Source organism: Callorhinus ursinus, unplaced genomic scaffold, assembly GCF_003265705.2.
Source record: "Callorhinus ursinus isolate GAN/ISIS: 27379988/994484 unplaced genomic scaffold, GSC_fseal_2.0 scaffold57, whole genome shotgun sequence".
Lineage (NCBI taxonomy): Eukaryota > Metazoa > Chordata > Mammalia > Carnivora > Otariidae > Callorhinus > Callorhinus ursinus.
In genome coordinates this window covers 447,594-516,464 of record NW_027397119.1, presented here as the reverse complement: position 1 = coordinate 516,464, position 68,871 = coordinate 447,594, and the positions used below count along the sequence as shown (strand labels likewise).

The 68,871-nt window shown below is 49.1% G+C and overlaps 4 protein-coding genes across 12 annotated transcripts in view; 1 reads left to right on the top strand and 3 right to left on the bottom strand.

The window, feature by feature from the left end:
- The window catches only part of IL24 (interleukin 24), a 5,530-nt gene extending 4,552 nt beyond the window's left edge, over positions 1 to 978 (top strand). The window contains exon 6 of the mRNA XM_073884605.1: positions 895 to 978. Within this exon, the coding sequence (XP_073740706.1) occupies positions 895 to 978 (84 nt within the window). The remainder of the gene's footprint in view (positions 1 to 894) is intronic.
- FCMR (Fc mu receptor) lies at positions 22 to 17,801 on the bottom strand. Of its 2 annotated transcripts, XM_073884604.1 has the most exons (9): positions 17,614 to 17,800; positions 16,237 to 16,338; positions 10,129 to 10,464; positions 9,266 to 9,397; positions 8,063 to 8,285; positions 6,124 to 6,254; positions 5,648 to 5,803; positions 5,279 to 5,337; positions 22 to 2,988 (listed from the first exon to the last, which is right to left on the bottom strand). In XM_073884604.1, the coding sequence occupies exons 2-9, from the start codon at positions 16,253 to 16,255 to the stop codon at positions 2,812 to 2,814; spliced, it is 1,233 nt and encodes a 410-aa protein (XP_073740705.1). In that variant the 5' UTR covers positions 16,256 to 16,338; positions 17,614 to 17,800; the 3' UTR covers positions 22 to 2,811. The 2 variants fall into 2 exon arrangements, with proteins under 2 accessions (XP_073740705.1, XP_025710862.1); XM_025855077.2 differs by lacking the exon at positions 16,237 to 16,338 and having other exon boundaries at positions 17,614 to 17,801.
- A 5,686-nt stretch (positions 17,802 to 23,487) lies between these two features.
- PIGR (polymeric immunoglobulin receptor) lies at positions 23,488 to 41,992 on the bottom strand. Of its 7 annotated transcripts, XM_073884492.1 has the most exons (13): positions 41,836 to 41,979; positions 40,429 to 40,525; positions 36,033 to 36,125; positions 34,366 to 34,461; positions 33,276 to 33,620; positions 31,246 to 31,899; positions 29,637 to 29,969; positions 28,747 to 29,064; positions 27,701 to 27,866; positions 27,210 to 27,331; positions 26,025 to 26,156; positions 25,841 to 25,899; positions 23,488 to 24,783 (listed from the first exon to the last, which is right to left on the bottom strand). In XM_073884492.1, the coding sequence occupies exons 4-13, from the start codon at positions 34,406 to 34,408 to the stop codon at positions 24,688 to 24,690; spliced, it is 2,268 nt and encodes a 755-aa protein (XP_073740593.1). In that variant the 5' UTR covers positions 34,409 to 34,461; positions 36,033 to 36,125; positions 40,429 to 40,525; positions 41,836 to 41,979; the 3' UTR covers positions 23,488 to 24,687. The 7 variants fall into 7 exon arrangements, with proteins under 7 accessions (XP_073740593.1, XP_025711101.1, XP_025711103.1 ...); XM_025855316.2 differs by lacking the exon at positions 36,033 to 36,125; XM_025855318.2 differs by lacking the exon at positions 40,429 to 40,525 and having other exon boundaries at positions 41,836 to 41,976.
- An 8,947-nt stretch (positions 41,993 to 50,939) lies between these two features.
- On the bottom strand, positions 50,940 to 63,598 carry FCAMR (Fc alpha and mu receptor). Of its 2 annotated transcripts, XM_025855057.2 has the most exons (7): positions 63,454 to 63,598; positions 60,546 to 60,606; positions 58,963 to 59,106; positions 55,956 to 56,294; positions 54,050 to 54,806; positions 53,277 to 53,395; positions 50,940 to 52,639 (listed from the first exon to the last, which is right to left on the bottom strand). In XM_025855057.2, exons 1-7 carry the CDS (start codon positions 63,487 to 63,489, stop codon positions 52,455 to 52,457), a joined length of 1,641 nt encoding a protein of 546 aa, XP_025710842.2. In that variant the 5' UTR covers positions 63,490 to 63,598; the 3' UTR covers positions 50,940 to 52,454. The 2 variants fall into 2 exon arrangements, with proteins under 2 accessions (XP_025710842.2, XP_073740641.1); XM_073884540.1 differs by lacking the exon at positions 58,963 to 59,106 and having other exon boundaries at positions 55,956 to 56,297.
- Between the last annotated feature and the right edge of the window lie 5,273 nt (positions 63,599 to 68,871).

Below are 68,871 nucleotides of genomic sequence, written 5' to 3'. Positions count from 1 at the left end.
CATGGTCCATTTTTGTGCCAGTTTTCATATTTTTTTAAAGATTTTATTTATTTATTTGAGAGAGAGAAGGAGAGAGAGAGAGCACATGAGAGAGGGGAGGGTCAGAGGGAGAAGCAGACTCCCCGCCAAGCAGGGAACCTGATGCGGGACTCGATCCCGGGACTCCAGGATCATGACCTGAGCCGAAGGCAGTCGCTTAACCAACTGAGCCACCCAGGCACCCCATGCCAGTTTTCAAATTAAAATGTTTTTCTATTTCCCTACAAGAGGATTTCATTTTAAGGACTTACCCTGTGAAAGTTTTATGAATATTTGAGCTAGGCAGTTGGAGTCTGAGGTGCGCCCCCTACCCCAAACACAAGCTACCTATCTACAGTATTTTCCATAATGTTCAAATGGTCTAGTTTGTGAGGAAAAAAGTATGGGAACATACATTACTGTCTCCCAAATAAAGACAACAAAGAAAATCCAAATTTAATCCGCAGACCCCCTACAAAAAATATGATTTTGATCACTTTTTTGAGGAACAGATATATCATCCTAAAAATAAATGGTGAAGAGTAATCATATACAGAGGAAGGGGGGCAACTGGATCTCAGATTCTTCATCTGCATAGGAGATTCAGGAGGTGGCAAAATCCACCCTGCATTGGGATTCTATAGTTCTTGTTATCAGGAACTCCAGATGCTTTTCCCTTGCTCCTTACCCACTGCTACTCACTGGTCCATTAGTCCTCACTGCCTCCCCCACCCCTGTGAAGGAACAAGTGATGGGTGGGTGCGCTCATCAGAGGCCCTCCCAGAGCTGGTACAGCCAGCTCCAGGAGCGGTGGGTGGGAAGGAAACCGATTCTTGTAGCTAATATGGTAGATCATCAACTCTCCTCTCTCTTTAGTTGGACATACAAGCGGCCCAAACCAAAGCCTTTGGAGAAGTGGACATTCTCTTGACCTGGATGGAGAGATTCTACCAATTCTGAGTGCCGAGACCAGGATACACTTCTTGTCCTCCATGTCATTTCAAACGTGCCGTATCCCTTCCTGTGATGTTCTCTGGGCACTTCACACCCTTGACGATGGATTTCATTCTTGGCTAGGCTTATCCTCAAAGACTTCATTCTTTAAGTGGCCCCAAAGACAGTCATGGAAGGTTCTCTTGGATGCTGTGAATAATCTACAAAGTAGATTTCTGTATTTATTACAACTCTATTTAATTCCTGTCAGTGTTTTAACTGATGCCATATTTATTTGTCAGACTGTAAGTTCTGTGTAGGCAGCAGGGACAGTGCCCATGCTTCTTTTTTACCCTCCACAATGCTTGCACCTGGTGCGGGGCAATGGATGAGTGCTCAGTAAATGCTTCATAAACGGGATTTTTTGTCTGTCTTTGAATGATTGAGGAACAATGAGGGGTGTTGGGATATGAAGTTGTACTTCAGGGCGTAGAAACCATATTGCCATGAGACCTGCAGGAACACAGCATGGTGTTCGGTGGAGGCGAGGGGCATCAGTTTGGAATGTAAGTGACAGGAGATACGACGCAGGCTGAGTGCCCAGCACAAAGCAGGTTTACTACACATTTCATTTCTCCCCATCTTATCCTTACCATCCCTTTTCCTTGGGGCCCTCCTTTCTTATACTACTCATTCTTATGTGCCCCTGGAGAGGGTGCCATTGTCAAGCTGACACGGCCAATGGTGTCATCACACTGCTGTCCAATCTTCAGTGACACTCCCTGCTGATAAGAAGCAGGGAACTCAATTCTGGCAGCCTCTTCTCCCGAAGTGTGGGCAAGTGCCCAGTAAGGCTGAGTTATGCATCCAGGAAAGGTCTTCTTCTGAAGAGCAAGACTGGGTGTTCTTTAGTCTCAAGCTCTGGCTGAACTTTGTAGTTGACTTTAGTCCAAAGATGTAATGTCTGTCTATGCCCTTGCCCAGAAAACTTAAGAGAAGGTATACGTGGGGGGGGGGGGGGGATAGCTCTCCTTTCATGACATAAGTGCCATTGCAGAACACCTGGCCCTCCAAGAAGCCACTTTCCTCCCCTACATTGCCAGAAGTTACCTGGCAGACATGAGGGGGCATTTCTGAATGCAGATAGATGTAACGGTTTGGGGTGGTCAAAACAGAACAACATTAAGTGCACAAATATCAGTGCTAAGCCACGGAAGGAAGATAAAGAGATGATACAGACCATCCTATTTTTAAAAGAGGGGAGACACTGGGGTCAAGGTACTTATGTACATCAAGGGAGAGAGACAGTATAGAAGATTCAGGAATATATACATATAATCACTAACACTAACAAGCATGATTCTGAAAATTTACAACCTTTCATCAAAAAAAAAAAAAATGTCCTTACCATAGGACTCAAGATGAATAGAAGCTCACTAGTGAGAGCCAGCCTCAATATCAGGGCAAAGATGTTGCCAGGGGCATTTCATATCTTCGTCAGAAGGTCCAGGGGCCTTCTATTGGTGTGACGCCCATGGCTGAGAAAGTGTCCCGAAGCAACACCTATGCCTATGCTCCAGCTTGATGCCATGAGTCTAGAGCCAGGGCAGCGAAGACCCTGTGATCAAAGACATTCTGCAAATCCCATGGCTTGGAGAAGCAGGTGGTGCTGGGACAAATGCTCTGCATGCCCAGAGCCCACTTGAAAACCACAGGGGGCTGCAGAGGTGTGCAAGAAGAGCTGCGAGGGGTTACTGAGCTATTCTCAGGAGAGACAGGAACGAGACTTGAGGTTGGCGTGGGAGGTAATGAGGACTCTGAAAACAGAGCAAGTACTGGAAACCAGCAGCTAGACAGGACTCATTGGGACCAAGGTCTGGGCCCAGGGGGACAGCTGGATAGGTGAGTCAGGCAGGGAATATTGACATAGTCATCTGAATCAGTGTCCTCCACTTTGGCAGCAGGTTTGTGGTAGAGACTCACATATTCACAGCTGGTCTTCAGAGATGGGGCATGGAGCCAGAGAGCTTCAGACACCTGGAAACAACCAAAGAAGCATCACTGGATCTGGGGAGGGTGATTTTAGTATCTCTCCAGATAGATTTCCACAGTGGGCAATAGGGGGTATGTGCATGGTTGCTGATTTCTAGAAGGCAAAGACACATAAGTGGCTCAGCCTTGGGCAGTTTCAGGGTGGTGTCTCACCGCAGATAACTGGAAACCACTTCAATCTAACGTGGGCAGGAAGTGCCTTAAATGGGGCTCGGGCTAAAGTCACATGGCTAAGCATGGGTCTGAAGGGGACTCAGCTGCCAGAGGAGTTTCCCCTCTGGGATTAGTTGGTATGACTTGTGGAATAAATATGCATCTTCTTAGGGAGTTATTCAGAAGCAGAGTGAGTCATCCCCTGCACCTCTGTAAGGACTCAGAGAGGCTATGGTGTGGCATAACAGTACATTCCAGGAAGGGGTAGGGAAGAGGAGGAAGGCAGTAGGCCACTTGGCCTCTTCCCCGGAAGGAAACTCATTCAAAGGAGGAAAGGATCACCTGCCTTCAGGATGGGTCAGTTCTTGGGAGGACAGGGCTGTGCCATGATTCCAACACTGCACAATTAGTATAACAACCACCCAAGAAGGCTTCAGCAGGGAGAGTCACCTATTGAAATACAAGTGCCAAGAACTACAAGTCCAACCCCATGAACATAGTAGGCACTCAGGAAGGCTCACTCATGGAAAGGAACTATTACTTTGTGAACTTTACCACAGAGGGAATGAGCTGCAATTTGTTTCAAAAATATATCTCCTACTGCTTGTTACAGTTCATCAGTTAAGAGTAATTTATTCTGCTTGAAAAATCAAGATGCTCCCTATAAAAGCTAAAATATTGAGCTATTAACCATAGACACCTTGTGGTGGACTGGTTCAGTCAAGATTTTTGTCCCTAATAGGGGGAATGAGAGTTTCAAGCAGGGAGGAACAGTAAGATTTGAGCAAGGTACAGGCTCAGCTGAGGGTGTGTGTGGCAGCAGGGAAGTTCAAGAGGAAAGGGCTGGTGGAAAGGTAGATGGTGCTGCTGGACCATACCTACGCCACTGTGAAACTTCTCTAGCAAGCGTGGGTAAGGGCAAGGCCAGGAAGCTGGAGGTGACTGTGGCAGAGCTGTTACTTGTTACTGGGTATCACCGTCCCTTTTTAGCAAGGCACACAATTGTTCAGTTAGGGACTCCATTTCTCAGTCTCCCTTGAAGATAGGTGTGGTTACATGACTAAGTTATGGCCAGCGGGATGTGACTGGAAGGGATGTGTGAAACCTCAGCGTCATGGTCTTAAAGAAGCACCTTTCACTTTCTCTTAAGGGCTGGAATGGAGACATGGTGCTGGTGACTTAGCATTGACGGTGGACCAGGCAGGACTCCAGAGGATAGTAGAGCAACAAGACAGAAGGTGTTTGAGTCCCTGGATGACCTAGTGGCTTTGGCCACCTCTTCCTGGCCCCCTGCTTTAACTTGGGAGGAAAACAGGCTTCCATCTTGTGAACCCTGTGGTTTAGGGTCTGTTGCATTAGCTTCGTCTACACCCTAATTAAAACAAGAACATTCACCACACAGTTTTTTCCTGGTTCCCGAGGCAATAGTAGTAGTAGTTTTTTAACTACTGTGAGCTAATCTAGAGAATAAAATAGTTTCTCTTCTTAATTAGGATAAACAAAAATGAATGGACAGTTTAAATACTTTTTACCCATCTGCCAATGGCCATCCATAGACACAGGAGCTCCCTATGTCCATTCATAGATTTCCAGAGGAATCCTCCTCACCCAAGGGTTGAATCCTATCTACATCTTCACATCTGTCTGCCAAGTCATCCTCTAGGCCAGTCTTACTACCTCCAGCGTTGGGCAAAGTACCTCCTCTGATCCTACAGAGTTTACTAGAAAGTTCTCCCTCATATTAAGGTAAAACTGGGTAGATTCCAATCCCTTAAGACCTCCTGGAAATCGCAGCTCTTTCACATGAAAGTCCTTCCGTGCGGTAGAGTTGCCATCCATCGCCTCTACTGAGCGCCCATTTATCCCACAGTAATGCTTGGCTAGAAGCCAGGTAACGAAGTCTACCACAATTGTTGGGCACTCAGTCCACCGACACCCTCAAAGGAGGAAACTGACACAACCTCTTCCCAGCCTCGGGGCCCAGGAACTGCTGGGAAAGCTGTGCCCTCCGGCCAACGGGAAGCTCCAGGAACGCCCCCCACGCACCCACCCCCGGGCCAAGCCCAGGTGTAGGACCGCCCTTCGGGCCGTGGCTGCCAATCAGGGGCGGGGCGGAGCCTACCTGAGGAGCCGCAAGGGGCGCCGACGCTCGCGGGCGTGGGAGAGGTACCTCCCCGTCACCTAGGGAGACAGGGAGACGGAGGTGAGGGCCTGGCCGCGGTCCGGTCCGCCCCCGCCTCGCCCCGCCCCGCCCCGCCGGAAGCCCTAAGGAGGCGGAGCAGGCGCCGAGGCGCGGGGCGTTTCTGGAGGCGCAGGGCTCGTACACTGCCTCGGCGTCCGCGCAGTTTGCTGCAGCGCGCCCAACGGTCCCTCTCGGCCCTGCCCCCGCCCCGCCCCGCCCCGCCCCGCCCCGCCGGCTGTCCCCCGGCGTGCCCCGCCCCTCCGGCTGTCCCCGCCCCGCCCCGCCCGGCGTCCCAGGTGCCCGGCTCACCCTCCGCGTCCGCCGCCGGATCGCGCCGCGGGCAGGCGCTGTAGATGTTCTGGGAGCGCGGCGGCTGCGACGCGCGGGGCCGATGCAGCGGAGGCCGCTGGGATGCCTCCAGGGCGCGCATCCTCACGGCCGCTCGGCGGACCCGCCTGGAGAGGGCTGCCGCGCACAGCCGCGGGTAAAGAGGAGAAAGGCGTCAGGGGCCTGTGGCCACCGTCCCCGCCCTCGGGTCCCTGTAGGGAAACTACAGGCTCTCTCCTTCCTCGGGGGCTTGGCCGGGGCTGCAGTGGAGGTGCTCTGAATGTATGAGGCACAGCCTTGCCCAACAGTGAAGACCAAAGGGCCGCCCTCCTCGTCCCCATTTCCAGACCGTTGACCCCTCTCCCAAGGTGCTCATGCCCCAGGCTGCTTATCTGAAGCTCCAGGGTTTCCCTTGAGGGGTGGGAGGAAGGAGGTTCCAGCAGTGTCTGAATGCTCACCTTTCCTCCTTTGAATGACCCTTTTCATCAGCAGTCCCAGCAGTGCCAGCAGGATGAGGGCCAGGGTGGTGGGCACCAGGATGTGAAATCCTTGGTCTTCCAACCCAGGCACGGGATCCTGGTGAAAGGCTCTGAGGAAGGAAGGAGAGGGAAGGGAGAGGTCCGTGAGGGAGGGAGGTTTAAGGCAGCACTCCTGAGTAGCCAACATTTTGGAGAAAGCTGAGGTTTGTCCCTTTGTTAACAAAATCCCCCGCCCCCCGCCCCCAAAGAGCCTTGTCTATGGAGTAAGGAAACCTGTATTCAAATTCAGATTCAGCTTTCTACTGGCTGTGTGATCTTGAATCAGTCTCTGAACCTCGCTGAGCCTCATTTCTGAGGAAATGATTATAGTAAAGCCTATTTCACAGAACTGTTCAAGGATGAAACAAAATTGTAGGTATAAAGAAGTGAAAGCACCTAGTCCAAGCAGCAATCAGTAAATGTCAGTTCCCCTTCTGACTGTTTGCATCTCAACTTCTCTACAAGATGAGTGCAAATACGAAACAAGTTCACTTTCTTTTAACTGTGGAAAAGATGTTTCTCTCATGAGGTGCCCTCTGCTTAGGTCTTCCCTCCATTTTCTCTACAGATTAAAATTTTACTTTCCTTAAAGGGTCAGTACATCAGTTCTCTTTTCTTCTGCAATCATGGCAAACTAGAATCAATTTTTTCTCACTGTCCTCAGTTCTTGTGTTTATACAGTTTACAACCCTTATCACAGTCAGACTTGCATTAGTAAGAGAAGACTTGGATATTTCATGTTTTCATCTTTCTTAATTTTTCAGGACAGAGCATAATGCCTGGCAGATAATGGAAACAGAAAATGTTGGTTGAGGGACACCTGGGTGGCACAGTTAAACTTTTGACTCTTGGTTTCAGCTTGGGTCATGATCTCAGGGTTTCACGAGTGAGCCCCCAGACGGCTTCAGCATGGAGTCTGCTTGAGATTATTTCTCCCTCTCTCTGCCCCTCCCGTTTGGGCTCTCTCTAAAATAAATAAATCTTTTAAAAGAAAAAGAGGGGCGCCTGGGTGGCTCAGTCCTTAAGCGTCTGCCTTCAGCTCAGGTCATGATCCCAGGGTCCTGGGATCAAGCCAAGCATCTGGCTCCCTGCTCTGCGGGGAGCCTGCTTCTCCCTCCCCCACTCTCCCTGCTTGTGTTCCTGCTCTTGCTACCTCTCTCTCTGTCAAATAAATAAATGAAATCTTAAAAAAAAATGTTGGTTGAATTGACTTGAATTCTCCACTGGAAGGCTTGTGTAGTCTACTGAACTAGGAATCAGGAGTCCTGGTTCTATTTGAAAACACATAGTTCTCATGACCTCAGTTCCTCATCTATAAAATCCAAATGATGTTGGAGGTCCCTTTCTTCATCAACATGCTTGTCTTTGCTTAGGCAAAATTCATTCCAATTCTTAAAGGTTTTCTTTGGAAGGCTGCTCTAATCCCCTAGTGGTCCACTGCAGCACTTTTCTGGGTGTTCCCCCACCCTTTAGAGCAGTGCTGTCCAGTAGAAATACAATGTTATGTAATTTTAAAATTCCTGGTAGCCACACTGAAAAAGCAAAAGAAAATGGGTGAAACTAACTTGAATAGTTAATAGTTTCGTCGTTAGTTTTATTCTTATTTAGTTCCCCATCAAAGCAGATCTGAGTGAATGCTGAGTGACTTAAAGATTTGGGTCTCATTTCTACAGGATCTCCTGCTGGGACATTGCCAAGTGTAATCTTGTCATTGGACTAATGAGCTAATGTGCTACACTCATAGGTAGTATAGTACACAGTGGCCTAGAGACAAGAAGCGTCTCTGTTGGCAAATGTTGCGGGAAGAGTTCAGTGGAACCTCTAACTTTAGTCTAATTGCCTGACCTCTAGCCCATCCTGGATGGTGGAGACCCCTTACCTCTGCCTATGAAGCCTGGTGTGGTAGTTGTAGCTGGCTGTCTGGGGCCTAAGCAGCCTCTCCGGAGCTGAGGTCTTTGAGGCTGTGGTGGATGGCAGGAAGGTTGGGGGCTTGGCAGCTGCTACTGAAGATGCCCTGGAAACTCGAAGGTGATGAGAGATTGGGGTGGTGGGGGAGGAGTGGACTTCTGGAGGGACCTCCGTCCTTTCAGCTGGTGTGGTAACTGCAGGAGATAACAGAAAAAAGTGAATTTTTCTATACACTCTAGTCTCTAGCAGGATTGGGTCACCCTCTCTTTCCTGAACACACTCTTTCCCTTTACCTAGACTCTGTACTTGCAGTCCTCGTGGCCTGAAATGCTTTCTTAGCATGTCCTCTACACCTAGTGAATTCTCTATATATTTGCTTCAAAATGCCATTTCCTCCAGGAAGCCTTCTCTGATTTCCTGGGCAGAAGAGCTTGCCCTCCTCTGAGCATGGAGAAAACCCTGTTTATAATTCCATCCCCATGCTGCTTTATGCTGTATTTCTGTGCTTGTCTATTCTCCTCTAGCCCACACCCATCAGTCACAACCTTGAGTATATGGTACACTCAGTTACACTATCCCTCTTGGCACCCAGCAATGTCCTGTGGTGTAACAATTGTTCGATTAATGTATCTACCTCACAAGATAGATGTGAGGATGTGATGGAAATATTGCATGTCAAAATGCATTTAAAACAGGAAAAGGATATAGGAAAGTAAAGGTACCATAAGTATAATCATCAGTCTTTTTATTGCAAAATAGAATTGTTAAAATCACTGTATTCCAGCAAATGTAGACAGCCTTATGGGGAAAAGCAGGCATAAGGACCTCTGGCTGGAAAAGGTCTGCCCAGTCTTGGTTTCCACAAGTCATTCATAAAAAAGCTTAAGATTTCTTTGTGAATGGAGCACAACCCTCATTACTTGTGGTGCCACCTGGTGGTGATGTGTAAGTGCTGCAATTAGTGCCAAGTCAACAAGGCTTTAGGATGGGCTTGAAGGACAAAGGATGCTAATCTCAGGGAGGTACCCTCTCCCAACACAGGGAAATACACATCTGAGACTCAGCTGTGCTCTGCCAACCATTCAATGAACTGAACACATCCCCCCTCCTCCACTGTCACAATGCCACATCATCTCTCCCACCTCCTGCCCTGCCCTAGCTTTGGTGAACTGACCTTTAGGTATGAATTCAAAAGAACTGTCATGCACAGGCATCTGGAGCCAAGGGGGCATCGGCATGTGTGGAAATCGATGAAGCCAAGGTGGAGGCTCGGGCATCGGCTCCTCTTCCCAGAATGGCTCATACTCTATGGAGGCAAGGGGAATACACTGGTGGACACTAAGAGCAGACTGAGACCAGGGGAAGGGATGTTGGTAGGAGTTAAATTGACCTAGCCAGGGTGGATGGCAGCCAGGGGATGAGAACAGGGTCCACCAGGAAGAGCAGAACAAGAAATGGGCTGAGACTTCCCCGAAATAAATATTCTTTCACCTTCACTCAGTCAACCTTTGCACTAGCCACCACAGGGATTCTAGGCTGTGGGATTAGTGCTGCATTTGAGTTAGGAAGTCAGTGGAGGAATGGAGAAAGGTGGGATTCGGGAGAAGACATACGGAAAGGATCTGATTATAAAGTACCAAGTTTGGCCTACAGATGTGGCTTGAAAAATGACTGTCTTTCCTTTAAAGTTATCCCTGCTATTTCTCATGGGACAACTATGTAGGACAATTATGTCCCTTTGCTTCTAATTTCCGCCTGTCTCAGAGCCTCTCCTCAATCTTAAACCCCCACTCCCCTCAGGCCTTGGGTAGGATGGACACAGTACAACACAAGAAGAGTGCTTATCTTGTTCCTTTCAAATGGTTTGGACAGGAAATTTGGGGGACTGTGAGGTTTCAACTATGTAAATCCCACTGATCTTTGGACTGGCTAACATGGCAATGGCATGAGAGTCTGGAGGACTGCTATAGTTCAGTGGTTGTCCCAGCCTTCCCGGGTGGAGACATTTGCTGGGTGCACTGAGCCTGGGGCACCTACCATTGTAGACAGTCAGCGTGACTAGTTGGGTCTTGCCTCGGTCTGTGTTCATGCCTGTCCCACAGGCATAGACTCCACTGTCACCCTTGGCCAGCTCTGTCACCTCTACTAGGAACAAATTCTTATCTGGACAAGGCTTCAGGGTGACGCGGTGCTTGTATTCTTCCTTGACAAAGTTCTTGTTGGACACCACGGTGGCACATCCTCCAGATTCGGCCATTTCCCGGCACAGATAGAGCCTCATATGCATTTGAGGAAGCGGACACTCAATGGTAACGGATCCACCCAGCATTCCCTCCATCTTTACTTCGGGGAGGATCCTCAGAGCCCCAGCCACTGCAGGGAGAGGGAGTTAATATAGAGGAAGCCCCATTCCCAACCACATCCCCTACTCCAGCCCTATTTCCAGCCCAGGCCCCAGCCCAGCCTCACACCCATTCCTAGCTCCAGACCCATCTCCATCATCAGACCAAGCCTCAGCCGGCCCTCAGCCTCGGCTCTCTCCTGCTCTCTAGAGCTGGCCTCATCCTCCGCCTGTTCTCATCCCTAACCCTATGTATGTCCTCAGCCCACTCTATGCCCTGGTCCCTTTGGCCGGAGCCTGGCTCCCAGCCAGACCTCTCCCAGCCTAAGCCTTAACATAACCTTCAACCTCATTCAAACCCAAACCTATAAGATCCCAGACACCAACCCCCTAAGAATATAGCCAAACTACAGCCCCATGCCAAGGAGAGATGTTATGCCATAGTGACTCCAAACAGCACATGGCGCCCAAGTGACTTCAGTGTGGTGTTGGGAGGCACAGTGCGATTCTGCCGCAAGAGGTTTTCTGTCTAGTTTTGTTTTCCTCAGATCCACTCAGCCAAATCGACTGTTCACCCTTGGTTTCATTTGTTAAATTATTAAACAACAACAACAACAACAACAAAACTCAAGCATCTATTGAATGCCTTTCATGTGGCAGGAAGGTAGCTGGCATCCCTCCATGCACAGAATGAATCATTTAGTGGGCTGTACAAATGGCCAGTCACTATAGCCCCAGCACAGTGTAATGAGCCCCACCACGGAGATACACAGCGTTCCTTGGAAGCAGTGAGCGGAGACACCAGGTCCATGTTGTTGCAGAGGGATGGTGTAGTTTGAAGAAGGGTTTCTGGAAGAAATGATGTCTCAGTTGTGACCTGAAAGACTGGGCGTGGAAGGCAGCTGAGAGAATGATGACCGTCTTCACTGGAGTAGGGAACACAGATGGAAGCCAAGGGTGTGTGTGAGTGTGCGTACATGTGTGCACAGGTGTGTGCACGTTGTATGTATGTGGGGGAGGGTGTGAAGCATGGGGGAATACATCGTTCATGAGTCCCTGAAATCAAAAAGCTTATGTTGTGGCTGAGAGAAGACAGGTCTAATGCAGTAGAGTCAGCTGGAAGAGAGGGTAAGTCTAAGTAAGATTAAATATCAACTAAGTGGGTCCCAATAAGTGTCCACTTTTTCTGGGAAGAGGGGCATAGGGTGAAATGTGTGTGTTGGAGTGGGGCCAGGGCACTTGGATGCCAGAGGAAAGACTCTTCCAGGCAGTGAGTACAGCCCCCAAAGAGGCCAGCAGAGGAGAGAGAACATGGAATGTTCATGGGGCAGAGAGGAGTTGACGAATTTCTTGAAATTCATTCACTGGCCACACATTAAGAATAGCTCCAAAGAGTTTAGTAGGATGAGGAGAGTCAAGGAAAGAAGCAGGGCTTGAGGTTTCTGGATGAGCAGAGAGAGCTGGGGAGAACATTCTGGAGAGAGGGGGGAGTGTGGATAACAGTGAAGAGGTTGAAGCAACCCTGGGAGTGTGAGGTGGGGAAGAGGGGCAGGAAGGGAAGCAGTTACAGGAGCGTGTTCGAATCTAAGAGCGTAGCTGGTGTTAAATGGCAAGGAGAAGCAGGGGGGCCAGCCAGACCCATAATATCTGCCATGAGGACCCTCACACAAGTAATCTAAGCTGTTGGAAACTGAGGTGTGTGAGACAGCCTCATGACTAGAACATGGCAATGGAAGGGCGACCCATTCCAAAGAGAAAGACCTGATCAAGGGGGTGGGGGAATTACCCTGTGTGACCAGACATCCCACACCTGTGTGTGAGGCCCAGCACCTGCCAGTGAACATGTATTTTTGGACCAACCCAGCCAGAAAGGAGAGCGAATGCTGCTTTCCCAAGAGCGAGATGCTACAATGTGGGCGGTGGCAAGAAAGAGCCTAGGGGGGGCCATCACCTATTCAGACACCTCCAGTGACCTCACTCTGCTCAGGGATGAGCTTCTGGAAAAGCCTTGGCTTACCCAGATCCTCTGTTATGGGCTGCATGTTTGTGTCCCGCCAGAATTCATGGTTTGAAGCCCTAACCTTTAATGTGATGGTAGTAGGAGGTGGGGCCTTTGGGAAGTAATCAGGGTTAGATGAGGTTAGTGGAGCTCTCATAACGGGATCAGTGTCCTCATTCCCTCCGTGGACACAAGAAGAGGCCGTGTGAGCACCCAAGGAGATGGCAGCTGTCTGTCTGCCAGGAAGAGGACCCTGACCAAGGGCAATATTTGCTGGCACCTTGATCTTGGGCTTCTAGTTTCCAGGACTGTGAAAAATGAATATCTATTGTTTAAGTCACACTGTCTATGGTTTTTTATTGAAACAGCCAGAACAGACTAAAGCATCCTTACTGTGCAAACTCTGAATGGATGAAACGCAAGAAAAACTGCTGGATACACTGAGCGCTGGTCCCAGGGAAGCACAAGTTGGTGAGATGTGAAATGACCAGACCCCAGCTCTCCTTGGAGTTCATAGTAGCTTCTAACCCACACCCAAAGCCTAGAAAAGCAGATTTCCCAAAGAGAGAAAAGACAGACATAATCTCCTGGTTTCGAACTTATGCACAGGGGCACCTGGGTGGCTCAGTCGATTAAGCATCTGCCTTCGGCTTGGGTCATCATCTCAGGGTCCTGGGATTGAGCCCTGCATCAGGCTCCCTGCTCAGTGGGGAGTCTGCTTCTCCCTCTGCACCTACACCGCCCCCCCCGCTCGTTCTCTCTCTTTTTCTCTCATAAATGAATGAATGAATGAATCAATCAATCAATCAGTCAATAAAATCTTTAAAAAGATAGAGCTTATGCACAGTGTGCATAAGATTCATTTTGGAGGAACTTACTCGGCTGCAGATGACCTGATCTTCCCTTTTGTCATGGTGGTTACATCTATCTAGGGTGGGGCCTGTGGAGTTGGATTTTAAAATAAACATCCTAGGTGCCCTTGAATTTTTGCAATTCTGAACTATATAGCTATATTTCCAAATGATTCTGGGAACTAACGGGAGGGGTGGAAGAGATGACTAAAGGACCCCCCCCCTGCTTAAAATTGGTATTTTAGAGAGGCTACTCAGTAAGCGACATTGATCTCTAAGTTGGTGACTTGCTTGTTAGCGGTGATAGTAGGGGACAGGGATATATGTGCTTTAAAAAGTCACTCTCAACATATAATTGGATACAAATATATAATATTATAAATAGATATAAATTATATATATAAATTATAAATAAATATAAAAATATATTTTTGGAGCATGGGGAAAAAAAACACATAATTTCCATGATGAAAAATATGGTAAATGCCCACAAGGCCTTGGCTGGAGCCGTGCTCTGGAGATAGACTTTGGATTTTGTGTAGCCATGGTTTTCCAGGTGATGAGAGCCCTGTCAACTCAAGTTGCAGCAGAATTATGTCTGGAAGAGGAAGTTGGCCTGAGATTTTTATGTTTGTCAGATGGAGTGTGACTTTTTAAAAAAGGATGAGAAACGTCCAACTCAACTTCCCACCCCCACATATGCCAACAGGTGTGTGTGGGCTGGCCATCTGCTCTTTGTCCTGTCACAAGGAATGGAGTGTCCCCATATGTGGACCATAAGGAAGAGCACAGAGGACACTAGGGGAAGGAAGGGAAAGCTGAAGGGGGGAATCGGAGGGGGAGACGAACCATGACAGACTGTGGACTCTGGGAAACACACTGAGGGTTTCGGAGGGGAGGTGGGTAGGGGGATGGGTTAGCCTGGTGATGGGTATTAAGGAGGGCACGTGTTGTCATGAGCACTGGGTGTTATACCCAAACAATGAATCATGGAACACCACATCAAAAACTAATGATGTAATGTATGGTGACTAACATAACATAATTAAAAAAAAAAAAAAAAAAAAGGAATGGAGAGTCCCTTCTCCTCCCAAAAGCCAGTCCCTCCTCCTGTGTCCCGAGTCCATCCTGGTACAGCTGTCCCTTTCTCCTCCCTGTGCAATTGGTCTCTTCTTTGCTGGCATTGCCGTGGTTTTACACACCTGCTCTGATATTGCCCATGTTGAAAAAGCCCTCTGTTTACTTTTTGCCTCCCCTCAGCTGCCACCCCTCTTCTGTTCTCTTTCTCAAACGAGTCATCATGATCATGGAATCCACTTCCACACCTCCCACTTCCTCTTCCTCTTCCACCTACACCTGTCAGAATTTTGTCTCCAACATTCAACTAGAACTGTTGGTCCAGGTCAGCAAAAGTTTCCTTTTTTTCCCCAAATTTCCTTTTTTCCCCAAATCTTCCTTACATTTGGTGTCTTTGTCTTCATTTATTTGCCTCTTGGCAGCATTAGAGGGAACTGAGCCCTCCCACCTTGAAAGGCTAATGGTCTGTGGCTTTCCCTGACACCACACTCTCAATGACTGCTTCTTTTCAATTTCCTTACTTTCTTCTCCTTCTCTATCCAACTCGCAATGTTGGGCTGCCCCAGAGCCTGGAACTTGGACCGGTTCTCTTCTTGGTCTTCCCTTACTCTCCCCACACTAGCTCATTTACGCCCATGGCTGTAATGCCAACTCTATGTAGATTTCACCAGGACTTTTATCGCCAGTCTTGTCTGTACCTCTGAGCTCTAGAATCGCCTTTCTGATATCTCCACTTGGACTCTACTTGAATGTCTAAGATGTATTTCAAACTTACAATAGCAAAAAAAATAGACAAACAACAACAACAAAAGAATTCTTGATTTCTCTTCCAAAACTTATTCCTTCTAAGCTCTTCCTGTTTCAGATTACACCAGCATCTATCCAACTGCTGAAGTCCAAAACTCATTCCCATATTATATTAAAAAATCAAGAATAAATTTTAAGTGTGTGTGTGTGCGTGTGTGTGCGTGCATGCGCATGCATGGGCTGGGTCACAACAACAAGTGTATGTATTATTATTTTGGGGGTCAAGGTAAAAAAAAGATTTGAAAGCCTATACCATGTAATACTGCCTTGCTTTATTATGGAACTTCATCTAGGGCTCCAGGTAACGTGGTCTATGGCTGGGGCCCCATGCACTGGTTCCTGGGAACCAGGACCACCCCAACATTTTTACAACCTGAGGCAGAAATACAAATAAAGGCCCAAATATCATATGTCTAAGTATTTTAAAGTTATAAATCAAACGAATGAACTGTCTTGGCAAATTCACATACTTCTTAGATGTCCACTCTAAATCATTTCTATGTGGAAAGAATGTTCCCCACATCCCTAGTCTCTGTCCCATCTCCCTTCTTTTCTCATCCCTGTCTCCTGCCCACACCACAAGAGTCCTGGTATGTCCATGACAGATAACCCAGCTTCTATGTATTAGCTCCGCTCATATCATTCCAGACGGTCACCTGTGGCCACTCTTCTATAGAATTACAATACTAGGATACAAGACCCAGGAAAGAGGTTCACACAGTCATTAAAAGTGGGCCCAGAGTCATTTGGACAGGGAACTTGAGGTCTAGAAGAGGGGACTTGTGTGGGGGCTTGAGGTGGACAATCTCCTTGGGTCTGTGAACTCCTCACCCTGTGGGGAAGGTCACAAACGGAGAAGGATGGGACCCAGAGCAGGGATTCCTCTGGCCCAGCTAGAAGGGTGGTATTGCTCAGGACAGACTTTAGCGGTACAATTTAAGTACCCCTCACTCCTAGAGATCTTCTACCCCTACCCAACCCCTCTCTCCTCTCAGGCCTAAGTTTAGTTACCCATCCACTGTGTTCACATAAGTCCTACTACCTCTCACCGAGTCTGACATTTCAGTTACCTCTTACAGAGTCTGACATTTCATTAAAGCTGCATTTCCTTGGACTTTTATGACTTTTTAATCTTCAACTCAACAAATATTTGACTTTCTTCCGTATTCAGGCTATCAGGAAGAAAGCAAATATGAATTAAAAATAATTTTGACCCTCAAGGAGCTTATCATTTAATTAACAAAATGAAGGGAATATATGCCAAGTCACAATATAAAGCAGAATGAGGTCACCTATGGCGATGCAGAAGATGGGCTCTGGAAAGAGTTATAAGAAGGAGGTGGAGGCCGAGGTAGACTTTGAAGGATAAAAGGTGGAGGTGAGAGGAAGGATGATCCTAGCAGAAAGAGTGGCATGAGGGAGAACATGGTGGCAAAAAGGTGTAGCACATGTTCAAGCAGGAGTCCTCTTTGGCTGGAGGTTAGGGAAGTTCAGGGGAGTGTGGTAAGCTCAGAGAATAAAAGGGGAGCACAAGGGACGAGTTTGTAGGCAGTGGGAGCCTTTGAAGTTTGCTGGGAAGGGCGATCCTATGGTTAGAGTCAAGCATTAGAAAGAGTAATCTGGAGCTGCAGGTGGGTCAGGTTGGAGGAAGTGGGAACGATAGTTATGGGATGACTGTGTGTTCTCTTCCTTTCCATTCCCTCTGTTAACCTCTCTAGTAGAGACTGCCACTGTTGTTCATTCTGGTAATACTAATCCAGAAACTACAAGAATTGGCCATTGATTGGGTCAAAGTCTGGATGGGGATAAATGGGAAGAGGTGGTAAAAAAAAAAAAAGAAAACATTCTGCATTCTGCAGCTGATATCAGAGATAGTTAAGATGGATGGAGTACCTGATTTGATGGGAACCAATGAGGAAATTGAAGTAAGGTATTAGGCATGTTGCACTTCAGATCTTGGTGGGATATTGAAGCGGGGGTTCCCAGAAGACAGCTGTAAATTGAGATATGGAACTTGGGAAATGGATTAGGGTTACTGAATGGATGAGGGAGTCTTCATTTAAAATTGAAGTTGAAAATCAGCAGTGAAAGAGACCCAAAGAAAGAGAAGAGAATGTAGAGGTAGGAAGAAAGGAATTTGGAGGCACTTGCTTTAAGATCCCCCATTACCAGGCTAATATGTCTAGGAGAGGTGACACCTTCAGCCCTCATGAGTCAACACCTGAGCCCCCCATTGGAGATGTGTCTGGAGTGGAGAGAGGGGCACTAGCAGAGAGTGGGGAGGGCCTCCCAAACTTCACATGGTCTCCATCCTTATCCTGCCCTAGGTACCGGCCTGCAACTAAATCCATCCAGGAACAGCAGAGCTAGAGATGGTCCGCAACTCCCCTACCTGTGGCCATTTCGAACCTCGTAAGATGTGCGGGGTGTTTTCTTATGGCACTTACCTGGCAGGAAGCAAAGTGACCAAAGCCAGAGGTCCATGTTTCCTTCCAGAGGAAGGTCCCATCCACAAGCCCCTGGAGACGGGAGCAGAGAGACCCACTGCTCACCCAGGAAACCTTCACAATCTGGAGCTTGAAAGAGATTTCTGGCCCCACAGGGAGCGAGGCTTGAAAATGAGGAAATGACAACTTGTCTTGTTTGCTAACTAGTCTTAGACGAAAAAAGAAAATACCAGCAAACCACAGCGGAAGTTAGGAATTAAGAAAACATGTTGTGTTGAGTACGAATGGGTCACCAGGGTTCAAAGGGCTTCTAGGCAGCTCCTAAAAACTATTAGAAACTCTCAGGCATGATATTTCTTTGCCTTAGGCACCTTTTCTTGGAGGGTCCTCCATGCTTTATGTATGTTCATTAACTTCTGAGCCAGAGTCACTTGCTTTATCCCTGCCTTCAGGACAAAAGAGACTTATCGCCAATTTTCTCCATCTGGGGAAGACCATATGGGCAGAAGCTTAGGCCTGAAGTCAGAAGATGCTGGTTGTAGCCCTTGAATTTATTTGACAAATAATTTTGAGCACCTACTATGTGGGACTACTAACTACAGGTTTTGAGGAATTCACTCCCTTTCTCTAAGCCTAGATCTCTTTATCTATAAAATGAAGGTGGGACTAGATGAGCCTGGCATTCCCTCCTGCAGGTCATCGTTCCTGGAGTCTTAATTAACCCCAGTTTACCCAGCACCTCATATCCACCATTCCTCATATCCCCCAGCTATGCCCCTAAAGATGTTGCCTTCTGGCGGAGGCCCAGGCCACCACCCAGTGACCACAGGTGCATGCCAGAAGAAGATATGACAGTGTCTAAGTCACACAGCCTGGCAGAGCTAGCCTTCAAGCCCCCAAGGGACCATGGGGGGAGGTCCAGTGACTGATGGAGAATAGAGAAATGCCTGAGGCCCTCAGTCACGAGGTATCACAGAAAGAGCTTTGGGATCCAGTCAGAAGATGTGGGTTCTGGTCCTGGCTTGGTGCTTGCCTAGGGCCTCAGTTTTCTCATTGATAAATAGGAATAGTTCCTGCCCTGTGTACGTCACAGGTTTTTCATGAGGCCCAGCAGAAGCCATGGTCATAGAGGTGGTTGAAGAGCATTTCGTTGTGGAGATGCCAGGGGCTGTTCCTTAGGAGGGGATCCCCAGGGCTTCATTCCTGATGGTTACATTTTAGGTGGCTTCCCAGCATCCCCACCTCCAGGCACTGCAGGCTCTTGAGCCCACGGAGGCCTGAGGCTACGTCCACCCCCTTTCTGGGAAGGCTTGTCAGTGATCCTGTGCACACTGCTCCCCCTGCCCCCACACACCAGGTTTGTCACATGCTCTGCAAAACACAAAAAGACAACATCCGCACTGGAAGTTGCACGCAGGCCCAGAGCAGGTGCAGGGGAAATGTGTGTGGGCGGGCAGCCTGCCCTCCCCACCCCTGCCTGGGTTTCCACCAGCACCGAACTGCTGTGGTTCTGATTTCCTCCAACCGCGAACTGGGCCAAGGTGGCAGAGGACAGGCCTGAGGCCTGTGGTTAGAGTGAGTGACCACCAGAGGTCTTGGTTCTGGCCAGCTGCCACCTTTCCCTACTTGGAGGGCTCTTCCCAATTCCCCACAGCTGTCCCACTCTGGGGCTCTGCCATTTGCTGGGCTCAACGCCTGGGACTGGCTTGGAGAGAGAGAGAATAAATGAGTGAATGTGACATGTGTGTGTGACAGTGGGCATGAGAGTGTGTGTGTGTGAATGTGTAGTGTGTGAGTGGTGGTGAGTGTGTAAATGTGGGTGTGCAGTGTATGAGTGATGAGTGATAGATGACTGTGATGTGTGACTGTGTGTGAAGTACGCGCCATGTGGGACAGTGTGAGGAATGGCACGGGAACGTGTCATGTGTGACATGTTAGTGTGTGAGTGTAGGATGTGTGTGGCATGTGAGGTGTGATTATGTGATGTGTGGCTGAGTGTGTGAATGTGTGTGATGTGATGTGTGAATGTGTGGCATATGGCTGTGAGTGTGCAAATGAGTGCAGGGTGTGTGGTGGGTGGGTGTGAACATGCTGCCTGTGTGAATGTATGTGTCTAGGAAGATGCAGGTTGGATGTGCTGTGCTGGGGCCCAATGCCTGGGCATGTGTGGGATGAGAGATTTTCACATCATGTGTGGCCCAGATAAAACCCTTAGAGACATCACGTTGGGGTTGTTAAGAGCAAGAACTAGGTGTCTCACGACGGCCGGGCAGGAAGGGAATGTTTGGAGCCTGAGAAATCAAAGCTCCCAGACCTGGGCCATCAGGTCTCTACTTCCAGATGTTGCCCCAGGGTCGCGGGGGAAGGCCGAACCCTGGCTAAACTCAAAGTGGGAGAAGTTTACTGTCTTCATGCTCTTCTCCCTCTCTTGTTTTTCCCCATCTACATTTTCTCTCTCCTTTCTGCCTCTAAGGGCAGCGCAGTGTCCTGGAGCTCCCACTCCTGGGAGCAAGGGTGAGAAGCTGAAGCCCACTTGATGTGCAGGGGACTCCATGGCCTAACATCCTCTGGCGCCAGTGCTTGACCAGAGGGATGAACCCCATGGAAAAAATTCTGAGTCTCATGACAGGCAGGTGGACAGAATAAATAATACCAAGTACACCGGGAACTGCTCTAAGTCTTCGGGAAAATTCACTTAGTCCCCATAATAACTTAGGTTTATATTATCCTCCCTAAATTACAGATGTGATAAGAGAGATATTTCTCATAAGGTGATTTTGAGGATTGCCCGAGGTAAGCATTACAAAGGATTTAGCAAGATGCCTGGAATATAATATAAGGGCAGTGGAGATTAGCCCTTGCCATTAAGGTGGAAGTCCTTATGGGTTGTGCTTGGTTATAGCATCCATCACCCTACTTTGACCTCCCATGTCACCCGTCTCCAAACAGCCATCTCCTGGGCCTTTCCAGACCAAGAGCTAAGATCCTAGGGGGCCCTCCCCATGACCCAGCACTGCTCTCCCCAAAGACAGACCATGAGAATCCCCCCACCTGCTGGACTCACTGGGGAGCCCACTTCAGGCAGAGATACCTGGCTCAGGTATCCTGAGGTTCCCACTTTCTAAGAACTTGGGCCACAGGCTTGCCTATCCTGGAGTGAGCCACTCCACAGGAACGGGGCTTTGGGAAGGTCAACCTTTACTATAAGTCTACTCGTGGCTTTCTGCTACAAGAAATGGTAAGACGTCTTACCTGAATAGGGCTATACTTTTGTTGGCATTCTAAGATTAGAACCCGAATATGTAGAATTTTCACGAATTTTAATATAGCTTATGAGCAAAAATCTGGAATTTAGAGTATTCACCTCCACACACTTTGACTCTAGAGAGGGTGGATTGGCTGCCCATTTCTTTATCAGAGTTGGGGGGGGGTTACCAAGCCCATGAAACTCCTGGAGTCTTACAAGACCATCTTCCTTCCCCTCCTGTTTCAGCTCCCTGGCCAACTGGGGGCCATCAGTCTCAGTTTTACATCTCCTCTCATGGTGTACCCCCTGTCTACTTAGATATGTGGTCTTTCTGAGGTGATCTCTTATTATTTTTATTGTATAGACTCCCTGGTAGAGTTCATCATTTCAGAGAAGCTTGTGGGGTCAGGGGGACAGTCCTTGTTTCTCTGCCTTGGGGACCAGCTTCAAGACCTTACCACAGTCAGCTCCTCTCTGGGGTCTACTGTTCTTAGGAGAAATGTTCTGTCCTGACTCTTGGGAAAGTCTTGGACAAACTGTATATCTATAAATGATAGATAGATAGATAGAGATATAGATGATATAGATATAGATATATATCTTTACACACCAAAATCAACTGCTATAAGCAGATTCTCAGCTACTATTGGGCCTTAGTAATATGTAATCGTTATTACATAATAGATTGTTTAAAAGAAAAAAAATCAAAATAAATCAAGGACTTGACAAGATTCTTTTGTCATTGGAAATATTTAAGTAGTTCTCTGAGTGACTGCTGGACACTGATCATTGCTATTTGGTTTATCATTAACCCCACAGTTGATTGTTACTCCCCAGTACTGGGCTGACTAGTGTCCCTCCAAAATTTATGTCCACCTGAAACCTCAGAATATGACCTTATTTAGAAACGAGCACTTTGCTGTATGGAATTCATTAAGATGAGGCCACACTGGATCTGGGTGGACCCTAAATCCAATGGTAAGTGTCCTTGTAGGAAGGCCATGTGAAGACACAGAGAGACACAGTGGGAGAAGGTCAAGGGAGGATAGCGCAGAGGTTGGAGTGGTGCAGCTATGAGCCAGAGACCACCGAGGATTACTGGCAGCCCCTGGCAGCGAGGGGAGAGGCACAACCCCCTCAGAGATTCCCCCTCACAGCCTCCCCAAGGAACCAACCCTGTGGACATCTTGATTTCAGACTTCAAACCTCCAGAACGGTGAGAGACTAAATTATGGTTATTTTAAGCCACGCAGTTTATGGTACTTTGTTACAGTGGCCCTAGGAAATTAATATACTCCCCCAAACTGGTGAGTCTTTAACTTATTAGATATCCCATTTCAGCTACAGCCCAGCTTCCTTACTCATATAAAGATTTAAGGTGGACTTTGGGTAGTACATTATTATACCTCGTATCACTTATTTATAATATCAATTAAGAATAATGTAAGGTTGTCTATGGCAATTGTTTAGTGGCATTTCTTGGCCTTTGATTCTAGGGACCAAGACAGGCTGTCTGAGGTCAGGATTGGCTTGTGGGTTATTGGCATTAATATAGAAGCTGCATCTTAATCCTTCTGACCTACAAATAATGCTTTGGAGGTCAGGGATCAGCTTCCAGGGGGAAAACAGTGATAGGTTGTGATGGATCTTGTAGTTTGGGTTCTTCTGGAATGATGGGCCATCATTCCAGCAGAAGCTAGATATGCATCCCCATTACAGAGAACAGGGAAATAAACATTCCTGATGACCACCTCTCTGGACCAGGGTGAAGCCCAAGGCTCTGACCTAGTTCATGGTCTGGGAATCAAGCCTGGACACTGCAGTTGGTAAAGCAGGAGGGGAGATCAAGGAGGACTGAAATCTAAGTCTTGTCAGGGGCAGACTTAGAAGCACGAAGTAACGGAAGCTGTATGTTCAAGGTCCATATGGAAGCAAAGGTTCTGCCCCATATCAGGCAGGATAGAAGCCTGGGAAGAACTTTCTCCCAGAGAGAACTCTCATAGACAGAGGCCACGAGGATGAGTCTGGCGTGGGCTGGGGGCTTATAGGCCATGACAAGGTTTAGTGCCAGAACCTAGAAATGGCCTTGGCAGACAAGGAGGTCCTTTATCTAATTGCTGTCCCCCAGGACACTTTGGGTCAACTATTCTAAAAGCTAAGTTATCATTTAATGAGCTTCTGGTTGATATTTCTATGGAGGGAGTTTACTCATTTCCTTACTTGATTTTTGATTAATAGCCTCTCCATCTGGGAGGATGCCCCAGGAAGGTATGAGATTCAAGGTCAAGTATTCCAAGGATGCATAACCAAGATTTTTTTTTAATGCCAAAGAGGATTGCAGTTATACTTGCTTTCAGTTTATTCCATTACAAATAGTCCTAATTATGTTCTGTAACACAGAGCTTTGGGATCTTGACCATTGGTGTAGACCCCAGTGGTCAAGATCACCTTGGTCTCACTTGTAGGCAGTCTGCTGGCCCCCTCTCAGCCCAGCATTGGAGGTGGGGGGATGGTACTTTGGCTTGGGCCCACAGCCTGGAGTACCTGAGAGTGGGACCAAAGCAAAACACTCTGAAAGGGCTGTCTGGGAAACAGAAGGTATGGGTACAAATGCAGTCTGAGCCTCGTTGGTGGCAATCACGGTCTTTAATTATTAATGAAGTCACATTTTTGATTTGTAAGCGAGTGTCAGCTGGTAGGTGCTGGTTGAAGTACAGAGCTCAGAGGGAGAATGACCTTAAACCTTAGCTCTTTGGAGATCAGCCCCTCCCTGGCATCATCAAACACCATCTTCACTTCCCTTTGGTTGGGAACTCTTCAAGTAAATGGCTTACCAGTGTTTGACCACTCTTTTATCCCCTTGTGTCCCTCTGAGTGACAGAAAGGGAAAGAGTCCTCTTCCCTGAGGCGGGACTTGTGAAAGACCGGTCCCCATTATGTTTTTCTCTTCCTCCTCCTCCTCCTCCTCATTCTAGAACTCTGCCTCCATCAGGAATGCAGGGGCTTTTATAGAGAGATTCCTGGCCACCCCTCATCTTGACACTAGTTTATGCTACGTGGTACCCTTGAGCAAACCTCTTGGCCTCTCAGGACCTTAATTTTCTCTCCTGCGAAATGGTTAGCATGTGTGTTTATGATTCCTCGTATATATGCCCATGTTACATGACCCCTCAGGCCCTAGGACTCCAGACAGTTTATGATTTCTCCCACTGTGGGTGGAGGTAAGTGTCCCTGATGAGGATTTCAGGTCTTGGCGAGTATAACTATACCGAGAGGAGCTGCAGCTTCCAAGGATTGAGGGATGTTTACAAAAAGGCTGCTGGCTGGGTCTGCAGCCTCTCTGTCTGTGTCTAGAAGAATGCCTTGGTGCTAGTGAGTATCCAAATACGTATTTTCAATGAAGGAAAGAAGAGGAGATGTAAGGGAGGGATGCAGAGAAGGAAGGGTGGAGTGGAGAGGAGAACCCCAGTGAGGATCCCATGAGAAGGGTGTGGAAAAGCCTTCTTTCTGAAATTATCTTCCCACCCACGTGATCTCTCTTCTTTCTGAGAGGTGCCTCTAAGATTTTAATTCTCCTTCTACATGTTGGGCTCTCTCATTAAAATAAGCTGCAGACAGAACCCCTCTTGGCCCCTCAACCCCACCAGAAACAGTTAGGCCGGGCTTGGATACCACTGAGGAGGGACCAATAAACCCTCTGAGCACAGGTAGGAAAGTGGGGTGTGAGTGCACGCAGTAAAGCCCCCTGGAGCTGAGGTCCCCTGAGGATCAATATGATTCTGAAGGCGATTGTCATGAGTGGTGGGAGAGGAGAGAGCGCCTGGCACCTAGGCTTCCGCAGGGCCCTCCTGGACTTCGGCAGCCATGTTGTTGGTCTGGAGCAAGAAGGCGGTGTAGGCCATGTCGGCTTCCTCCTTGGAGGACTAAGGGGGCAATACGACAGGAATCAGTGTTTGGGGCACTGGCTCAGCGGGTGGGGGGTGGAGGGAGGGTAGGCACTAATATCCTGAATTCATAATCTTGGCCTAAGCAACCCAAGCCTGTGTTGACCTGCTGCTCTTATTCTAGCTCCCCATGCTCACCAAGGACTAATTTTGAGAAGCGGAAAGTTGCAGTTTCTAAAAATATCTCCCTCTGTCTCACTACCGCCTTCTGACAGGTGGAGTGGAACCAGCTCTGTTGCTTGGGCCCGTCCCCGGAAGAGCTGCCCACACAGTCCAAGGGCAAGGTGGTCTAGACTGGTGTCACGCACAGTGGTTCACATTTTTCTTTCGCTACCTGCTCAGAGATGGAGCTCAGCCATGACACAGAGCTAGAGGGGAAGGCCGTCTCCAGAACAAGCTTCCTCCCCTACTTGTTCCAGATTCGGGGTCTCTGCTGCTTCCGGGGAGAGTAGATAGGATAGCAAGCATTAAAACCCTGGTTTAAGGAGGCACAGGGCATGGGAGAAGGGTAATAGGTGACGCAGAGTCAGGAGTCACCTCTGGTAGGATTGTAAGCAATGTGGCACTTGGTTGGGGTGGGGATTGGCTTCTGGTGACTACCAAAGTGCCCACTGTCAGCAAATGTCTTTCAGACCCAAGCAGAAGGCTGGTCCTGAGCCAACTCTCCGGGGAGGCTGGGTGGCCTGATGTCCACAGGTTCCACAGCCCAGGAAAAGGATCCACCTAATCACTGGCATTTGACATTTGACCTTTCCCACACTGTGTCTGCAGCTTTTATGCACTTCCTTCTCATCTCTTGGCCTCCCTCCCTCTGGCATGTTCTCAGCTTACCTCCTGCCTCTGCCTCAGCCACATCAACGCCACAACCAGTAAAACACACCTTGCCCTCAAAAAGTTCTGAATACTATTTTCATTACTTCCCTATTCTGACATCAGCTCCCACACCGAGGTGGTTTCTCCTGAGGTTTAACTGCAGTCCCTCGTGCTGCACTTCCTGTCACACGAGTGAGGCCTCCCTCTCCCTCCTCACTCTTACCCGTTTTGCCTTCTTGGGTTCCTCAGTCTCCACGGTGTTCTCGGTGGTGGTGCTGCACTCTGTGGGAGGAGCAAGGTGGGGGGATTAGCCTTCACTGGCCTTATATTCCCACCCCAGAGGCAGAGGCAGGTCTAATTCTTGCTCTCCCAGGGGCATCGGGCATTCCCTTGAGTGAGGGACATACCATCTTTTCCTCCGAGAGTTGTCTCCTGAGTGACTGGCGAGACTCCCATGTTGTCATTGGCACCAAAATCTCTGGAGTTCTCAAAGTCTGACATGCTAATGTCTGTCCTGTAGCTTCTAATCGAAATCCGGTCTGTCCAGGAGAAAGGCGAGTTGGTGTAGGGACAGAGGACACATGCAAGCAGGACATGCTGCCTCTGAGGGAACCCCTCAGGAGAGCTGGAGGGGGCAGCATGGCATGTCGCTCATCTCTGACTCTGACCCAGAGCAGAATGGAAATGATCAGAGTCTCCTTTCCTGTCCCTTCTTGCAGGGAATCAATACTCAACAACCCCTGATTTCTTTCTTTTCTTTTCTTTTCTTTCTTTCTCTTTCTTTTTCTCTTTCTCTCTCTCTCTCTCTTTCTTTCTTCTTCTTTCTTTCTTTCTTTCTTTCTTTCTTTCTTTCTTTCTTTCTTTCTTTCTTTCTTTCTTTCTTTCTTTCTTTCTTTCTTTTCTTTCTTCTTTTCTTTCTTTCTTTCTTTCTTTCTTTCTTTCTTTCTTTCTCTCTCTCTCTCTCTCTCTCTCTCTCTTTCTTTCTTTCTTTCTTCTTTCTTTCTTTTGGTTTATTTATTTGAGAGAGAGAGAGAGAGAGCAGGGGAAGGGACACAGGGAGAGGGAGAGAGAGAGGGAGAGAAGCCGATTCCCCACTGAGAGCAGAGCCCGATACGGGGCTCAATCTCATGACCCTGAGATCATGACCTGAGCCAAAACCAAGAGTCAGATGCTCAACCGACTGTGCCACCCAGGCGCCCCAACAACCTCTGACCTTTCAAGGCACAGCGCCTCATTCTCTTCTCACATCAGCCCTGTGAGGCGTTTATTATTATCCCAGCCTTGAGCCCTGAGGAACCTGAGGCATGAAATGGGGACACCCAAAGTCACACAGCCAGCCAGTTCTCAAAGTAGGCTTGCATCCTGAGCTCCTCGTCCAGGCAGTCCTGCCTCTGGACGTGGACCCTGAGCCATCACAGGTGGCCTTCCAGAGACAGGAGCACTTAATATGAGTTTTGGGTTTCCCAGAACCCTTTCTCAAAGAGCCTATGAAAGAGAAGGGACCATGGCAACCCCACACTAAGGGCAGCTAAGCCCCCCACTGAGGTCCAAGGGCTCAGGGTTGGGGGGGCAGGGGCATCCCAGGCACTCACCAACATTCTTCCTGTGCCGTGCTCTAAGCACTGCCACGACCACGGCCCCCACTGCCAGCACCAGGCCCAGGGGCACCAGGGTGGAGACAAGCACGTTGGAGCTCCCACTTGGTCCCTCAGAGCTGGAAGAAGGACTGAGTTAGTCACTGGAAGGGAAGCCTGGGGCCCCAGGACGTGCCAGCAGGCTGGCTCCTATTAGTTCTTTCTTTCCCTCTTCTTGATACAGGCCCCTAGCTCTACTCTTCTGAGGAGACTTCCCAGACATGGCAAAGGCAAAGACTGGGCCGTTTCTGCATCCCAGGCCTGGGAAATTGAACTGAATGGTGGACACCACCCCAGCCGCAGGAGAAGGGCCGAGAGCGCCACTGGCCCCTCCTGAGCACAAGCCAAGGCAGTGAGGGCTGCCCCACTAGCGAGAGGAGGACGGGCTTTCCTCTGGGCTCCCCACCGCCCAAGCTCAGGTCCTTGTCCTCTGGGATATTTTCCCTCACCTGCTGGTGTCTGCGGATGCTCTGCTCCCATCTGCGGGGTCTCCGGTATCCTTCACTGGATCGTCAACCACAAAAAACCTGGGATTCTGAACGACTTTGCTCTCAACCTCCCTGACACTTGACTCTTCACCAGGAGCAGCATCCACTTGGCTGACATCTTGGGACCCTGGAGAAAGACAAGTGGGTCTGGATTATTGTTCTTTCTATGTTTTCACCCCTTGAGATTAGGGAATTAGAAGAGTGGGACTTCATTAGCAATCATAGGGTCAGGGTGAGATCTCAAGGCTGTTGGAGGACAGTCCAGGATAACACTAGGAATAGATGATCTCTGTCCCATTCATACCAAATTCATTTCCACCTACAAGGCTCCATGGCATAGATCCAGCTCTGCATAGGGGCTGACACATCATTTGGAGATAGGGGGATTTTTCTCAGCTTTTGAAACCCTGCCCCAGGTCTCCTGACTGAAGGGCTGGGTGCAATCGTGCTGCGCCCTGGTGGTAGCTTGGCAATGGGTCCCTCAGTGAACCAGACCAAGTGGGACCATGGCACAGTAGGATTTCTAAAGGGACTAATAATACCCTTACTAGGGATAAAACACTTCATGTGACATTTTAAAAAGAGACTTAAAATGCAAACAAGCTAGAAGAATTTGCCTTAATTTTCTTTATCAGATCTTATACATGAAGATATCTGGCCCTCTTTTGAGAGCAGGCTTTGGCAGAGTATATTGCATGGGATAGTGATTTTGAAATTTCACTATGTAGAAGATCTCACTTACAGAAAGGGCTTCAAAATAGCCTGAAGGGGCAACTATAGGACTTGTCTTGAAGCTATGGTTATATGGCAAACTTTTTTTTTTTTTTTCCGGTTTGCATGTTTATTTCAGATGTTCCTTGTAGAGGGCTCAATGAGACTAGATAGAGGCTAAATCTCCCCTGCCTCCAGTCTCTTAGAGCCAAACCTGGGGGCCACCTCTGATGGAGGAGCTGGTATGCAGGATCCTTCTCTGGTGTCCCCGGGGGACATAGACCTCAGAGACTTACCTTTTACCCTCTCCCCGACTGCCACATAGACAGCTGTGGTCTCTCCGTATCGGAGGCCATTCTTCACCCCGCACCAGTACCAGCCTTCATCCGCCTTGGAGACTGGGTTCAGGGTCATGGAAATGATCTGGCTCTTCTGGTCACAGTTCACGACGGCCTGGCTGGACCCTTGGCTGGGCAGAGTTTTGCAACCTTTGTTATTCCACTTGCACCAGTATTTCTCATAGGCGTAGTATTTGCATGGGAACTGGCAGGAGAGATTGAAGGTCTTTCCCACCCAAGCAGTGGCATTCTTGGGTGCCTTGAGGCCTGGTTCTCCTAGAGCAGGGAGGGAGGGAGAGATGGGCATAGAAGTTGACATTGGTGATACTGCGGGGAAGTGACTGTGGTGGGGACCTTTATCCATGGCCCATTTCCTCTCTGGATAGCATTATAAATAAATACATTATACTGAATACATAAAGAATGTAATTACATGCTTATGTAATAATTATTATTGATGATCCTCCTGCATTAATCTAGTCTATCATAAAACATAGACTCTTACACATTGACCTCAGTTTGCTTTCCTTGATCTTCTCTTCTCTTCTAGATGCAATACAAAGAGCTGCACTCTACTTCAGCTGATGGCATATATACTGTAAAAGAGGCCAATATTCTTGATAATAAAAGGTGCTACACGTGGTAGTTTGGAGAGTGTGGGGTATGCACAGGAAAGGGTGCTTGTTACAGTTATGAAAACATGATTTCTCAGTAGGTCGGCTCTCTCCTGAGGTTTGTCCCATCAGCATGGGATGAGATAAGAGGAAGAGTGCCTGAGGGGGATGTCACTGCTGACTGATGGGTCCTGGGGCTGCCTCCCCTCCCTCTTGTCCCAGTTCAGCTCTTACCTTCGACAATCTTGAGCTCCACCATGGACCTCCAGCGATGATCACCATTGGTCACACACCAGTAGAAGCCAGCATCCTCGGTGGTGAGCTGGTTGAGTATTACCGTGTAGGTGCCATTGCCTGGCTCTTCGTGCAGTGTGAGCCTCCCTTTGTACTGCTCCTTAACCAGCCCGTCACTCTCCACCAGTGGTTGGCAGTGTCCATTTTGAGTGTCTTCCCAGCGACACCAGTACTTTAGGCTGTTTGCTTCCTTAGGGTTGTAGGGGCAGAACACTGCCACAGAGCCACCAACCACACCTTTCACCACAGAGGAACTCTTGGGAATTACGGTCTCTAGAAGTACAGAGATGGAATGGAACTTCAGCAACATGGTCTGGGCAACCTCTTACCCATGGTCTCAGCTAGGGCAGAGAGTGAGGTTTAGACTATTTACCTCATTCCCCTTAGAGAATGAGAAAGACTTTCCTAATGTCACAGAGCCTGTAGCTGGAGACGTCCAACCAGACTCCAGTGACCTTCACCGCTAGTCTGGGCATCTTGTTTCCTTTCCACATCTTATTCTGGGCAGAGAATGGAAGGAGTTTAAGGAGACACTATCAGTTCTTCTCCTTGGGCTTCTTATAAAATCTCTCTATAAAAAGTTTTTGTCTATTTATTAGCTCATCTCATAAAAATGGCCAGATAGTTTTTCTCCAAATTAAGAAAATATATTTGGTATAGATGGTATGATTTAAAATATGAACTATGTAGCACAGAAGGTTTACTTGTTGACAACTCTGAGGGCCATCTCAGGAAAAAAAAAAAAAAAGATGGCCATTCTCCAAAAAACTAAAGCTGACGTCCAATGGGAACACTGGACGACTGAAGATGCTGAGGAATGTGGTGAGGACTGAGCGGGATATAAAAGTGATGCGCAGGGAATGTGAGCCCCTTAAGGAAACGTCACAGGTGACATTGAACTGCAAGTACTGGTTTGCTGTTTTTCGTGAGGGTAACTCTCTGCAGGGTGCTCCCAGGTTGGGGGGGGGGCGGGGATTTAATGATTTCATCACCTTGCTGACTTGCCAAACTAGAGTTGAGTAGGCCAGATGGCAGAATAACAAATAACCCTACGAGATGTTGAGGGGGAAAGTTAGAGGCTGGGGCATTGTTTTCCTGGGAGAGTGCTGACACCAAGATAAGTCAACATTTCTCCCATTTCAGTATGAGGGATGAAGTGCCATCCTGCTTGAAAGACAGGGAGAAGGGACAGATGGCCCTTGCAAGCCCTGCCATGGCACTGGGATTCCATGCTAAGTCTTCACCATGGCTCTCTGAGACCCAAACAATCTGCGGGTCTTGCCTCAATGAGGAGCTTCACTCTCCTTCTTATTAAACAGGGACAGCCATCAAAAGGCCTTTGACAGAGAAGAATTAGTAGATAACACAAGGCTGAGGCTGTGTTTTCTAGCTCTCCTGTCCAGCTGCCCACATAGCAGGCAGCTCAGGGCTTGATGGGAAGCAGATGACGCTGACTGACTGATGGATATTGGATAGACTCGTAGGGTATGAGCCAGTCACCCACCTGCTGGGCTGACACACCTCTTCCCCTCCCCATCTCAGGTCTCACCTTCATTGACAAAGAGTTGCCAGGCCTGGATGGGCCAGCCTTTCTGAGGCTGGCCATCAGAGTCGGCTCCACACAGGTAGTACCCTGAATCCTCTTTCCTCAGGTTGGTGATATGCACACTGAAGAAGCCCTTATTCGTGGGAGTGAGCAGGATTCTGCCCTCAAAAGCCTGAGCCTTCTCCCCCAGGGTGTTGATGACCACATCACAGTCTTTCCCATTGCTTATCCGGCACAGAAATTTGGCTGTATCTTTCACCTCGGCGCCCAGGGCACAATCAAAGGTCACAGAGCCCCTCAGATCTCCATAAAGCAGTTCAGGCTCAGGCTTCAGCACTTGGAGGTCCATGTTGCTCTTCTCACCACTGGAATCATCCCCGATCTGGCAGATGTACATCCCAGCATCGCTGAGCTGGAGTCGCGTGATAATGAAACTGAATTCTAGTTGGTTGGTACCCTGAATAACGATCTCTGCCCTGTCCTTATAGTTGGGGTTCACATTCTCTGTGGAGTCAATGACTAGAACACAGTTCTGGCCTTCCTTCTTGCACACAGACTTCTTCTTCTCAGAATTCTCAAGCTTGAAGGGGCAATTCATGGTCACTCTTCCGCCCAAGTCAGCAACGTAGACTTCAGTGTCGTTTTGGAGCCCAGGACCTGCAGGATAATGGGCAGGTGGCAAGTTGTGATTTCACTTTCTTGCAATAGAGGGATGTTCAGTATTCCCAGTGAGGGTCTGGCTGTGCCTATCACCTTCATTGCCCTCCTTCCAAAAAGGACACTGTCAGAATATGTCTTCCAAGGACCAGTCTTACTGCTGTCTCCTCCGTGAAGCTCTCCCCCAGCTGGCACTAATCTCTTCCTCCTCTGCTCTCTTGACACTTACATCTGTATCTCTTATTATATCTGATCTTGCCTAGAGTTAATTATGTTCCCCACAGCCTGGAAGTCCCTTGAGAGCAAAGACATGCTTTACACATGTTTGACTCCCATGTTGTGCCTAGCACGAGGCCTACACATAGTAGGCACCCAAATTAATGTGTGTCGAAATAAGCAGAATGAATATAAGTATAGGGTGATGGATTTCAGTGCATTGTGATAGAAGTTTCTAAAATTTACAACAGTCCAAATATGGAAGGACCTGCTTTGTAAAGCAACAAATTTCTGCCATTTCAAGTGTTTAATCAGAGACTGTATACCCAATGTCGCCAGTGTTCTTTCAGACATCTCGTATAGGGTCAACTCCAAGTTCTCCTCGGCTCTTAAAGTTCTTCCCTTTTCTGACTCTCCATGACCACCCAAATGAACTCTTTATTCAGTCCATAGATAGCACCCAGGCATATCCCAAGGGAATGTTTTTGAGACATATCTTTGAGAACCCCTCCAGTTTTCCTCCCTGAAGACCTCTTTCTCTCTTAATTTCCTTTGATTAACTGAAATGCCCTTTGTTGTTGAACCCTTGTCAGAAAGATCTTTTCTATTTTTCTCTTCTCTTAACTAGAACAGGCTTATTCAGTGGCCTACTCTTCCAGGGCCCTGGTCTTGGGGCAAGAACTGATCATTTCATTTATGTTGAGGACTAATGGATCCCAGGTCAAAAATGCATTTTGAAAGAAGCCTTCTGGTGACCTTAAGGTCTTGATCTGAAGGGATTTAAGGGTCCCTATAAATCTCTCCTTGCCTTTTCTGTCTCCCTCAGCTCAAAGACTTCTCTCCTCACCAGCAACACACACACAGTGAGAGAACTCCTCCTCCTGATGCTCTTCTAAGCTACTGCCTTAGTAAAACCTTCAAATGTCATAGGCCCTGAAGACCTAGAAAGAGTGCCCACCACCCCCAAGGGGGTCCCATCTGTCTCACTTCCACATTCTATTATGAAAAGTCCTTGCCTCTGGAAAGAGAACTCACAGCCTTCCCCACCCCATGCCCAAACACTCTTCCCTCTCAGGAAATTCTTCCTCAGGCCCTCCCATGACAGCTGTGATGAGTCCCTCTCACTTTCCCAAAGGAGCCCAGGGAGCCTGGATGCTTACCACGGCTGACCACCAGGCTCACATCAAAGGACAGGCCTCGGCTACTAATGCCCAGACCACACTTGTAGCGCCCAGAGTCAGCCTGGGTGAGACGGCCAATGTTCACCACAAATGTGTTGTTCTCTGGGAAGTTGGTGAGGTTGGCTCTGCCCTCATAATCCTTGGAGACGTAGCCCTCCGAAGAGATGAGTGTCGTGCAGCGGCCCTTGGCATCCTGCCGGCACCAGTACTTCCGGGTATGCCGGTTGACGGAGGAGTCTGGATAGTAGCATGTGATGGATGTTGAGCCACCTTCCACACTGCTCACTTCCTGGGGACCGAATATGGGACTCTTCATGGAGACCACTGTGGGGACAAAAGACAGAGGTTTTCGGAGGCCCTGGCAGGTAAAGCCTGCTGAAAGGATCCCGAGGGCCTCCCCCGAGGAGATGAACTCTTGCGCCTGACACATGTGCCTTCTGTGGATTATTTGTTATGTACTACAGCGGGACAGTTGCTGCTGGACAATGCTGCATGATTTGCTGCGATTGGGTAAAATGATTGATTAATCATTATTACATTCTAACTGTGACTCATTAAAGATCACCATTTTAAGGACAATGGAACGTCAAACTTATTTCATGATATCCTTGTCCATTAAAAAAAAGTCACTTTGTGGAGTGCTACACCATTGCATTTGTTATCTAGTATTTTCTTATATTTTTAAAAACACTTTGTAGATTCTTTTGTTTGTTTTTTTTCCAGATAAAAATATTGAGAGCCAGGAAGGATAAGTCATTTCCCCAAAACCCCATAGCAACTCATAGGGATGTCTGGTTTGAGGTCAAGGTCTTTTTTTTTTTCTTCCTGGTGAAGACCTTTAACCAGACTCCTGGTCTTGAAAAGAGGAATTGCCATTCCTGTTCCTGACCCCCAACACTTGGTCACCATTTTTTTTTTTTTTTTCAGATGTGACCTTTCAGCATCATCTTTGTGACTCCTCCTTGAGGCAGTGCAAGTTTTGAGAGTGGCATCCCTGGGGATAGGCCTGATTTCAGTGTTCCCAAGGAACTGGGTCCTGGAGGGGTGGGCTGGATCCTGACAGACGCACCTGGAAAGACAGCCAGCAGGTAGGTGAGGAAGAGGAGCCCCATCGCTAGTAGCTCTTGAGGGGCTGTTCCACCCAGTCCAACTTCTTTGCAGGAGGCTGAAAGACAATAGAAAGGATGAAGCTTTGTGTTTTCCAAGGCTAGCTGGCCTTAGAGTTCCTGTACCACCTGTTTGGTTTTGTAGCTCCAGTAACTGACAAAAAGCCTGTTGAAAGAATGAATGGCTCCACCTTTCCCATTATAGTTCAGAGTCCCACTATTTCACAGTGCTTTTTATTCCTTAATAGTTGCAAGTAGATATTTGTCTTCTCAACTAAGCTGCACATTCCTTTGGGGTAAGGACACAGGTGCCATTTTTCCTGTGTCTCCTCTGGGCGGCATGGTCTGTAAGATCTCAGGAACAGCTTACTGGATGACGGGTTATACCAACAAGTGGCCCCATCTCTGTTTCAGCTGCCCTCCCTATATCCCTGGCATACTTTATGGTTTGTTCATATGAGCAAACTGAGACCCATAGAGAAGGTCTGATAAGGATTAAAGTTGTAAATGTCACAATGATAATCTCTTACCATGATCTCCTTCCAGGCACTGTGTTAAATAATGTACATGTATTATTTAAACTTAATATCCCCCTCTGAAGTGGTTGTTCTTCCCCACATTTTACATAGGAATAAACAAAAGCTTAAAGCTAAGTGCTTTCTTCAAGGTCATATAGGAATTAAGTGTCTGGGTGGGCAGGGTGAGGTGCGGGAGATGGGCAAGACTGGAACCCAAACTTGTCTGACTCCACAGTCCAAGCTCTTTGCCTTCTCCCAATGCACTGGGTCACACCTCACACCCAGCAGCAGGCTTAGCCCTGCGCTCATTCTTTTTTTTTTTTTTTTTAAAGATTTTATTTATTTATTTGACAGAGATAGAGAGAGAGCACAAGTAGGCAGAGTGGCAGGCAGAGGGAGAGGCAGAAGCAGGCTCTCCACCGAGCAGGGAGCCCGATGCGGGACTCGATCCTGGGACTCCAAGATCATGACCTGAGCCGAAGGCAGTCGCTTAACCAACTGAGCCACCCAGGCACCCAGCCCTGCGCTCATTCTTGTCACTGCTTAGCAAAGCATTGTCATTTATGCTTTACTGGAGCTTTATAACTTCCCTTTAACTAAGACAAAGTGGATATAATTGCAACCATCTTATGGTTAAGAAAATCAAGATCTTGAGATGCTGAGTGATAGGCCCAAGATTTCCCAGAGACTTGGTTATGGGGTCAGGGTTTAAAATGCAGGTATTGTGACGGGGTACCTGGGTGGCTCAGTCGTTAAGCGTCTGCCTTTGGTTCAGGTCATGGTCTCAGGACCCTGGGATCGAGCCCCACATCGGGCTCCCTGCTCCGCGGGAAACCTGCTTCTCCCTCTCCCACTCCCCCTTGCTTGTGTTCCCTCTCTCGCTGTGTCTCTCTCTGTCAAATACATAAAATCTTTAAAAAAATAAAATAAAATGTAGGTATTGTGACTTATTATCCTGCCTTATGATTCAGGGCAGAGGAAGCTGGAGAATCTAAAATAAGGTCCCTTGGAGGGTCCGCTGCTGGTAAACCTTGTCACACCTGTGGATATAGCCCTAGGCTGGGGTGGGGTGGGGGGTGTTGAAGTTTGAGGGTCCCAGGGCTCAGCCTTACCACTGCTGTCCTTAGGATCCAAACTGCAGCCCAGAGGATGAAAGAGGTGGACAGAGGAGCCCCACTTTCCCACGAACTTCTGTAGGCTTTAACCTTTGGAGTGGATTTGACAATGAGAGCGTTAAGGGAGAAAACCATGTCAATAAGCACAAGGCAGTAATGAGCACCTATAAAGATAAGGAAGCTCTAAGCACTAGGGAGACCAGAGAGGGATCTCCCAGGCTCCTCTTAACCACCTTGGCCCCTGTTTCTGCTCCCAGAGACTCCCTTCGTTAGCTTGAGCCAAAGGCAATAGAGCTGTTTATCTTGGTTATTTCTTTTCCGGGGCGGGGGGCGGGGGGAATTCCCCAGCAAGGAACCTTTTCATTTCCTTGTGCAGATAAAGGTATTCTGTTTCTTCAGTTCTTTGGAAAAGTAAGGGAAGTGGGTTAGGAAAGGGGAGGACAGATATGGGTGTTCGGTGGCAGCTTGAGGTTCTCTTGATTCCAGTTAATTGCCCCAGACCATTCACACCAGGCCAATGATTAACTTCTGGGGTAGGTTCTTAGCCAAATGCCAACATCAGCCCCAAACTGGATGCAGTCAGGAGATGCTGGCTAGAGGAACCACCTGAGTGGTCACTACGGGTCACCATGAGAGAGACTTCCAGGTGGGAGTAGGCATCAGAAGGCTGGGAAGTCTGTCTCCTCTGGAAGACTTGGGATGGGCTGGCTGCAGAGTCCCAAGGAAATTACCCTGGGTAAATTGGGCCTTGGGGGCAGGGACAAAATGCCACATGCTTTTAAGAACCAAGCCAGCAGTTCTGGTTCCTATTCTCACCTTTAGATAGACAAGCTCCCTAATATTTCTGTGTGACAGGAATGGGTGCCTCCTCGGGATTGATAAAAGTGATTTGCTCTGGGTTACAGAGAAGCAGATGCCTGCTTTTCCCAAGTGGGGTCCCAACTTCTGGCTCAGGCTTCCTCTCATTTGTGACATGCTTACATGGCCGTGAGTGTCCACCTGGGGAGAAGACATGCACATGGACCTGTTAGCCTTGGCACAGCCTCGGGCCAGGAATGAGAGCATCAGGCATGCACAGCTGGAAGGCAAACCTGGTAGGGAGTGACCTTGGTGAGGAGCACAGAGTCTAATCACAGGGGAGATGGTGGGAGGGCAGGAGCACCACCACTCTCGGAAGCAGGAAATCTTCTTTGTCCAAAGCTAAACTTGAAGCACAATTTCTCTGCTAGCAGCTGAAAGAACGCTGGGCTTTGAAAATCAATAGAGATCTTTCCTCTCAAAACCAGACTTTTCTCCCAAACCTGGGAAATTCAGGTCTCAGGGAGGACCCAGTCCATGGTGGTTGGAGCTGGTTTAAACAATTTGCTTAAGGAAAGAACATAATATTTATTGGGCACCTACTAGGGCACCAGATGCTTTGCTAAATGCTTTTCTTACATGACTTCATCCATCATCACAGCAACCCGGAGAGGTAGATATAATTATCTTCATGTTGTAGATGAGAGAGCTAAAGGTTAGAGAAATTCTTGGCCCCAAGAATCCACAGCAGAATCAGAGCACTACCTTATTATCACTCCTTAGAAGAGCAGAGGAACCTGTCTTTTTGGAATCTACATAGGCTAAGATAACATGCATGAAGGCACTTTTTCTTGTCCTTAAAACAGGACTTGTTCTTTTTTCCAGCTAGGCTGGGATATTCTAAATCACTCTCATGTTACCAAGTTACTATCTCTGACACATTTACAGCATGTCCACACAATTCAGGATTGGGACAGGTTTAGGCTGTGCTGGAGAATAGTTTATCACCTTATAAAATTTATCCACCTGGCTCCCCTTCGGTTAGAGTGACTGAACTTCAGCTCTACTAGGGTGGAATCCAAACCTTTGTCCACCGAATCTATAGTTTCCTTTTTTATTCAGAGGGAGAGGGATCTCCTGGACCAGGTCCTAGAATGGCTGCTGGTGAACCATGTGGCCTTTAGTCCCTCTAAGCTCGTCATCTGTTTGGTACCCAGCAGAGGGTCGGTCAGGGCCTCACAGCCCCAGGGGCTTCAGAGAGGACAGAGAGCACGCACTACGGGGACTTGAAGCCAAGTTGGCAGTTTCTGACATCTTCCTGTGAGTGTGAACTTGGAGGAGAAAGAAGTTTGGAGCTCAGAGGAGTGGGAAGCAACTCGCCTGGCTGGGGTCGGGGCTTTCTCCTGAGAGAAAGAGGCACCGCCCGAGTCCACAGGAGCAGAGCACGTACTAGAGCGATCCTGGAAATTGCATTATCACTAAGGGAGGGAGAGCAGGCTGTGTGGTTTGGAAGGGCCGCAGACTTGACATGACAAGTGGAAGCTTAGGAGGGTTTATGTAATTTATGTAAGTCCTGGAGTGTGGGAGAGTCTCCAAGTAAAGGCAATGTTGGAGCAAGGGAATAAGAATTCTAGAGGGCAAGAAGATGGAGAAAGAACAGTCAAGGGGTCTGAAGAATGCATGACTTAAAAAGATCCAAGACTTTCTAATCCTATCCCTGTCAAAAATGGCCTGCATTAATGCAAAATTTAAGTAGAAACTATGCATTTGAAATACCAGCTCCATGAAGCTCTGGGAATAAGCTTCGTGGATTTCCAGATGACCTTTCTGCAAAAACTTAGAACCTTGTTATTGATTCCATCCCATTCTACCTTGATATGTAGATACTTATCTCGTCCACTCAACCAAATGGCTCTCTCCTGGAAGGCAGAGGCCAACTGAGATCAGTCTCTACAGCCCAGAGGGGCTTGCATGAGAGCATCTGGCAAGGACCAGCTGCTCAGCAAAGTCAAATGGGATTGGAAATGGTTCTATCTCTACCCTCTCTGTGGGAAGGGCAAAGTCAGGGCTGATTCCTTTCACTTTGCCAAATGCCTTCTCGGTTTTGGGCATGCCAGGGACAGTTGCATGAAGAGGAGCCCAGAGGATGGAAGAGAACCCAGAGGTCCTGAGTCCTTCTCTGCTACAGGCTAGCAGAAGAGCTCTATCACTTGGGCAAAATACACTGGCTCAACAACTTCATCTGTAAAATGGGCATCATAGTCCCTGAGTCTTCTAGAGAGAAGGGCTTCTGTGGGATGGGGACTATGGAGGGGAAAATGGGATATGCATATGGAAGTACTTAAATAGTATAAAGTGCCCTTCCAATGTAGGAGGTTACAATCACTCTTAAGCACAAGGGAGTGGGGTTCTGTGCACTTGACTTTCATGGTTGCCGTGCACTTGGAGAGCGGCACAGAGTGTGGGCTCCACCGCTTGGTTATCAGGTCTCTCACTTGGGGGCTGTGTGATTTGGAGGCAGGATATTTAAACTCTTTGAGCCTCAAGTCGTCAATTGTACCTAGTATAGAGAATTGCTATAAAGGATTAAATGAAACAACGTATGTAAAGTCCTTAGTATGTTGGCGGCTTAAAAAATGTTAGTTCCTTTCCCATATCCTTTCTAAAATGAGCACAGTCTTCTCTTTTTCCTGTCCTATAGTGAGAGGAGAATAGAAGTCTGTTTACTGGGCATCCTTTGAGGACTGGGGGTGAGCTACTCAGATTAGACCAGCATGGTCTGGAAGAAAAGAGTAGGTTGGAAGAGGGAGATATAATTATAGCTAGCACATATGGAATTATTTTCAAGTGCTTTGCATGTGTTTACCTCACTTAATCTTCGCAGCCACCCTAAGAGAGAATAAAATGGGCAAACTCATTTCACTGATGAGACAATTGAGGCACAGAGGAATAAGAAATCTGCCCAGGGTTACAAAGCTGGTAAGTGACTGCTATGGGATTCAAATTCAGGTACTCAGGACCAAGAGCAGAGGCTACGCTGTACTAGGTGGGTCTTGAAATGGCGAGGAAGCAGTCAGTAGAGGAGGGAGCAGGAAAGCCACTCTTAGAGAAGTTACTCCAGTTTCCTCCTCTTCACTTTTCACAGGAAAGATAGTTCCTGTAAAGAGACACCTGAACCCACAGGTAGGTGCCAACAGAGAAATTTCTTCCTGAAAAATAATAATAGCTGCTATTTATGTAGCCCATACCATGTGTAAGGCATATTATGTTTGATTCCTGTAACTGGACACATTGCCTCCAAAGCTTCTTTCTACATGGTCAATGCCAGGGACTTTGGGATCCCAGCCACAGCCCACCCAGACAGAGGGCAAGACACAGTTGAGGAGGGCCCCTGCCGAGCACAAGCATGGATAAAGTTACTTTTTTTTTAAGTTGGGTAGTTTGTTTTTTAGGCGATGTCGAAAGGTCCCCATGACCCTGTCAAAATGGCTGTACCAAAATGTCATCATTCACACTTGCTGGGTGACTTTATACCACTCACAGGAACTCACGGAGGAGTCATTTCCTCACCTATAGATGGGATTATGATACCTACCTTGCCTACTTCCTAGATTTAGTTCAGGCGGGAATGCGATGATGCTGTGAAAGCCCAGGGTAAGTGAATTCACGACATGGAATTTGCTGTCTTCACACTATTGATAAAATAAAGCCACAGAGGTTCTAGAGGCGCTAAGAGACAGCTAATGACCAGAGAGCTAGTGGCTCTCCTGACTTCTGCTTCCCTGTTCTTTCTGCTACATCACCACATCCAAGGCCAAGGAGAAGCATGGTTGGATGAAGACTTCCAGAGCTGGCTCTGGGGGGTGCAGATAACTGCCTTCTACCCTAACCCATGAACGGGTGCATTCCCCACCCCAGATGTTCAGGAAACTGTAATCCCCCTAGTGAAGGGGGAGAGCAGTGGTGGAGGCTTTGGTGCAAAGCCACCAGCAGGTCGGCTGGCCCCAGGCCTGGGACAGTTGCGCAAGCGGAGCTGGGGGCCCAGGAATGGAGCTTGTGCAGCCGCTGTGCTTATGGACGAGGGTCCCGTGGCTGGCTAGCGATGCTGTCAGGATGGGCAAAGGGAGACCATGGAGGGAAGGGGGCCTCCTGGCTGCAGAGCCAGGGGGAGCATCAGGACTCAGAATGCTGTCTGTGCCTGGGAGGGGGCTCTGCCCTCCTTACTCACCCGGGGAGGACCTCATTTTCCCCACCTTAGTGAGGGCAGGGTGATAAGATCACACATATTATGCCTCTGCATGGCAGGAATCAACTGGATCAAAACTAGGTTCAAACAGGAAAGGATCCCAGAGCCTCTCTGAAGCCCTGAAAAGGGGCTGTAGGTGCCCTCACCAGAAAGCCAGAAGTGGAAAGCTTCCAAGACTAGAGGACTTGCTATGCATTATCTTACCCAGGTCTGTCTGGTGTTCAGTTAACTCCTTGAGTAACTGAACGAAAATGAGACTCACCAAACGATCTTCATGTTCCTCTGGAGGTTACAAAGCAACTTCACACCTATTTTCTCATTTGAACCCCACATACCTGAGTGATAGGTATTATTTGGATCCCCATTATACAAATTAAGAAACGGAGGCTCAGAGAGCCATGAGGTGACTTGCCTAAGGTCACACAGTTAAACTATGGAGGAGTTAGTTGGGAATTCAGGGGACGAACTTATAGAAAAAGTACATATGCTGACCACAGACATTCCTTCTTCCCACCGGCTGATATTTCACAGGAAAGGGGTGGGGGTTTCCACACACACGTGCACCCCTGCTCATCTCTCTGGGCCATGGACCTCTGCTCCCCGACCACATACGCAGCCTCGCAGGCTGTGGCCCTTCTCCTCCTCACCCCACCATCTGCAGGCTGGGAGCTGTGAATATAGAAGGTTGCCTGAGCCACCATCCCAGGCTCTTCCCAGACGGCATCCCGTTGCAGATCCCAGAGCAGCCACACTTACTTTAAGCCACTTTCTTCTCTCCCGGCAACTCAGATTCGGGGGCACAGCCTGCTGGCTGGTCCACAGCCTGGGGCTTTCCAAAAGTTGCCAGCAGGACACTGGATGGTGCTGCCAAAACTGAAACTGTGTGCAGTGCTTGACCCACACCTGGGCTCTTAAAGGGACACTTTCCCATAGGCCTGGCGACCAGCCAGGGGCACGTGACTCTCACAGATCCCTTGCTTTCCTTTCCTTTCAGCTTTTCTGACTGGTTCCATTTGCTCCCCTTGACCTTGGGGAGACTGTTACCAGGGAACCCTCCATCATTACAGCAGCAGGATGAGAGACAGAGTACAAGCATGAAGAGCCAACTCTGCCTTTTTCTAGCTGCAAGATCCTAGGCAAGTCATCTTTATATTTCTTTTCATCTGACAAATAGGGCTAGTAATCCCAAACCTACAGGTTGAGGGTATAACAGATATTAGACGTAAAACCCTGGTCCAGGTATGGTATGAGGTTCATATGCATTTGATGGAGCACAGGTGGCAGGAACGGCTCACGCTCCTTTGGCCTCATCTCCCCACTCTCTCGAGAACCCCCCACTTTCTAGGATACTTAGCCTGGATGAAGTCCGCTCTTTACACATCTTCTGAAGAGTCCCCTTTTACCAGCCCCAGTGCTTCCAGGAACTTGGGGGACCGTGGCTCATTCGATTTTACTCCCTACAAGGATTAAAGACGGGCTGCTTCTGGGCTCCCCGGAAAATGGCGGACCTCGGAGCCATGTTGGGACCCGGGCTCTGCACCAGAGCAAAGTCGGCGCTTATGCCGAGCTGGGTGGGGAACCTCCTTCCCTACCTCAGGTCGTCCTTGGTGGTCTCCTGGAGATGATCCCGTTAGGACTCCCAGAGGTGCCCCAAATGATCTTAGTAGTCCCGTGTCACACAAGTGAAGCCCACTCCCCAACACACACTCATATGTCCCCCTACCCCTCAACACACACCCCTCCCACAGAATCCTGCCCCATCCTACCTGTGCGGGACTGACCCAGGCTCTCCCTACGGCATCCTGCCGGCCAAGCCCAGAAGGGGAAGGAGGAAAGGAGAAATAGAATCCCAGAAAACGCAAGGTGGTCAAAGCCCCAAGTCTTATTTTAGCTCACCACTCACTCAGGAGTGGATATCAGCCTGCAACTATTGGTTTGGATGGCAAGAAAAGAAATTGTATTTTCTAGCATGGAACTTAATTTCAGACCCTAAATGCACAATCTGATTAATATTAGAAAATAAAATTACCTAGTCGCTTCCGGGCAAGCTCGGTGCAATTCAACGAGCTCTCCGTCACTTCACTCCCGATTTAAAACTCAGTCTTATTTGGGACTTCTTTCCTTTTTGTCTCCCTTCTCTCCTCTGGTTTTATGTTAAATCTGGGGGAAGTGGGGCATGGACAAGGGGGTGGCTTATGTCAACCTTACTGTCGAGGCAGTAAGAAGGAATGCCCTACTTTTTTGACCTTGCTTTGTCGTGGTTCTATGTTGGCTTCATCCCGGGGCAGGAAATAGCCTTGTCTTCTGAGATGTGACTTGTCCTGCTGGTCAGTGGCCCTTGTCTCTGCTCATCTGGAGACTATCTATGGTCCACTCTATGTTCTCCTTGTCCCTACTTCTGGGCTCCTTCAGGTAGGACTTTTGCAATCTATTAGCCCTACGTTGCCTTTCTTATGGAGGCAGGGTAAGTCGGGCTCGTTTGCATCCTCCCGATGCCTTTGAGAGAGCCTGTGCGGCAGAGCCTCATTCTCTCCTAACGCCCCTTGTAGCCTTCTGGGCCCCATCGTTCCTGTGTAACTGGAGTTGCAGTGAATGTCAACAAGACTGTGGACCACTGAAGGGCTGTACAGGACAAGCAAGGTGCAGTTGCCCCTGGCTCTGGCACCCCCAAACCGCTCTGGACAGCTCCATCATTGTCCATCTCCTCTCCCCACCTCTAACCCTAGAATAAGCCCCACTGGGGCACCTGGGTGGCTCAGTCGTTAAGCGTCTGCCTTCGGCTCAGGTCATGATCCCAGGGTCCTGGGATCGAGCCCCACATCGGGCTCCCTGCTCCGCGGGGAGTCTGCTTCTCCCTCTCCCTCTCCCCTTGCTTGTGTTCCCTCTCTCGCTGTGTCTCTCACTGTCAAATAAATAAAATCTTAAAAAAAAAAAAAAAAGAATAAGCCCCACTGTGGTGAGTGGGAGGGCAATGGGTGCATCAGTAGCTAAGCAGTCATTCTCCTGCCCGGGTTCAGGGTGGCTATCCATGGGAGGTGAAGACGGCATGGGGACGGGGATAGGACAAGCCTGGTTCTGCCAGGTTACAGCTCCTTTCAAAGGTTTTCCTTCTTACGCTTCTCTCCTTTCAGACACAATCGCCAGATATCTGTAGGTTTTGTTCTCTTGTTTTGTGTTAACTCGTTTGCCCCATGGCAGGGGATAACTTGGACCAACTGTCTGGGCTAGAGGAGGGCTTAAGGGAGGTCCACTGACTACTAGGCCAGAAACTTGATAAATGTTTGCAGGGAGGGAGGGAAGCACATCCACGAAATGGTTGCTTCTCAGGCTGCCTCAGGGGCCCGAAATCTCCCACTCCGTTTCCTTATTCTGTACTGGGGAGAATTTCCTAGATTCCATCCTGGTGTGTGCTCCCAGGAGTCCCCAAAACTATCTTAGCAGACACGCACATATGCACAGCCCACTGGGCCTACTGACCGAGCTTAGGGGAAAGGGAAAACGGGAAGCAGAATGTAGGGAAGAGTCGGGAAGTCAAAACCTTGCATCTTATTTTGGGCTCAGCCACATGCTAGTGGTGAGATTGGAGCCACCCAACTTCACCTCTCTCACTGTGGCTTCCCCATTGCGAACTCAGTGGCCCTGAAGCATAACCCCTGCCTCCCTGTCCTGAGTGGGGAGGGACTGGCCAAGAGGGTCCAACTGCCCAAGTCAGCAATAATCATACCTTCTGAAACTTACGTCCCATCTTAGGCTTTCAAGTTCCCCCCTCCCTCTTGAAATAATTATATGAGAAGAATATACTAATAATAAGAACTAGAGCTTCTCATTTGACTTTCATGACCCTGGGACTCAACATGAGCACCCGTCTGGACTCGGGACACGTGCCCTGGTCCTGGCTCTGTCTCTAACTTGCTGAGTGACCTTTGCCAAATCGATTCCTCCTTTAGGGCTGCGATTGTTTCTTCTGTTAAATGGGAGGACTGGGCCATGCGGTGTCTAAGGCTTTTCCAGTCCTAGGATTCTGTGTTTTGAGTGAGCGCTGCGTTTGCTGATGTAACACATTACTGTAATTTTGCTGGCTTGAAACAACAGAAATGTGTTCTCAGTTCTGGAGGCCAAGAGTCTGAATCAGGAGTGGACAGAGTCACGCTCCTGCTGGAGGCTCTAGGGGGGGAATCCGGTTCGTCATCTCTCCTGGCTTCCAGCTGCTGCTGGATCCCTGGGCATTCTTTGGCTTGTGGCTACATCATGCCCCTCTTGCCCCTGTGCTCATACTGCCTTCCGTGTGTGCCTCAAATGTTTCTCGGCTCTCTCTTACAAAGACATTTGTGATGGCATTTAGGGTCCATTCGAGTCATCCAGGATGATGTCTTCATCTCAAGTGCCTGGGCTGAATCACATCTGCAAAGACCCTTTTCCCAAATAAGGTAACATTACAGATTCCAGGGATCAGGAGGTGAGCATGTCTTTGGGGAAGGGAGGCCACTTTCTAGCCTATTGCAAGCATCTACTATGCCCATGATCAGTTTGAATGAGGTCCAGGGAGATTACAGATATCACCAGTGTGCCTCTCTGTTCCCCAAGGGCATCTGGTCTAATTGAGGAGCCATCACCCCATACACCACTGCCAAGGAGCAACCCCAGCTGGGCGGTAGCCCTCGCAGTGAGGCAGTGCAGTCTTGGGGAAAGCTCACAGGCTCCAGACCCAGAATACCCGGTTCACATCCAAACCCTGTCATCTGCTGGCCCAGGGGACCCTTGACAAGTTTCTTAGGGTCTCTGGACCTCAATTTTCTCATTTATAAAATGGGGCTAATTATACTTAGCTTGTATGTTTGTTACAAATATTAAGTATAATATGTGCAGTGGCTGGTATCTTACAGGAGCTTATGATTCAGCTTCAAATGAATGGGGCAACACAGGCTTTCAGAACAAAGAGTGATTTCCACTGATCGATGAGGAACCAAGGGCAGAGAAGTGGAATGACTTCTCTGGGCAGCAACAGACTGCAATTTGCACCTTCAACTGATTCAGGGAAGACTGGAGAGGACCAAACATACAGGCCTATGCAGGTCTGACGCTACAGGCTGGCATTGTCAGGTGGATGCTCCAAGACCATGGGTTAACCCAGCCACCCATAGAGAAGGGGAGGCCTGAGCTGGAGGGTCCTTCCCCAGACCGCCCCTGCCCTTCTGACATTCTGGCATCCCTCCCTGCAGATGGTGCTTATAAATGCGGCTTTCCCCAGCCAAGGGAGATAACAGCGGACAGATGAAACAGACTATTGCTGCTGTTTACTGCCAGTTCTCGGCTCCCATGGGCAGATCTTTGGCTGAGTCAATGTTTAACCCCATGTAGAGTCAATGTTTAATCCCAGGCCAGCCAGCCCCGAAATCCAGCATTCCTCAGCAAAGCAATCATATGGTCATGTCAGTGTCAATCACTGGAAAATAGAATTATGACCGTGAATCTACCGACGCTAAATATCAAGCCCCTCCCCACCCCCTTTTAAGGATATTGACTATGTGGGATTATCATGTCCAAGCAGCCCTACCCTCGCCATCAGTAGGTAATATTCTAGTAATTCCTGCCCCTAGCTGTCTTCCACTGGAAGGAACACAGCATGTGCTCTCTCCGTCCTGGGCTGGAGAGAGGCCACGGGATGGGGACTACTGCCATTGGTGCCCAGCTGGGTGCTGCGGGCTGGAAGACAGTCCCTCGTGGGGCCGCTGCCTGGAATCCCACCATGAAAGTGGACCCTGCAATAGTCTAGTTGGCTGAGCTCAGGGAGGCTTTTGGGGAGCTCCTGAGCCCAGACATATATTTGGAGGCCTGAGCCTTTTCCCAGGTGAGCCTCCCTGTTAGGGAGTAGGGTGGGGGGGGGGGGTTAGCTATAAATACTCTGCATTTGCCTGGCTCCCCAGGCCCTTCTTAAGGAGCTCGGAGCCTGACATCTGGGACTGGGACTGGCATCACGTCAATGTCAAGAACAACCTGAATGAGGGAGAAATCGGAGGCTGGCCAGCTGGGTGGTAGATGCGTGGAGGGTGGGGAAGAAGTTGGTTCTGGTCACCGGAGAGTGTCAGGGAGGGCAGCTTACCCCACCAAGTACACATGAGAGCCTAAGGACTCTCCTTTTTCCACATGAACTCGCTGAGCCTCCTCCTTCTCCCTGATTACCTGCCTCCTTGTGTCACTGCCCACATGGCCCACCCCTCACCTGTTTTCCTAGTTCTATTCACTCTCAATCAGGGAGTGAAAACAACATTTCCTCGGGGGCTCCTGGGGTAAGGGAGTTTGTCTTCGTCATTTGGGTGGTGGAGCAGTGAAGGCAGAGACTGCGGTGGGAGCCCCGAGGAGCCTGTTGCAAAGAACAAGGAATAGTGAAGCTGGATCGGAAAATTGGTCTTGGTCCAAAGGCTCTTTCAATTTCCCGGGGCCAATCAAGGAGCCCCAGAGACTTTTATTCTTTCATTCTGAGAGGCAAGAACAAATGAACCAGCCTTTTCTGAGGTTACCAAACTGCTCTCTTGCCCTCTCCTACCTCCATACTCTGGCCAGGGAGGGGCGGAAGGAGGAAGATTTTTAGAGCAGACATCCAAAGTCAATAGGCAGAGTGTCAGGTAACAGGGCCCAGCCCCTCTCATAAGCCACTGGGGTCCTTCTGCAGATGTGCCATTTCCTTGTTCCTGGTCTGAGCCTGGCCTTCAGCCCACGGTTCACCTGTCAGACAGCCACTGGAAAAATATCCTCTGTGATCCCCTGCAGCCCATGCCCCTCTGAGCTTCAACATTCCCATCAGTGCAATGGTGTACAATCCACTTTTTTTTCTGGTGACATATACTGTAATTAATTTTTAGTTGTCTGCACTACACAGGTGGTGTCATGTGTTGGCAAAATGAAGAGTTTAGGCCAGTTGCATTCACTAACCAGTCTGCCCTTTACCATGCCAGGCTCTACAGAAGCAAAACTCGCTGATGGCCTTTTCCTGAACTCTTGTTTCAAGTGCAACATCTGCACTTGCGGGGCAACATGGAAAACATCTTTGGTCATGGTAGTCCTAGCTCTTCCCCTCTTAGCTAAGATACTCGGGGGAGTCAGGGATTTGTAACATTAGGGAAAGAAGTGGCCCTTCTTTGACCTTTTATTCTCAGAGCAGAACTGGTAGATCTAGACCAAGTCAGCAAATAAGCAAAAGTTGGGAACTCGGCCAGAGGTTGGAAAAGGCGGAACAGAGAAGACTCTGGATGCTAACAAGGGAATGTGCGTCTTCAACAAAATGGGACCAGGGGACAAATAGTGGCTTACTGGCCCAGTGCCCCAGCGTTCATGATTTCTATGTGCCTACAGAAGGGTGGCATAGTGTCCTCCCCTGCCTCTCTGCTGCCTTTCTGGTTTCTGCTGACCCCTTGGGGAGCAGGTGGGGGGTGGTGACAATTCATCCTCCTGCTTATAGTGAAGGGAGCAGGCTGGCCCAGGGTGGGGGGGGGTGGTCAGTGCCCACGAGCCAAGTGGCATCCCTTAATGGGAAGTGGAGAGCTTGGTGGTGCTGGACCCTGCCAGAGGGTCCGTTGCCTTTTGTGTAGAATCTCCATTTCCATTCAACATCTGTCAAGTTCTTAGCCTTAGAGTATCTGTACCCGTGGAAAATAGTCACACAATTCATGTCTACTTGGCTTAAGTGCATTATAGATCATTCCATGGAAATACCTTCGTTTTTGTGTCTGACTGAAGCTGTGTTTAAGCTGATTCTATATTTCCCAGACCACACCTGCTGCTGGAAGAGAGGAAGAAACCCCCAAAATCTTAGTGGAGAATAATGACAAGTTGCTGGGGGGTGGGAGTCAAGCCTTTGCCCTGGGTTACCTGAGATGGACGGACAACCCTGCAGGGAATGAAAGATCTGAGCTCTATGATGCCAGTAAGGACCTCGACAGAGTGACTGGTTTTTTAGCTCTCCGTTCCAGCTCTGTGAACTTGTATACTTTGCTTAGCCAGGTTGGAATCAGCCTGATAGGTGACCAAAGAAAACAAATTACTGGAAATGATTATAAAACCTTCTATGCATGGGCTTAAAGAGGAAAACAAAGAAGGCTCTCAAAGGTTAAACAAGAAAAGACCTGATCAGATGCCAGGGCATAAACCCAAGTGTGGAGGAAGGCAGCGTGGGGTACCGATCGAGGATTTAACCTTGGAGGTAGACTGCTTGTGTTCAATTCTCCGCTTGCCCTTTCCCTAGGAGTCTAACTACTTCATTTCTCTGACCTCAGCTTTTGCGTCTGGAAAGTGAGAATTCTCATGTCTGCCTTACAGGAGCATTGCATCAAATGCAATGTGAGACCCGAGGGTGGTGCCTGCTACATAGAGATACTAAAGCAAGGAGCAGCTGCATTAAGAGCTGTGTGCTCTCGGGGAGGACCTGTCCATCATGGGAAAGTCTGGGCTCACTGCATCTTGCATTCAAATCTCCAGGGAGACTTCCCCGATTCCAGCCTGGTGATGGATCTTTCCCTGCCCCTCGTCCCAGTGATGTGACTACCATGCTAGCTGGGGATAGAAGATGAAAAACGAATCACTGACGCATCCCAAGTGGTGGAGTTGGCCTGCGGTGTCTGACTTCTGCCCCACTCCAGGCATCGGTTAGCCCATAAAGGAGAGCTGTAAAGATTTGGGGCTGCCCCATTTCCTTCCCGGTGAGAGTTTCCCTCAGATCTTATCTCTGCCCAGCTCCAAAGTGTAGGCCCCGAGACTCTAATCTTGACTCTGCTCTGACCCTTTGAACTTGTACTGGTCCCTCCCCTTGGCAGACCTCAGCTTCCCCTCATGCACCCTGACATGGCAGCTGGTTCTACTTCCAGAAGTCACTCCTGCCTCCAGCCACTTGGCCAACACCCTTACCAGGCTGGGCCCCTCTTTCCCCAAGATGGAGTTGTCAGGCTGGGCATCCTCCTTGCTGAACCCCAAGCAGAAAGTGTTACAGGAGTTCGGAGGAAGGAGAGGTCCCTGAGAGGGGTAGTCAGGGGGAAGCAGGGGGAGGCAGGGAAACTCATGAGGAAGAGTGGGGTCTGGTCCTTGACATCAGAGTCTTGTGTGCTTTTATGGCTTAGCTCAGGGATTGGCAAATCATGGCTCTAGAGCCAGATCCAGCCTGACACCTGTTTCTGTAAAATAAAATTGTGTTGGCTCACAGCCAGCATCATTCGTTTACGTATTGTCCTTGGTCAATCTGGTGCTACAACGGCAGCGCTGTGTAGTTGCGACAGAGGCTATGTGTCCTACAAAGTCTAAAGTATTTACTAGCAGGCCTTTGCCATGAAAGGGTTCACAAGCCCTTGCTTTCGTGCCTCCAGCTTTCCCCAACAAAGAGCGATCTGAGGAACCCAGGCCAGCTAGATTGCTTCACCAAGACACTAGAGTCCAAAACGCAGGGGAAACGTTCATATCCCCACACCCTAAGGCTATTACAATGCCCCTTATTGTATCAAAGGCTCCAAAATATCGTACGCATAAGAACCCGTTTATTGTTTAACCGACATTTCCCAACTTGTTTGATCTACCGCAACTTTTTTTTCCCCCTCAGAACACCTCGTAAAAAAGCTCACGTTCTGTGGATGCCCCGTAAACACTAGTCAGGTGGAATTCTCCTCTACTGCCTGAACTCTCGTCTAATGGGCCAAGTGACCTTGGCTGTATTACACTTGGGCCGACCCCCACCCCCACCCCCGGGGCCTGCTTCCTCATTGGTAGAATGGGGAAATATGGCTGTCCTACCTCCTCTATCACTCTTAAAAGCTTTTCAGGCTGGTCACTGAGAGAGTGTTCACAAAAACGGTCTGGAGCAAGATGACTGCGGTGTTATTGATTTTTTTTAATTAGTTTTGCTTTGATATATTGATTATTTAGCAATGGCGAAGTGGAGAAAGCACTAGATCAAGGTTGGGAGTTCCCTTTTGTGATCCTTACTCTATTACTAACTGGGTTTAACCAAATAACTTCTCCCCACAGGGCCTCAGTTACTTCACCCTAGACTCTAAAGATCTATTAGCTCTGAAAGTCTGTGATTCCATTTGGCTAGATCCATTCAACTTCCCTACTTATCCAAAACAATGGGGTCTCTCTCACCAACTTTGACCACTAACTCACCATGATTTTCTGGAGACAGTGTCTGTGCTCAGCACCAGCTGTGAGGAGGTATTAATGGAGGGTTTCTAGTGTTGCTGACTGCATAACGAGGCAGGGCTGACCCTTCTGGAATTGTCAACCTGACAATTCTCAACTTGATATCGGAGTGTTTCCTTTCTTTCTCTCCCATTGCTCAAAGGCTGCTTTGCCCAAACATGAAGTTCAGACAGCTGGTTAACAGATTTGGCAAAATAAAAGAGCAGATGTGACCCCTGAAAAGACAGTGGGACCAAGGGTGGTGTGAAAGTTCCCTGATAGGCATGGAATGAAGTGTTCATAAAGCAGAGTCCACATAAAATTCCTTCTGGCCACCTTGTCTGTTAACACCGCCCTCCCCTTAAAATGACCATTTCCCAGCTTCATCAACAGTCCTTGATATCAAGGATTTATAAGCAGTTGAACAAAAGGAGCTTTATGAAGAAGGTGAGAATCTACTGAAAAATACCCTCCTCATCCATGAGTTTAGGAAAATCCCAGAAAATCTTGCCTGGGTCAAAAAGTCTATGGCATGATGAGTGTGGGCTCAAATGGGGAGGGATGATTTGAGGGATGGGGGTTGTTCTTTTTGGTTTCTATGGAGAAAGCACCTGCAGGTGGAGTCAACCAGGGGAACTCCCAAGTGAAGGGGACTCAGAGCATCTCAGAGGCCACTGAACCCATGCCCTCCAGTCAGCCTTTCGGTCACAAATATTTACTGGGGCCCCACTGAGTTGGAAGGTCTCTGGGGACTTAGTGAGGTGGATCCAACATGATAACTGCCCTAAAGGAGCTTAGAATGTACTTGAGAAGGCAAGCCTCGTATACGTGAATATGATGAAATGTGTGCAGCAGGCTGAGTGCTAACAGACTTCAGAAAGGGGGGCAGCTAGCAAGGGCTAGGAATGATGGCTAAGAAGTTATAGTAATTGGAAGCCTCTTAGCTTTTCAAACCCCCAGGAAGGGAAATTCCACACTTTCCTAGGTGACCTCCATCAGGGTTCAATCACTCCTTTCTTGAAGCCTTCTTTGAATCATGCATCACCTTTGGCTGTGGGAAATGTTTGACCTTCCTGGGTCCAAGGATGGCCAACCTCTGCTTTCCCAGATGGAGCCCCAGCTCCATTAGCTCCCCTTCGTACAGGTGGCGGAAGGATGAGAAAAGGCTGAAGTTGTGGTGTTTGGTCCTGGTTCTCTTTCCACGGTGACTGAGCAGCTTATGCTTCCATTTCTCGGGGTCCAGGGTGCATCTCCGGGACAGTCAGACTGGCCTGGGGACGACAGTCATCCCGGAGCATATTCCTTTCCATGTGGGGGGGCAGCTGGTCTGGCTGGAGGCTCAGTTCCAGGAAATATGTCATCTGAATCAAGGTGACCGCTGCTGTTCTTTTTGCCTCCTGAGCTGCACAGACACAGAGGATGCTGTGAAGGGACTGGGAACTGAATTTGATTCCCTGAGGACCCCAACCCCAACCCCCACAAGACATTGGGAACTTCCTGACACAGAAGAATTGCAATTGACCCCTTTGATTGAAAAGGATTGGGCCAGGCCTTTGGGGTCCTGGGGTGATCATCTTAGCCTCTTCCACTTGCTCCCACAAATCTCACCCTCTCTTCATCAGAGCTAACCACCACGGAGCACTCATTTTAGGAGTATTTAAACCTGGGCTGGAAGAGACTTTCAGCCAGGGCATGCAGAGGGTGCAAGTGTAGTTTGCCCCCACATCTGGTCCCAGCCCTCCTGCCATCCACGTCTGGGATTGCTCCTGTGGTTCACATGCCTACAGTTAGCATCTGTCTTACCATCCTCTGAAGAGCTTCTCCTTCAGTTCTGGGATGTCACCAAGGCCTAAGTATAGAGATGATTCTCCCATTTCATTGATAAACCAAGGCCAGGAGTGGTTAAATGGCTCCGACGAGAACTTAGCATTTCTATATCCCAGGTCCTGGCACCAACTCTGACGCCACCCAGTCCTGAGGGTGTCTGATTGGAACGAAAACTCCCTCCCCAGCCTTGGGACTACTTCAACTCAACTCACTCATCTTGTTTCTCCAGAGCTTCTTTTGCAACAGGCCAAGAACCACAAGTGTAAGGGGGCACAGCACCGTGGAGGCGAGAATCAGGATCCGAGAGATGTTATTCTCTCCTGGAGAAACGCTGGAGAGGAAGGAGCCGGTGGGGGGAGGAGGAAGAGCACAGGGGAGGGAAGGTTGGAGCTGGACAGGAGGCTGAAGGGCATTTGGCCCTCGCCCCTCACTTTACAGGTGAGAAGCTGAGGTGAGGGAAGTTGGCTGCCTTCATTCCCCCGGCGGGTGAGTAGCGGAGCTGGGACCAGGACCCCTGTCTGCAGGTTCCCATGCCCTGAATCCCAGTCCCTCCTGCACTGCCCGTGTGTGTGGGCCCCACTGCGTGGCACAGTGGGAAACAGGACGGAGCGAGTCAGGGAATCTACCCTGGCCATTTGGCTCTGCCACAATCTTTCCCTGTGGCTTCAGCAAGTACCTCTCCCTCTCTAGAGCTTTTGTTCCTCATCTTTTAAAAAAAAGTCCCAAAGGTTCCACCTAAATATTCTCTTTTCCTAATGTTTAGATTTTTACTTGAAAACCACATGAAAATACTCAGGGCTCCTTAGCAAGGACTCTTGAACAAGGGAGGGTCTGCGATTTTTATGGTCCTTGCCCTTCGCTGTCGTGGGGTTATAAAGAGAGAAGTGAGCAGATGGAGTGGGGTACAGTGGTCAGCCCACGGAGGAGCATGCCGGGAGTGGGGCAGATATGGAGCCCGGGCCAAGGTGAAGGTCTGGGAGTTTACCTCATCATGGAGGACACCTTGCCCAAGAGCCTCATGGACCCAGCAGCTGGGGCCTGGCTCTGTGTGGCTTGGGGATCGCTGTCTCCAACAGGCATGTCTAGGTCCTCTTCGGTGGCTCCCTCCTCAGACGCCATCTCTATGCTGGTGGGCCCCAGGATCCACACACCTGCGGCTGGGGTAGTTCCTTCAATGGAGCCCAGGTCATGTGGCTTAGAAACGGTTGTTGCTTCTTGCAGGATTTCCTGCACCCATTTTTCTGAGACCAGAGTTGATGGCCTACTGGTCCCTATGACCTTCCCAGTGACATCCGGAGCTGTTCCGACCCCCTCTGTTTCTACAGGTGGCCCATCGGCCTCTGTCGTTGTCTCCCTCCCTTCCTGGCGGGGCCTCGCCCTATTCGCCACTGAGCTTCTGGTGTCCCACACCCAAACACCTTTTGTCGTACTGGACACGCCTCCAGTTGTTGAAGCCGGACTCTCTGGAGTGGGCACTGTTGCCCAGACAGAACCCTCTACCTGGCTGGCCGTCCCTAGAGCCACTCCCTCAGCTGTTCCTGGAGTCTGCCTTCCCTCAGCTGACGCTGTTGTTCTGTTGGTCCCTGGAGTCAGAGCAACCCTATCCCATCCTGTCCCCTGGCTTTCTACAGTCTGAGCCGTTCCTGAGGTCCGTCTGCTGGCCGCTGGTAACACTGCTCCGAAGGATCCCATGACGAGCTCACCGGCAGCTGGAGTGGCCATGGGGATGGTTCTGGAAGGATCTGTGAACGGCAGAGGGAGACCACGTGGAAAGGCTACCCCAGCTGCCTGCAGCATTTAGCAAAGGATGCCAGGCTTAAGGTGCTTGCTCCAAGGAATGCGACCTCACTAAGCAACACAGTCTTCAGTCAGTATGATGGATAAAATAAAAATGAGGGAAAACCAGGTGTATTCTCTAGCCTGTCGCAAATATTGACATTCTATGGTCCTTTCTCCTTGTTTAATGCCCACGTACACTCTGAGAGCTGTCCTGCACTCCCATGCTGGCCCTTTTCCCACAGCCCACCATATACTGCTCCTCAGACGGAGCAGGCAATCTCCGCAGATGGTCAGGGCAACATCTAACCGGACAAGTGCAATGCCAGGCTCTGCCTGTCCTCTGACATGCCACTTCTCCTGGCCAGCCACTGCCTGGGCCCCCTTCCATGGACTCTGGGTGCCCACCTCCAGGTCGCGTCTCTGGAACCTACCATGCAGAGCATGGACCTGGCAGCTTCTCAGATGTCTGCTGAGGGGCTCGGTCTCAGGAAAAGCCTCTTCTGTCCTGAGTATCTGACCTGCTCTGCTTATCTGAACAAAGAGACATCGTGAGCCGAAGAAGCCACATTTTTCAATTCACTCCCTTCTTGGAGTCCTCTCAAATATTCAGGCCACAGGGGTGCCTGAGTGACTCAGTTGGTTAAGCGACTGCCTTCGGCTCAGGTCACGATCCTGGAGTCCCGGGATCGAGTCCCGCATCAGGCTCCCTGCTCGGCAGGGAGTCTGCTTCTCCCTCGGACCCTCCTCCGTCTCATGCTCTCTCTCTATCTCATTCTCTCTCTCAAATAAATAAATAAAATCTTTTAAAAAATTTAAAAAAAAACAAAAGAAAACCAAATATTCAGGCCACAAAATTTGGGGAAATGTGGGTGGGACAGCTTGCATGCATCCATTTAGGCAGTTTTTCCAAATATCTACCTTCCTTCTGAAGGTAATTTCTTTCTGAAATGAAAGGCTACTTCGTAAAGTCCTTGCTTTACCCCCAGGTTTTCCTCATCACTCCCCACCCCCCTCAGGCTTGAAGCCCTCTTGGACCTGTCGGTCAGCGCCTGCACCTTCTCCTTCCCAGCATTCACGTCACCAGACTTGACCCAGCAGCCATCAGCCCATACCTGCAGAGACGGTCAGCTTCATGCTGAAGAAGAACATGCTGTTTGTGTTTCCAATGCCACAGCGATAGCGCCCCACGTCATTCGGGGAGAGCTGGGACAGCCTCACCACAAACAAGCCTCTCTGCGGGAAGTCTGCTAGAGCCACGCGGCCGCGGTAGCCGAGGTGAGTGTAGTTGGTGGTGGACACGATGGTGTGGCAGATCCACGTCACGGGGCTTAGGCGGCACCAGTACTTCCTCACATGCTTGTTGATGGACAAGGGGGTGTAATGGCACCGGATGGTGACAGCTCCCCCAGGTTCCCCAGACACCAGCCTCGGGCCCTTCAGTGCATTTGCAGCTGCTGGAGGGGTGAGGGGGGAGAGTCAAAGGAAAGGGAGTGTTGGGTAGAGTCACTGTGTGGGGAGTTACAAGCTCCAAACTCTGCCAGATTTAGGGAACAGGTCAGAAAATGCCTTCATGAAAGTGAAGCGAAGAAGAATCAATATGGGCACGTCGGAGCTCAGTGCCCTGGATCAGGAGTACCCCAGCCGTGGAATGGAGCTGTGTCTAAGGCCCCATCTGAGAGACAGAAATGCAAGAGTACTCTTACCAACTATTTAGCTAGCGCCTATCATGCGCCGGACATTCTCATACAAGTCCGTCCAGAGCCTGGGTCAACATCTGATGGGAGGACTATGGTTTGTTTGATGGAAAACCCAAGAGAGATGGTAAGGAGGTGAGGACAGATTAGTGTGCTTTCCCTCGAGAGGGAAGGGGGCCCTGAACACAAGAATCCTGGCCCACTCAGTGGGTCCATCCCCAGACCGGTGGTTGAAAAATGTTCACACCGGTTCGCACCGTGCTTTTCTGTAGAAATAGAAACACGTACCACCATCCAAGCACAGATGAACAATACTGTAAATATGTCTGCTTTGGCCATAGGCATAAATCATGCTCGAACACGTCTATGGCCTGTTCACTGAGTGACATGAACTTGACCTGGTGCGAACAGAAACAAAGCTTGTTCTTACACTGTCTCTTCATACTGGCTCTGCTCCTTGATAAATCTCAGGCATAACTTCAGGTACAGTAACTTTCATAGTCTTACATGGGGAGGAAAAAGTCCAATCTGGTCAAGAGCAATATATCTATCCAGTCCCGTCCGGTGACTGGTTGCAACTCTTGTCTCTTTGTTCTCTTCCCTCTATTCCAAACGGCTGTTTAGGCCCCTCGGGGATTGCATCTGGAGGGACAGAGGGGAAGGTGAGGGGCAACAAGGGATGGCCAGAGATCTTCCTAGAACTTTTGCCTCCCAGACCGGCCCTCTGGCCGTAGCTCCTTCCTTGTAAGAACCGCCTCTCCTGCTGGCCTCTTGCCCCTCCTCCAACACCACCACACCTATGACTTCGGGCCACCTGCCCTTCTTTGGGTGGTCCCCATCCTTTCTGGGTGGCCTTTGTGGTGGAGCCCCCAGGCCAGCTCCTTTCTGTGGGTCCCACATTTGGTCACGGGAAGCACACTTTGGCCCTGCCATCAGGAGAAGCTGGGACATGGGACAGCTTGGTGAGTGGCTTTCTACAAGTTCCTTCTCTTACTTGACTGAACGTGAGGGCGCAGGTGAAGGCGAGCCCAACACCCCATCATCTCTCTCCAAAACAGCTCTTCCGGTGAGCTCGGCTACCCTCTGCTGATTCTTCAGATGGCTACATGGGGGGCTGTGGCTGGCACAACCCCCTCTGTGGTCCTCGCCACAGTCCGGCGCAGGCGCTTCAACATCCTGCTTTAGGATGTGGGTGCCTGGCATCTATCAATTTGTTCTATGTCTTTAGGGCCCTCTGAAGCCAAGAAGGCTCAGGTTTTTTTGCTTGTTTTTAAAGATATTTATTTATTTGAGAAAGAGAGAGAGAGAGCACAAGCAGGGGGAGCTGCAGAGGGAGAGGGAGAAGCAGGCTCTCGCTGAGCAAGGAGCCTGATGCAGGACTCGATCCCAGGACCCCAAAATCACGACCTGAGCCAAAGGCAGACACTCAATGGACCGAGTCACCCAGGAGCCCCAAGAAGGTTCAGTTTAATATCCTGTTGCCAGAACTGGCTACAGAATTGCAAAGCCCAGTGCAAAATGAAAATGCAGAACCCCTTGTTCGGAGTTTATTAACCCCTGTTCACTATGGTGATAGCAGAGCGTTAAACCAAGCACCTTCTGAGTCTGGGGCCCTATGACTGCCCAGGGCCCATGCTCATGAAGCCGGCCTGCCTGCTACATATGTCTTGAGGTCTAATTATAGGAAGACTCGAGGCCACGGTGCTATGACTGTGGCAGTACTCACCGTAAGTTTAATTAAATGACATGCCACCAACTATGCCATTATTAGTAAAGCTAAATGGCAACTTGTCTTTAAAAGTCAAGAATATTCACAACTACAAACAAGGACCGTCTCGGGACAACAGTGATGGGGTGCCCTGATAAAGTGTTCATACCCTAGTTCTCATGAATTCTTGCAATCTACACATGGCACATACAAGAGGCTCTCTGCCCCATTCATCAGCAGGATGGGGGCAGTCTGACCTCGCAGGAGAAGGCTGATTAAGAACCCTTAATGAGCTCTTGCAGTGAACATTTTTTCTTTTGTTAATACCAAGTTTTACTTGCCCTTGAGAACTCGTTTGGTGAATTACTGATCAGTAGCTCTTAGTTATATATAATTAAGGTGTATATATATTATATAATTGGGAATATATTTGGTATGTATTATAAATACTTTGGAATGTTTTATTGGTCACCTGTGGGCTAGCATTTTAGGATCCATGTGGTGCCCGCCTGGGCTCCCTGCTGCAGATTCCCAGCCCTTTGGTGGAGGCAGGGGCCCTGCACTCATTCCACCATCACTTCCCTGCAGTTGTCTGTGGCTCTGGCTTCCCCCGGGGAGGAGTGAGGGGGGGTCCTGTGGATGGAGGGAGCCCAGGGACTAGAGACCAACTCGGTCTGAGAGAGCACAAGAGGCAGGACAGGGGGAGAATGGTTGCACCTGCAGTGGCTGTCTCCTCCATCCGGCATGGGGGTGGGAAAGGAGCGAGTGTTTCCTTGGCCCAGAGGTGGGGCCGGGAGGGCAGAGGGCCCTTCCACTGGCATCTGAGATGGGGTCTTCTGTGTGGATGGGTCAAAGCAGAACCTGGGACAAAGGGAGGAGATGAACCATCAGGGGACCCTCTAAGCTCACAAATGCAGCCATGAGAGGAAGAGCCGGCTGTAAACTCCTTGCCACCCCATCAGGTAAGAGTTCCCTGCCTTCTGCCTTGCCTCCCTTTGGCTCCTGTGACACTGCTGGAGTCCCACGTGTCAGCTGCCAACATGGGGAGGAGAAGGAGGAGACGGACAGCGGAGAGGGGGCCACCCCATCCCCTGTGCTGCCTTCCTGGCCGCAGGCCTTGGGGGGCTGAGGGGGCATTTCTTTGAAGGAAGACTGAAATGCTGTCCAGAATACTTAACTGCACCCTTAAAAGTATCAAATTCAGCATTTGAGACTTAAGGGAATTGAGTCAGGACTCTTACCTACATTAATATGTTAGCAGAAAAATCATGGGCCTGCCTGAGTTTTCATCTGGGGGCAGGGGACACCTGCTTCTACTGAAAATTTTTCAAAGGCAGCTAGTGGGAGATTCAAATCAAGAGATGGTGTGATTATATGACAGAGAGTTCTTGCTCAAAATGAACGTTTGGTTCATTAAAATTCTGATTTGTTTATAAGCCAAACACAATTATTCACCCTTTTTTTTGGGTATTACCAGAGCATTTTCATTCATTCATTTAATGATTATTTGTTCAGTATCTACACGGGACTAAGTTCTAGGTACCAGACACTCTGGGCACATATTCACCACATTTCTCAGTGGTTCCCCATTTCCATCAAAATAAAATCTAGACACCACAGCACGGAGACAGGGCCATGCATCATTTGAGCCTGATCCATACCTGGCCAGCCTCACCATACCAGCCTGCCAGGACCTATTGGGGCAAAGACTCTGTCCTCCATCCAGCTGTCCCTTGTGACTGGCACGTGCTTGGCCCTCCATAAATGTGTGCTGATTAAATCAGTAGATGCAGAGATGCAAATTTTGTTTACCCACCAGTTTCTCGTAGACTCTGAACACTTTTGAGGAGGGCAGGTCTGCATCTTTAAGTCCCTAGTCCTGGGCCTGGCACTGAGTGTTTTTGGAATGAGTGGGAATGAGCAGTACCCCTTCTGTCTCTTGTGTGTATGCTCTGGAACCCTCATCTTGCAAATGCCGCCACCTTTCAGTCATCAACTTGAAGGGAAGAGAGCAGAAACATTGGGAATATCCTAACAGTGAATATTCTAGAAATGAGCAAAGCAGGCATTGGCTCTCTCTTGTGAGCTCTTGCGCCTCTCACTCCCTCCAGGCCCAGACCTGACCCCTCCCTGGATGCACTGCATGGTCTGGGATGCCGGGAGAGAGAGCCAAGGGTATGGCCAAAGTGCCGGGGCAGCGGTCAACGCCACCACCGAACCGCCCGCCAGGAATCTCCGCAGCCTGGAAGGCACAGGGCTGGTTTTGCAAGCTCCGAATCTGGGCTGTGTTTGGGACTCACCTTGCAAGAGGCACAACGTCAGGAGGACGGGCATTTTCCAACCTGCCCTCTGGTTGGCGACCTGCAAAAAACACTGTAGTTGAAGAAGCCTGAGGGGGGCAGGTGAGAAGCTAGGGTGAGCAGCAGGGAGACCTGGGCGGGCCCTTTCTCACTGGAGGACCTCAGTGTGCTCAGTGTTGTGGTGGATGGGGTATATGTCACCAAGGGCAGGACGGGAACTGCCCTCCCTGAGAGAAGCATGACTCCATCACCCACTCCTCAGCATGCGTGTTTGGCCCAGTCACCACTACCAAGGCTAAAAGGTCCCCACCCTTGGGGTTTCTGTGTTCAGAAGAGTTGGAACTCCCCCTGTAGGATCCCAGCCCCCGCACCCACTTGCCAGCGCGGAGCTCTGAATGTGGGGGAGCCTTGTGTCGTGGAAAGATGACACCCTTGAAGTTGAAACGTAGGCGGGAGTTGTGGGGCCTTCAGGGGTCAGCTTCCTCCCCGGGAGAATGAGCACATGCGTCAGGGAGTTGTTGCACAACTGAAACTAGATTGTGTTAGAAGTGCTGGCAGTGTGCTGGGTACAGAGTAGCTCCCTCCCCCTTCCCTTCTCACCCCTTCTTTTTTGCAGAAAGAGAATTGGTTCCTTCAAGAGAAGCTTTCTGTTTTGCTGGTGGGGTGCCGCCGGGTGGTAACAAGGACTTAGAAATTAGCTCTCAGGACGTGAAATTGTCGGCACAAGGGTCCTATTCTCTTTCTTCTCCACAACTTCTAGAAAGCCCTCCCTGTCCTCCGGTCCACGCTGCTCTCCCCTTACTCTGGTCTCTCCTGCTGGCCAGGTGGGACTCTATGTGCCATCACTCTACCCCAGGCTCTGGGCTGGATGTAGCATGGCGCAGGAGCAAGAATGGACCACTCTCGGAAGAGACACCATACTGATCCCCACTCAGTAGTCTTTTATTGCTTGCTGATTATAAAGACAGAGATTGTACATTATACTTCATTTGTATTCCCCCTAGGGTTTTCTTTTTTTTTTTTTAAGATTTTATTTATTTGACAGAGAGAGACAGCGAGAAAGGGAACACAAGCAGGGGGAGTGGGAGAGGGAGAAGCAGGCTTCCCGCCGAGCAGGGAGCCCGATGCGGGGCTCAATTCCAGGACCCTGGGATCATGACCTGAGCCGAAGGCAGACGCTTAACGACTGAGCCACCCAGGCGCCGCCCCCCACCCCAGGGTTTTCATGGATGCTTTTGAGTTGATTCAAAATCTGTGCTTTAAGTCTATCTACTGCCTGCAGTTCTTCAGATCTATACATTTAGAAAGAAAGAAAGAAAGAAAGAAAGAAAAAGAAAGAAAGAAAGAAAGAAAGAAAGAAAGAAACAAACAAACAAACAAACAAACAAAGAAAGAAAGAAAGAAAATTAAGTTAGCGATCATAGTCTCCTTCCCCCTCTAATCCCTGCCTCACTAATGTTGAGAACAGGTGCAGACCATCGTGGTCTGGCCCGAGTGCAGGAGACCCTTACGGCCCACCCTTGCCCAATGAGACTAAGCCACACAAGGCCAGTGGCCAGGCTGGGACATAGGCTAAAGGAGGAGGAAAGGGAACGCGGGAGGCAAGGAGAAGCGGGAGAGGAAAGGAAGGGCAAAGGAAGAGAGTAGGGGGCAGGAGAATGGTAGGATCCATAGGTTGGCACTGCAGCTGCAAACTGTCACCTCAGCTTGGCTCTGCCCAGCCGTCTCCCCTAAAGCCTTGGCCTGCTCTATCCAGGTAGAGCCCCGAGAGCGGAGGAAGCTACAAGAGTCCTCAGGCTCCTCGCGCCCCCTTCGTGCCCTCTTAGCGATGCCCCTGCCTTGGGCGCCGCCATGGCAGCCTAGGCCCTACTCGCCGTCCAGAGCTTCTGGCTGCCTGCCTTCACCTGGAGGCTCTCCCAGGTGTGCCTGCGCCTAATCTGTTGTTTGATTAATGTCCACCAAGCCCAGGTTCCTCGGGGCTTGTTTTTCTAACACACTAGGTGCTGACATGGCACAAGTTGAGGTCAAAGTCTCCGCACCACACCACCTAGTTCCTCCCAAGTCCACCCGCGCAGCAATCTCCAGGCTTGGGAGCAAAAGCCACCTCGCCCCTGAGGGGCAATGAGGAAGCTCGGAGTGTGAGATAAAAAGTCTCTGGGGAGTTATCAGCCTTGATTGGAGGCTGAAAGGACTATATTCGAGGAAATGTCTCCAAGCCAACCACCCTGCCAGTGACCTTCAGAAAACCTTTCTCCAGGATACAGAGAGCCCCAACTCAGCAGCCTGGGGCTACAGTCCTCTGTAATAATGCACAGCATTTTAGGGGATGAGGGCCACGTGGTGGGGGGCTCTCATCCCTCTGTCCTGCTGGGAAGGGCATCTACATCTCCAGCACAGGCTGGTGTATGACTCCCCAAATCCCTACTGCCCCCCCCACACTTCCCTCCTATTCCCTACCCCTGGGGCAGCAGACAAGAAAGCAAAAGAGCCCATGTGATGTAGAGGGAAGTGCATAGAACCAGGACTCTGGAGCCTTCGCTTTGCTCACGGCTTATAGAATAACCTAGAGCAAATGCATCCTTGTCTCCACTACAGCAGAAGAACTTTGTGTGATTTCCATGTCTCCTTCTCTTTCTGACATTTGTTGGTTCCACATGACTCAGGGCCTCAAAGGAATCATGCACTCTGGTGGGAGGGAGAGTCAGGGTGAGCAGGAGAGTGGGGAGGCACTGTGGGCTGTGGGCTAAACCCCATGGTCCTTCCCTGGCCTCCGGGGCATGAGCCCAGCCTGCTCCAGGAAAGGCCCCTGAATGCACACTTGAGAGTTGCTGCTGCAAGTCACCACCACCACCCCTCCCCCTGGGGGAGAGACAAGACCCCAGCCTCTGGGGAGAAAGCCGAGTCTCACCTGTCCTCCTGGCTTAGCTGAGGCTTCTCCAGCCATCTCAGTCCAGAGATAAAATCCACCCGGACTTTTCTTTTTACTCTCTCTCTTTTTGAGCTGCTGAACACCTTCTAGCTTCTTTTCTTTAACCTTGAGACTGAGAATCAGCCCTGGAGAGCTGGAAACAGCTGGAGCTACAAGAAGCTCCAAGTACAAGATGGAGCTCTGCACCTCGCCTCTCCACAGCTGCAGCAAGTCACTGCACCCTGCCTACTAGTTCTAGGAAGGAGCTGGTCCTGGTTCCTTGTGGTCCTCACTGTCACTTACTCTTGCAGAACTTTTCCAGGGGTGGTGACAGTGACGTCAAGAATCCACATCCTTCCATCTCTCATTTCCCCTCCAGTCCAGGGCCCCAGATTTTTCAGGATGCCCCAGTTTAGCTTGCCCTTTCAGGATAAGTGATGCAGCAATCTGGGGAGGAGAGAAAATTCAGGAGAGGAATTCCCCAGTAGTCTGGCTGGGCAGCTGGTGCCTTCTGCTGGCCTGGCCCCATCGGCTCCCAGGAGAGCCAATTTGGGTCACAGACTCCAGGTCAACTGCACGTCTGGTAGTCCCTAATTCATGCTCCAGACAAAGCACAATACAGGAAATGAGATGATTTCCATGGAAAGAGAGCACTGACCAGCATGGCTCATCCCGGAGGATAACAACATGCTTAAAAATACCCCAACATTTTGCTTTGGAAAATATATCATGGGTGGGTTCTCTTCCTTGTAAAAGATGTAATGCCTACCTCTGTTGGTTTTAAACTGACATCAAAATGACAATTAAGGAGCTCCAAGGGGCAGAGGTACTGCAGACTCTAGTGAAGGATGCTCACCAGGCCCCTGAGGGACACTGTAGCACCCTTGGGCCAATTAGAAAGAGCACTTCTTCTTTAGAAAAATCAAGGCAGTTGATATATTGTTGTACAATAACCATAGATAGCAACACGTATTGTCTATGCATTCCCCCTTCCAGGTCTGAAGACAGGCTGTGGGTAGGAACTGTGTCACTGAAAGCAATAAAAGAGGAAAAGAAACAATACCATGGGCTGCCTGGAGTGTGGCTGGGACAAGGTGGTCTCGTGTGTGTGCCAGTTTCTGAGTGCACAGTAGTGTGTGTCACTATCCCAGGACTTGGTTAGAAGGTCCAGATCTTCACAAACACCTGCAGCCTCTCATATAAGTTCGAAGACATCTACAATGGAAATGCATTTCCTTAGCTGTGGCATGCTTAAGCAGTGCACAACCTGAAGAACTGTACATGGTGGCCCTGCTTATCCCCAGAACTGAATGGTGGTAGAGAGGGTTAATGCCTGGCTACATTCTCCATTCCCAGCTCCTCTGGGAGCAGTACAGCATTGTGGTTTGATCACATAGACTTTGGAGTTAAGACTCCTTCCAAGTTAATATCCCAGCCCTACTTTTTACTGGAAAAGTGATATGAGTCAGATTACTTAACCGCTTTACTCCTTGTTCTCCTCATCTGAAAACGGGAAATAATAGCACCTATCTCATAAAGTTATTTTGTGGATTAAGTGTGACAATCCATATAACTTAAGTTCCCTGCATGTTGCAAATTCTCAGTAAACGTCAGCCGATAATATTAATAGTTTGGCTTACAGCAACAGAAAGCAGGTGTCTTTTAATGATCAAAGCCTCAAAAAGTGTCCTTTTTGAAGGTTTTCATCTATTCAGTGGTCTGTTACTTTCTTTTTTCCTTCCTTCGTTCTTTTTTCTTTCTTTCCTTTTTTTTTTCTTTTGCCGTTTGATCATTTTGGCATTTGAAAGATTAAAAATAAATCAATTTGTCTAAGGACATGTCTGGATTGATTTTGTATCTTAAAATAAATATTTGTCAAATTGTATTGTATAAACCACGCAGTTATTTTACATCCTTAAGGATATTTTTTCTAGTTTATCACTTTTTGAACATTTTGGAGACTTCTTGATTACTAAAGACATAAGCCATAGTAAAGTTCAATTAGTTGTAAAGCCCTGGGCCAGTTTTCAGAGCACTGACCTGGAGCCACGGTGGCTCCCTCTCCAGAGCTTTATGGGGGAGAAAACTCTGTCCTGGCTACTCCTCTTGAGAGTGTAACTGAATTGCTTTGCTTAATGCAAAGCCATGAGAAGCATCTTTACGTAGGTTTATGACACTGTGACCTTCTGATTCCAGGTCCCAGACTCCAGGAAAAACTAAATAATACTGAGACCAAATGTCAGATCTGGGAAGAGTTTTGCCCACTCCCTGCCCCCCACCTCCAATCCCCCAATCCCAATTTTAGCAAAGGACTTTATTCGCTAAACAGACACAATGAAGTAAAAATCAGAAACCAGCTAACCAAGGCAAGGAAAGCCTTTTGTGCTACAACACAATCTCTATTGATCTCTTCCCTCTCCAAAACATGTTTTCTAATGAATAAATTAAGAGCAATATATAGAGATGTTTTATGCACCCACATGGCCATAGTCAAAGCCTACATTCCTCCTTATACATCACTGCAAAGTTTTCTGCTGCTCTACCTATGTATGCAAGCTTTTTTCTTCTTTTTAAAGATCTTATTTATTTATTTGAGAGAGAGACAGAGAAAGAGAGAGTGGGAGGAGGGGCAGAGGGAGAGGGGGAATCTCAAGCAGACTCCATGCTGAGCATGGAGCCCAACTTGGGGCTGGATCTCACAACCCTGAGATCACAACCTGAGCCGAAACCAAGAGTTGGAGGCTTAACTCACTGAGCCGCCCAGGCACCCCTGCAAGCTTTATTCTATCCTAGTTATTAGCAAGAGAGACACAGCCCTTCTCCCCCTCCCTAACTCAAGTTCTGGTGAGAATACCGGATGCTGAAGAAAGCATTGCTTAGAAACACCTGGATTACCACTACAAAGCCTTGATCACTTAGAAATTCATAGAGGAAGGTGAACTATGAGACTTGTCACTCCTCCAAAGGATAAGAGAGAAGAAAGTATTTGTATAGCACAAGTAATCATTCTATAATGACATTTAGCAGGCTTTTACAACCTCCACATCATTTAGCTGATAGCAAAGACTGCAATCCAGCGACATTCACAGCCCTCCAAATACAGAAGACATCCCAAAGGCAGTTGGGCAAGCGCTGAGATGGTTTAAGTTAATCGACAGACCACTGGTAAAAGCACAGAGGAAAGAATCCCGGGAGATCATTTCCTAGTTCATAGGAGTATCGCCTAAGACCTTGGCATAGATGGCTGCAGGAAATCATGATCAACAGCTTTCAGCACAATCTTTCTGGAGTGACGAGTTTGGAGACTGAAACAAATACATTTCTTACTGGTTGGAATCATCTCATGATGATGCTATTTGGAATAGACATTGTCCTGTGATAATGAATCCTGAGTCCTTGCAGGATGGAAGGGGCCCCCAGTAATTAACTTGCCACCGAGGGATGGTGTTAGATGGGGGGGCTGGGTGTTCTGCTCTATTGCTGGCAGGTTGGATGGTCATGAGCAACAAGGCTGAACTCAGCCTGGGTTCATAGGAGGCTATGCTGCCTGTGGGAGCCCGTGCACAGCCCCATGCCTCTGACTGGGCCTGCATCCCTCACGTGTCCCTCGTGCCAGCACCTCGGTGGCCAGTGCCTGCAGTTGGCTGATCTGTCAGGTGGCCAAGTCATTCTGTCTGCTCGGTAATCTACGGCTTCTTCCAAGGTGGGTGCTCTCTGCTGGGCATTAGCATGTGATGCAAAGAGTTTCACATTTCACGCCACTCCCACGTCCACCCATGTGTCTCCAACCGTTCTTTCAATCTCCCTCCATCCAGGCCTCTGTATCTGTTCTAACATCCGTTTTTCCTTCCACACAAAGTAGAACATCAACTCAAATTTCTGCCTATTGGAAGGACTTTCTCTTGCCGCTGTTTCTCAAGGCCACTCCTTATAACACACTTACTGTTCACTTCACCTTGAACCCACATACCGAACAAACTCATCTATAACTGAAGCTTGGGTTGTGTCTTCCGCTGCCATGTGGTTTATCAGGGATGCGCCTATGTGGCCCTTCCTTCGGAGGGAGGGGGGACACTCATACAACGGTGTAGCTGAAGCGAGGGGCTGGGCTACTTACTCATGCAGCTTGCTCGTGCCTTCCACTGCCCAGACCCAGCTGTACCACTTCCAATTTACAATGAACCACTGCTGGCCTGCCTGACCTTAAGACTTCATGCAGGTAACAGCTCTCAGCTCATGATGGACAGTTGCAGATGCATGCTCATCTGGGGTCCTGTGTTCAGGGATTACGTCTCTGCCGGGACTCAGTATCACACCAGGAGTCATTTTTCAAAAGACACATTAATCTCCCTTGCACACAGCATGGCTTTGCCAAAGGACCCCCGGGGACTGTGTGACTACACTGTGATTCTCCCACCCCCTGGGACTTGCCATAAGTGCCATACAGCATCTTTCCCCAACATCTATACCTCTGATATGAAAAGGCAGGGCTGCTGACACGTCAGCCTGGACCTGCGGCAGAGGCCTTCCCTGCTCCGGGCCCCACTCAAAGGTAGAAACTGTGAAATACTCATTTGAAATGGGGCCAGGAAGCCCTGAAGGGGGCGCTGTTGTGCACGAACTACACTGCAGCCTGCTTGCGGGGGTGGGGGGTGGTAAGAATTATCTGTACAAGAGAGGGCATGTTTCACATAGGAATTTCTCTCTTACTTTTAAGAAAAAGAAGGAAGATCTCTCCCCGCCCCAGCAACAATGCACCAACCACCCCGTATGGCAATGAGAACCTGCCACAACCTCCAACACTTCTTCTCCAGTGAACTTCGGTTTAAAACAACCCTCCCCAGTTTCCTCCTAAAACCTAATAAAAGCTGACCTGCCCTTTGTCTCTGAACTTGCCTATGGTCCACCAGAGTTTGCTTGTCCTGAATTGCAATTTCTCTCCTATTTCCAAATAAACTGATTTTGCTGGTAAAATAACCTGCCATTTTCTTTTTAAGGTTGACCAAGCATTTCCTGCCACTTAGTGTATGGGCTAGAGCAGTATCTGTGGGTGTGGTATATGCTGCCTCCAGAACCAAAGATGCCCACCAAGTATGGGCTTCCTTCCTTGTGGTGGGAGGTGCAAGATGGAATCTTGTCTTTTACTTGGGAGGAGGTTTCCTGGCAGGACCCTGATCATTAGACCCCTAAAAATATTACCAATGTGACAGTCCCCTGATCTTCATAAGTTTTACCTCCCATCCCCTGAGGCATGTGCGCCTAAGGCCTCCAACATGTTAGCCACTTCTTGCTTACATGGCCTAATTAGCGTAATATCATCAATAAATAATGGATTGAGCTGACATCCTTCAGGATGCCCAGATGGTCCAGATTCCTTTGGACTATATTATGACAGAGGGCAAGGGACTTAACATAGCC

Coding starts and splice junctions, on each gene's coding strand:
- FCMR (XM_025855077.2), bottom strand. CDS start 17,650: ATGGACCTCTGGCTTTGGTCACTTTGCTTCCTGCCAG. Junction 8,286..9,265: donor TTTTGAATTCATACCTAAAG/GTCAGTTCACCA, acceptor TATCTCCTGCAG/TTACCACACCAGCTGAAAGG. Junction 2,989..5,278: donor CGCCCCTTGCGGCTCCTCAG/GTAGGCTCCGCC, acceptor GGTTGTTTCCAG/GTGTCTGAAGCTCTCTGGCT.
- PIGR (XM_073884489.1), bottom strand. CDS start 41,689: ATGTGGTCGGGGAGCAGAGGTCCATGGCCCAGAGAGATGAGCAGGGGT. Junction 34,462..41,571: donor GGGAAGAAGGAATGTCTGTG/GTCAGCATATGT, acceptor ATTGTCTTTCAG/CCTCCTGCAAAGAAGTTGGA. Junction 26,157..27,209: donor ACGGCACAGGAAGAATGTTG/GTGAGTGCCTGG, acceptor TCTCCTGGACAG/ACCGGATTTCGATTAGAAGC.
- FCAMR (XM_025855057.2), bottom strand. CDS start 63,489: ATGGCTGGAGAAGCCTCAGCTAAGCCAGGAGGACAG. Junction 56,295..58,962: donor GGAGGAGACAGCCACTGCAG/GTGCAACCATTC, acceptor CCCCTCCAGCAG/CTGCAAATGCACTGAAGGGC. Junction 53,396..54,049: donor AAGGTGTCCTCCATGATGAG/GTAAACTCCCAG, acceptor CTTCCTCTCCAG/CGTTTCTCCAGGAGAGAATA.